Source organism: Anolis carolinensis, chromosome 5, assembly GCF_035594765.1.
Source record: "Anolis carolinensis isolate JA03-04 chromosome 5, rAnoCar3.1.pri, whole genome shotgun sequence".
NCBI classification, from domain to species: domain Eukaryota; kingdom Metazoa; phylum Chordata; class Lepidosauria; order Squamata; family Dactyloidae; genus Anolis; species Anolis carolinensis.
This window is the reverse complement of record NC_085845.1, coordinates 107,232,579-107,304,667: the sequence shown is the minus strand read 5'-3', so window position 1 is coordinate 107,304,667 and position 72,089 is coordinate 107,232,579. Positions and strand designations below refer to the sequence as shown.

The 72,089-nt window shown below is 44.6% G+C and overlaps 1 protein-coding gene across 2 annotated transcripts; it reads right to left on the bottom strand.

Annotated features, from left to right (window-relative positions):
* Nucleotides 1-15,585: 15,585 nt before the first annotated feature.
* Nucleotides 15,586-63,999, bottom strand: LOC134299371 (cytoplasmic polyadenylation element-binding protein 2-like). Of its 2 annotated transcripts, none has more exons than XM_062982102.1 (3): nt 62,571-63,999; nt 53,783-54,073; nt 15,586-32,975 (listed from the first exon to the last, which is right to left on the bottom strand). In XM_062982102.1, the coding sequence occupies exons 1-3, from the start codon at nt 63,093-63,095 to the stop codon at nt 32,811-32,813; spliced, it is 981 nt and encodes a 326-aa protein (XP_062838172.1). In that variant the 5' UTR covers nt 63,096-63,999; the 3' UTR covers nt 15,586-32,810. The 2 variants fall into 2 exon arrangements, with proteins under 2 accessions (XP_062838172.1, XP_062838173.1); XM_062982103.1 differs by having other exon boundaries at nt 53,792-54,073; nt 62,571-63,996.
* Nucleotides 64,000-72,089: the final 8,090 nt, after the last annotated feature.

The window sequence follows — 72,089 nt, the reverse complement described above, 5'->3', positions numbered from 1 at the left end:
TCATCCCAGCTATGAAAAAGGACCTAGGCAGACCTCAAGGCAGCCAATCTCAGCTCAGGGATGTTGTGAAGGGGCTGTAAAGGAATCAAATGTATCAAAAGGCAGAGACTTGCCTCTGGGGAGATTCCGACAGGGTTTGAAGCAGAACATAGACAGGATTTTGAGCTCATAGAGATAACATTTTGGATTGAGGAAGAAGAAGAAACTATGGTTTCGGGGAGCCTAAATAATGCATTTACTATCTTTTTCTTTTGTGTTTAATACATTTATTCATGTTGCTGCTTTAAACCTTTCTTTGGCTGGCTGTCAAGTCTGATTTGAAGTTGGGCCATGCAAACCAAAGGACCCCCGGTGGTGCAGTGGGTTAACCCCTTGTGCTGGCAGGACTGATGACTTGAAGGTTTGGTTGCTGACCTGAAGGTTGCCGGTTCTAATCCAACCCAGGGAGAGCGTGGATGAGCTCCATCTATCAGCTCCATTTCCATGCGGGGACATGAGAGAAGCCTCCCATAAGGATAGTACAAACATCAAAACATCTGGGCATCTCCTGGGCAAACATCCGGGCATCCCCTGGGCAACGTCCTTGCAGACGGCCAATTCTCACACCAGAAGCGACTTGCAGTTTCTCAAGCTGCTCTTGACACACCATAAAAAAAACCAAAACAAAGAACCCACACAACGACACAGCCATAAGTCCACATTTAAGGGGTCACCCTGAGATCCAGTAATGCAATCCAGCTAGGGAATAATTGGGGGAACGAAGGCAGAGTGAATTTCAGGAATCCTAGGGACTAAAGTTGTGGGTCTAGCTTGGGCAAAGGGATCTGTCACCCTAATCTGTTACAAATGGTGATGTTCTTCTAACTTGGAAGGCAACTGAAGCAGTGTGTAAATGAAGGTTAAATGAGACAGATTAAAAATGAGCTCTTGTAAACCTCTTAGAGCTATTCAAAAAGCTAATCATGAATGACATTACAGGGCTTCCCAGAATGGACTTAATGAAGCAGAGAAACCTGCAAGGAAAGTTTATATAATGCAAGAAACATATTGTATCTGCCAACTAATGTAATTTTTTTACAATTCAACAAAATACATGTATTTTTTCTTTCATTTCCCAATAAAGCATGATAGAGCTTTTGACTACAATCAGAACCGTAAAAATGTGTTTTAAGATAAAATCTGAACATTAATTTGTTCTGGTGACTGGAGTATCAAAAGATCAGTAGAATCATGTGTTTGGTTGAAATGGCAGACAAAGGTTTTGAGGCAATGAGACAAAGAGAGTTCCTAGTGGCTGTAGAAAAATGACGTCTTTATTCTCAGTGGCCAGTGAGAATACAGCAATAAAGAAAAGGAGGACCTTCTCCTGTCATCAGGAAAGTGAAGGTACCCTAACTGAGGATCACAAGTTCTTATATACCCTTTTTCCTCCAAGTACTGCGTCACAGGTATTATCAATCACCAATTAGTGTCAATCAAAGTCTTACTGGGCACTTAACTAAAAGCTATCTTGGCATTTTCCTAAAATATAAACTACTTTCAGGACCTCTACCCCTCCATTAGGGCGTTATCTTTGGAATCTTCGCCTTACCCATTAAGGATTCTCATTAATTAAGGAGAATCCCCTTAGCTGTCAAAGACCTATTCGCATTGGAATTCTCGTCTCACCCATTAGGAGTGTTCATTAATTAAGGAGAATCCCAGTTGTCTCAGCTGTTAGTGACCTATTAGACTGGAATTCTCGCCTCATGCATTAGGGTTCTCATTAATTAAGGAGAATCCCAGTTGTCAGAGACTTAATGGCACTCCCCTCATGGCGCCAGGTCTTATCTTGACATCCCAAAAAACCTTAATTTGTCTTTTGTCCATTAGCATGGAGCTTTATCTTTTCTTGTTGACATTTTAACAGATGTCTCAGTGAACTTTGGTCTTGCTATGGGCAGGCAGTTATTGCGCTAAACAGAGTATTTCTAAAACTAGCACACATCTGCTGGTGATTACATTTCTCTATATCTATTTCTTTAACATGATTACATTCAATATATATTTTCCAATACAAGTATTATATTTTCCCAATACAAGTATTATATTTTCCCAATACACCTTCATCATGGTCATGTTAGATAACAACAACAAGAACAACAAGAACAAGAACAAGAACAACAACAACAACAACGTGTTGTCGAAGGCTTTCATGACCAAAATCACAGGGTTGTTGTGGCTGTATGGCCATGTTCCAGAAGCATTCTCTCTTGACGTTTTACCCACATCTATGGCAGGCATCCCCAATACTTGTGAGGTATATATACCTCACAACCTCTAAGGATGCCTGCCATAAAGGTAAAGGTTTCCCCTGACGTTAAGTCCAGTCATGTCTGACTCTGGGGGTTGGTGCTCATCTCCATTTCTAAGCCGAAGAGCTGGCGTTGTCCGTAGACACTCCAAGGTCATGTGGCCGGCATGACTGCATGGAGCACCGTTACCTTCCCGCCGGAGCGGTACCTATTGATCTACTCACATTGGCATGTTTTCGAACTGCTAGGTTGGCAGAAGCTGGCAGAAGCTGGAGCTAACAGTGGGTGCTCAATCTGCTCCCGGGATTTGAACCTGTGACCTTTCAGTCTGCAAGTTCAGCAGCTCAGTGCTTTAACACACTTCGCCACCAGGGCTCCATAGATGCGGGCAAAATGTCAGGAGAGAATGCTTCGGAAACTTGGCCATACAACCTGGAAAACACACAACAACCCGACAATATTAATAATAATATTATTTATTACCTGCCTCTCCTTGTGGATCGAGGCAGATTACAACACTGCTAAAACAAACAATCATTTAAAACACATATTCTATGGAGTAGAACAAGACTAGGTTTGTCTGAATGAAATCCTCTGTTGCACTAATATTGTCATATCCACTATTCAGCAAGTAGCATCCAGCTTTCTCTGAGGCCCCATCTGCACTGCCATTATAATGGAGATTGAACTGGATTATATGGCAGTGTAGTCTCCTATACTCCTGTTCAAGATGCATCATATGAGTCTACACTGACTATATAATCCAGTTAAAACTGCATTATGGGGCAGTGTAGATGGGGCCTGAGTCCGTTAAAGGAAACTCCAAGGAGAAAGCTTCCAATTAAAGTTGAAGGAAGCCACTTCTGAAATGATCTGTCTCTAAATGGGAGCAATTCTAAGCAAATATTATATAAGAACTGGCAATGCTTGATATTACAGTGGTATATTACATTCCATTTAGAACTGTATCTATCTTTCTTCTATCTATCTATATAAAAGGGTAATGAAATTTAGGCCTAGGACAAAACAACAAAACTACACATCCCAGAAACACTAAACTTAGCAGCACAACCCCTCATCCATGCCTTTACATTCATACAACAAAAAGAAAAGAAAAATAAAGTCCTAATTAGAGGGAGAGGAATAATTGTTTTTATCCAATTGCTGCCTGTTAGAAGGCTAAGCTCCACCCACTTGGTCTCCTAGCAACCCACTCAGCCCAGGGGACAGGCAGAGTTAGGCCTCACTTAGGCCTCTTCCACATTGCCTATAAAATACAGATTATCTGATTTGAACTGGATTATATGGCAGTGTAGACTCAAGGCCCTTCCACACAGCTATATAACCCATTTAGAATCTTATATTATCTGCTTTGAACTGGATTATCTTGACTCAACACTGCCATATAATCCACTTCAGTGTGCATTTTATCCAGCTGTGTAGAAGGGGCCTCATACTTCGCCACAGCAACACGTGGCCAGGCACAGCTAGTATCTATATAAAAGAGTGATGGAATCATGGCAGCGGATAAAACAACAAAACTAAACACCCCACAACCTCAAAAAATGACAGCACAACCCCTCATCGACGCCTCTAGGTTGATACAACAAAAAGAAAAGAAAAATAAAGTCCTAATTAGAGTGAGAGGAATAATTGTTCTTATCCAATTGCTGCCAGTTAGAAGGCTAAGCTCCGCCCACTTGGTCTCCTAGCAACCCACTCAGCCCAGGGGACAGGCAGAGTTAGGCCTCTTCCACACTGCCTATAAAATACAGATTATCAGATTTTAACTGGATTATATGGCAGTGTAGACTCACAGCCCTTCCACACAGCTGTATAACCCATTTGTAATCTTATATTATCTGCTTTGAACTGGATTATCTTGACTCCACACTGCTATATAATCCACTTCAGTGTGCATTTTATACAGTTGTGTAGAAAGGGCCTCATATAATCCAGTTCTAAGCAGATAATATAAGATTATAAATATACAGTAGAGTCTCACTTATCCAACATAAACAGGCCGGCATAACGTTAGATAAGCACCAAAACATCATGTTATACAAGCAGTTTGACAGAAAATTTAGTTCCATACGCAATAATGCTATGTAGTAATTACTGTATTTACAAATTTACCACCAAAAAATCACAATGAACTTAAAACACTGACTACAAAAACATTGACTACTAAAAGTAGTTGGATAATCCAGAACACTGGATAAGCGAATGTTGGATAAGTGAGATTCTACAGCAATATGAAATAATTACTGTGGTAGAATAATACAAAACAATATAATCTCTAAAACCAGGACAGTAAATAAAGAGCAACACTCTAAAAGCAGGGAAATTGAGAATTCCACAAAGGAAACAATCAGGGCCAGCTAACACCTCCCAAGAAAGGATTCTTCCAGAAAGAAAGCTGAGAAGGGAGTGAAGCAGTGTGTATTACCAAAATCATTATTATTACTATTACTATTATTATTATTATTGTGTTGCTGTAAACCGTGAAAATGAATACAATCTGACTCCAAGTATTCAAAAACACTAAAATCAGAATATATAAAAATTACCCTGGTATAATAAAACACAACAATAAAATCTCTAAAACCACAACACTAAATAAAGAACAACACTCTGAAAACAGGGGAATTCCACACAGGCCAGCTAACACCACCCAACAAAGTATTCCTATCACCAAAGTCTGGCAAATACTCTATTTTCTGAGGGCCACAGATAGTAGAAGCACATAAAATCTCGCAAACAACACCACTCTGAAAACAAGGGAATTCCAGACAGAAAATAATCAGCTAACACCTCCCAACAAAAAATTCACTCAGGCAAGAAACAGCCAGGCTTTAAAGCTGCAATGCCATTACATGCTAATCATTTTCCCTAATTGCAGCATTCATACTTGCCTCCAACAGACAAAAAAAAATCAGAAATATTGTATATTCACAACCTTTAGGAAATAATATCCCCTGATGGTGCAGCATGTTAAAGCGCTGAGCTGCTGAACTTCTGGACCGAAAGGTTGCAGGTTTGAATTTGGGGAGCTGACAGAGCCCCCACTATTAGCCCTACCTTCTGCCAACCCTAAAGTTCAAAAACATGCAAATGAGAGTAGATACTCTCCTGTGCTCGCTTCGGCAGCACATATACTAAAATTGGATACTTTCCTTCCTGCTCCGGCAGGAAGGTAATGGTGCTTCATGCAATCATGCCACATGACCTTGGAGGAGTCTACGAACAACACCAGCTCTTCAGCTTAGAAATGGACATGACCACCAATCCCCAGAGTCAGACACGACTGAACTTAATATCAGGGAAAAACCTTTACCCTTTACCTTAACTACCACCAATTCCTCAATACTTTATTTCCCATACTTCGCCACAGCAACGCGTGGCCGGGCACAGCTAGTGTTTTCTATAAAGATAGTAATGCTTCAGCAGGAGCCCCTGGTGGCACAATTGACTGCTGACTTAAAGGTTGGTTTGCTGACCTGAAGGTTGGCGGTTCGAATCCAACCTGGGAAGAGTGCTGATGAGCTCTCTCTGTCAGCTCCAGCTCCTCATGCGTGGACATGAGAGAAGCCTCCCACAGGATGGAAAAACATCAAACATGGTGTCCCCTGTCCCCCTCTCACACCAAAAGCAACTTGAAGTTTCTCAAGTCGTTCCTGACACAAAAAAAGTGCCTCGGCATTGGGGAAAGGCCATATAGGAAAGCAAATTACAAAACTGTACTTCTCTTGAAATCAACAGTAAAATTTCAGAAATAATTTTGCCAGGATTGAATAATAAATCAGGTCCAGTAACTGCTGCGGGGCCAGGGACCATTTTTTTTCCAATGGGCCAACTGGCCATGAGCTGCTGTCATGTAGTGGCTAATTCCAGTTCAGAAAAACTAGTTTTCAGCAGACTCTGAAAGCTTTATTCAGAAAACAAGAGTGGATTGCATTGTTGTCAGGACTGAAACCTTTCAATGACACAATTTACTGTACTTAAAAGTGCAAGGCAGTTCAAACATTTTCATGGGCTTTCATCCCATCCGCCAAAAACTGAAACATTCTTTCTTCGCCGAGCTTCCCCCCTCCTTCCTCTTCATACCAGGTTTCTCAAAGAAATGACTTTGGCTGTGATGAACCATGGGCCTTGTAGTCCTGCTCAGGACATTGTAATTCCTGATGAAGATGAAAACTTGGGTTTTTTACCTTCCCAGTCTGAACTGGATTCCTCTCAGCCAGATCTTTCCCAGGCAGATCTGGGAACCTTGCACCTGCAAGAAAGTTGTGCCCCAGAAGTATGTCAAACAACCCCAGAGCCTACTTCTCCCGTGTTCTTGCGCCGGGAGTTTTGTAAACAACAGAGAAGTTTGGATTCAGCTTCGCGCAGGAGTGCGAGGATAGCAGCTAAGAATGTTGCCAATTAACACTGGTTCTCGTGAGAATCTTTAAGGAGTTTAACATCTGGTCTCAGAGTTTAGCTTTCGTTTCTGATTCCCAGAGAACCGCTTTGGTGAGAAAGTTGGACTCTATATAGGTGTTTTGCCCGCGTAGCAACTTCGCGGAGTCAATTCGTCAGCCTACGGAGCGAGTCGTGTCTGGACAGCGCGTTCCGATTCAAGCCTCGCTCATGCTCAAGCCTTGCCTTGCTATCCAGCCTTCGCCTTGCTTCCCAGCCTTGTTTACCTGCGGACCTTGCCTTGTTTCCCAGGACTAATCCTTGCCTTGTTTCACGGATTTTACCAAGTTATTCCACGGACCTTGTTCTTGTTCTTAGTTACCTTGTTCCACGTTCAAGCCTTGTTTCTAGTATCAAGTTATTTCCTAGCCACGCTCAAGTTTTATGGACTAAAGGACCTTGTCATCTCCCCTCACTTTGCTTGGCAAAGTGAGTGTTTCGGTTATTGGATTACAACTTTGGACCTTAATATTTCATATTGGACATTATTTCCTTGGACTAATTTTGACCTTTCCTGAAAGGTCTGCTTCTGGACTATCTTTTACATTTGCTTTTACTAACTTTATATATTTCCTTAATAAAGATATTAGATAGATTCTGGCTTCTGCGTATGGTTATTGGTGCTCTGTAGCCTGGGTCGTGACAGTTTGACTCCGCCGCCCTAAGCACCAATTAACCTTGGCCAGAATGTCTACCGGAACCGTACCCGGTGGGCAGCCACTGAGCTACACCATCAGCAAGGACGAAGTGGATCGCATCCGCGACAGACTCAACGCCCAGGATGGAGAAATAAAGGGCTTGCGGGAGCGCGGAATCCGCCTCCCGGCCATGGCGTTGCCTACCAAGTTTACTGGAGAAGCTTCCAAGGTTCATGTTTTCCGTCGCCAATGTCAAGCTTATCTAGAGGCCCGTGATGCCGAGTTTCCCCAAGAAGACATCAAAGTGGCATGGGTTTACAGTCTTCTAGACGGGCCAGCGGCCAACTGGGCGACGGCACTGTTCGACCAAGCCTCTCCACACCTAAGATCAGCGCAACATTTCTTGGACCACCTCAAGGAGACTTGGGGAATCGAGGACAATTTGGAGGCAGCCGGCCACAAACTCCGTCGCCTTTTCCAAGGAGACAGACCTATGTCTCAGTATATAGCCGAGTTCCGAGTGCTGGCCCACAACACCGGCTGGAACGATGTAGCCCTCAGAGGACAATTCCGGGAGGGTCTCAACATTGAAATGCTGGAAGAAATCTCCAAGGTGGATCCTCCCCAGACCCTCGAGGCACTCATTGATCAATGTTTACGGGCTGAAGTCATGATTGCCAACAGGAAACAGTGGGTTCGAGGCCAGGGCAGTAGAGCCGGGGCAAAACCCCCCGCTCCCGCCAGCGTTCAGCCACGTCCAGTGTGGAGACCCCCACCGCCAACCCCATACCCCAGAGGAGGCGAGGAGGTGCCGATGCAGTTGGGCAATGTGCGTCCCAGACTAGATGCCGCCGAGAAGGCCCGTCGTCAACGCTTAAACCTCTGTTGGTACTGCGGGAACGGGGGCCACTTCGCCAGAGAGTGCCCAGCCAAGGGGAAGCCTGCCGCCCGGCTTGCGGCGGCGTCCTCCACGGAGACGAAGACGTCTGAGCCGACTGGCACACAGCCGGCGGGGGAAGCCAACGACCGGGTGTAGAGAGGCTCGCCAACCCGGTCAAAAAATCCATTCAAGAGCCGCCAACCGGGGTCCTGTTCCTTCTCGTGGTCACATTATGGTCAGCAAAAAGGGGACCCGTCATGATCCACGCCATGATAGACTCTGGAGCTACCAACAACTTCATTGATAGAGAGTATGCCGACTCTCTGGGATTACAATATCATGATTTCAAGAATGCCCGTGTGGTGCAAGCCATAGACGGCCGCCCCCTCAAGACGGGCCCCGTAAGTCAATGGTCGGAACCCACCAGGATGTGGATAAGAGAACATATGGAAGAGATTTCCTTCTTTGTTACCGAGGTTCCCCATTTCCCTGTGATTCTGGGAATTCCATGGCTGACTCTCCACGACCCTAACATCTCCTGGTCCAACAGAGAACTGCAGTTTGCTTCACCGTACTGCCAAAACCATTGCCTCGTAGCCAAGGTATGCCATGCCACAGACACCGAGCCCATCATCACCTTGCCAAAGAAGTACTCCGAGTATTGGGATGTATTCAATGAGAAAGAAGCCGAGAAATTACCCCCACATAGACCTTATGACTGTGCCATTGACTTGGTGGAGGGGGCCCCGATCCCGCGAGGGCATCTCTACTCCCTGACTGAACCAGAGCAAGAAGCTCTCAGGGAATTCCTAGAGACAAACCTTCGCAAGGGATTCATCAGACCCTCTCAATCCCCAGCCGCCTCTCCAGTGATGTTTGTGAAGAAGAAGTCAGGGGAACTACGATTGGTGGTGGACTACAGAGCATTGAACAATATCACCAAGCGGAACAGCTATCCCCTGCCCTTAATCTCGGATCTACTGGATCGGCTTCGAGGAGCCAAGGTTTACACCAAGCTGGATCTTCGGGGGGCTTACAACTTAGTTCGCATCAGGGAAGGGGACGAGTGGAAGACCGCCTTCCAGACCAAATTCGGATTATTCGAGTCCCGAGTTATGAATTTCGGGTTATGCGGAGCCCCCGCAACGTTCCAGCATTTTGTCAATGACATTTTTCAGGACTATCTGGACAGGTTCTTGATAATCTACCTGGACGATTTTTTGGTGTTTTCTAGATCACAATCAGAACATGAGAACCACGTCAAAATGGTGTTACAACGATTGCGGGATCATGGACTTTATGCCAAACTGGAAAAATGCGCCTTTGATCTACAAGAGGTAGATTTCCTTGGTTACCGCATCTCGCCTTTAGGGCTCTCCATGGATCCAGCCAAGGTTTCAGCAGTATTGGAATGGCGGGCGCCAACTAACAAGAAAGAGGTGCAGCGTTTCTTGGGGTTCGCGAATTATTACCGCAAGTTCATTCCAGATTTTGCCCACTGGTCTGACCCAATCACTAGCTGCATCCGTGGAAAACAGCCCTTCCGCTGGACTGATCAAGCAGAGAAAGGGTTCCAGCAACTAAAGAAATTATTCACGTCCCAGCCAATTCTACAGCACCCAGATCCTGGAACCCCTTTTGTTGTGCAAGCGGACGCCTCGGATGTGGCAATTGGGGCTGTACTCTTACAACCGGTGGGAGACCACCTTCATCCCTGTGCCTTTTACTCCCGTCAACTAACCACACCAGAGAAGAATTATACCATTTGGGAAAAAGAACTACTGGCCATAAAGGCAGCTTTTGAAACTTGGAGACATTGGCTAGAAGGGGCCAAATTTCCCATTGAAGTCCACACTGATCATCGTAATCTAGAACACCTAAGAACTGCCCGCAAACTAAACCAGAGGCAGCAACGTTGGGCTTTATTCTTTGAACGTTTCAACTTCCAGATCCATTATGTGACCCCAGCCCAAACCAAGCAAGCAGACGCCCTGTCACGTAAACCGGAATACGCTGCAGGACGCAAGGAGACCTTTGAATCCCAACTGCTACAACCCGAGAACTTTGCCACGCTCACGGTGGGGAACACCAAATCCATTCCCATTGGTTCAACTTCCCCTACTCCAGGACCCATCTGTGCTCAAGAAATCAGGGCTAGTCAGCAAGCAGATGCCTGGGCGCAGGACCAACTTCGCCAAGGTCTGCATTTTCCCTTTTCGCTTAAAGATGGGCTGCTCTGCTATAGAAATCATGTTTATATCCCACCCGGACCGGGCAGGGAAAAAGCGCTTCGCCTGTGTCATGACTGCAAACCAGCAGGACACTTCGGACTATTTAAAACTATGCATTTGATCCTAAGGGATTTTTGGTGGCCCAAGATCCGCAAGGATGTAGAAAAATATGTCAACACCTGCCCAGTATGCCAGCGCTCCAAGATACGAAGGGAAAAGCCCTCAGGGCTTTTACACCCCCTTCCTACCCCATCTCGCCCATGGGAAATAATTTCCGCGGATTTCATCACTGACCTACCACCTTCCTGTGGATTCACCACGATCTTAGTGGTGGTGGACCTTTTCACCAAGTTAGCCCATTTCATTCCCTGCGAAGGCCTCCCCACGGCCAAAGAAACTGCGGATCTATTTCTTCAGCATGTTTTCAGACTACATGGATTGCCCAAGAGTTTAGTCACAGACCGTGGATCTCAATTCACCTCTCGTTTTTGGAAGGCACTACAAAAACTACTGGGCATAGACTCTCGCTTATCTTCAGCTCATCATCCCCAAACAGATGGGCAAACGGAGCGCACCAATGCCACTTTGGAGCAGTATCTTCGCTGTTATGTAAACTACCAACAGGACAATTGGGCTTCTCTGTTACCACTGTCTGAGTTTGCCTACAATAATGGAGTTCAAGCTTCTACAAAAGAAACGCCGTTCTTTGCAAACTACGGCTTCCATCCACGTTTCTTTCCCCCTGTCATTGAAACTTCAGAAGTTCCCGCAGCAGAGGATTGGTTGCAGGAACTCACAGCGGTGCAACAACTTTTGCTCCAGCAACTGGACCAAGCCAAAGAGGACTATAAACGCCACGCTGACAAACACCGCCAGCCGGGCCCTGAAATCAAGGTAGGAGATCGGGTTTTTCTGTCCACTCGCTTTCTGCCCTCCCACCGCCCTTGCCGGAAGTTAGATGCCCGTTTCATCGGCCCCTATCCAGTGGTGGCGCAATTAAACCCCGTGACTTTCAAACTCCAACTTCCGCGTTCAATGCGCATCCACCCAGTGTTTCACCGTTCCCTGCTCCTTCCGGCGGATGGTGTGCGTCCTGATACAGACCAACCGGCCCCCCCTCCTGTTTTGATGAATGGGGAGGAGGAGTTCGAGGTTGAGGACATTTTGGATTCTCGCTTTCATCGCCGCCGCCTACAATATCTCATTGACTGGGTGGGTTTTGGGCCTGAGGAACGCTCTTGGGAAGATGCCTCCACAGTCCATGCTCCTGATCTAACCCGTCGCTTTCATCTGACCTATCCCACCAAACCGCGACCTCGCGCCTCGGGGAGAGGATCCCAGTTTGGGAGGGGCCCTGAGGAGGGGGATAGTGTGATGAACCATGGGCCTTGTAGTCCTGCTCAGGACATTGTAATTCCTGATGAAGATGAAAACTTGGGTTTTTTACCTTCCCAGTCTGAACTGGATTCCTCTCAGCCAGATCTTTCCCAGGCAGATCTGGGAACCTTGCACCTGCAAGAAAGTTGTGCCCCAGAAGTATGTCAAACAACCCCAGAGCCTACTTCTCCCGTGTTCTTGCGCCGGGAGTTTTGTAAACAACAGAGAAGTTTGGATTCAGCTTCGCGCAGGAGTGCGAGGATAGCAGCTAAGAATGTTGCCAATTAACACTGGTTCTCGTGAGAATCTTTAAGGAGTTTAACATCTGGTCTCAGAGTTTAGCTTTCGTTTCTGATTCCCAGAGAACCGCTTTGGTGAGAAAGTTGGACTCTATATAGGTGTTTTGCCCGCGTAGCAACTTCGCGGAGTCAATTCGTCAGCCTACGGAGCGAGTCGTGTCTGGACAGCGCGTTCCGATTCAAGCCTCGCTCATGCTCAAGCCTTGCCTTGCTATCCAGCCTTCGCCTTGCTTCCCAGCCTTGTTTACCTGCGGACCTTGCCTTGTTTCCCAGGACTAATCCTTGCCTTGTTTCACGGATTTTACCAAGTTATTCCACGGACCTTGTTCTTGTTCTTAGTTACCTTGTTCCACGTTCAAGCCTTGTTTCTAGTATCAAGTTATTTCCTAGCCACGCTCAAGTTTTATGGACTAAAGGACCTTGTCATCTCCCCTCACTTTGCTTGGCAAAGTGAGTGTTTCGGTTATTGGATTACAACTTTGGACCTTAATATTTCATATTGGACATTATTTCCTTGGACTAATTTTGACCTTTCCTGAAAGGTCTGCTTCTGGACTATCTTTTACATTTGCTTTTACTAACTTTATATATTTCCTTAATAAAGATATTAGATAGATTCTGGCTTCTGCGTATGGTTATTGGTGCTCTGTAGCCTGGGTCGTGACAATCCTTTACCCAATTTAAAGTTAAAAGAAAGAGCTTCTTAACAGCAATTCTCTGGTCATAAGATCCACAATGTGATTTGGGATCAGCTCTAAGGGGAAAAGGGTCTTCTTTGTTTCATGTAATCCAGAAACAGAGCTGACTAATCCAACCCTTCCTTTTTCATTCTTACTTTGAAGACTTCTACCTAAGTGATTAACTCCTTCACTGCAGAAATATCAAGAAACTTAATTTCAAAAACAAATGTTGAAGCTAAGTTCAAAAATTCAGCAGCATTTGGTTTGAAATAAACAATTTTCTTTTAATAAAATTTTAAAAATAATTTTAATGCAGACAAAAACTCTATACAGGCATGCTTCAGTTAATAAAGCCTCTGAGAAAGATGTTTTTGCAAAGTTTTTCTATGCTTGCCAAGTTCCCCTTTCTGCCTTGTCCAGCTAGGTAATTGTTCGTTTGCTTGTTTGTTTTGCCACACTGGCATAGGAAAAATAATGAAGAAGGGCTGAAAAAACAAACTTCCAATCCAGAGGTGCAGAAGCATGCTTGTTGCAAACAATATAATAGAATTTGGCCTGGAAAGAGTAGAATTCTACTGTAGTTCATCTACTTGTAGTGGTGTTTGCTTCCCTACAGTAGGAAGGAAAACAGAAGCTTCTTTTGGAATCCCTTATTGAGAATGCATGTCCAAAAAAAAAACCCCCAAAAAAACCAGAAAGACAATGGGAGAGCAAATAAGTCTCACCAATTACTGCTAGCATGTTAAAACAGCAAAGTCTGACCACCAAAAAAAAGAAAGAAAAAAGAAATGATTAGAGTAGTGGAGACTGGTGAAGGAAAGAAAAATCTCAAGATACATTTTGGAAGTAGTATTGCAGTGGTCTTCAGAAAATTCTAAATGTTTTTGTTTACTCATGCAAGACTTACTTGACCTCATTTCACATGTGCATATGTTCAGTTCTAAATAAAACGTCTGCTGAAACTTGCTCAAGTGTCCAGGTTAAATAAGTAGTGACACAGAACACATCTATTTTATTAAATGGGGTATAGCTGTTTCCTACTTGTACCTTTTAGTACAGGTATCCCTCAATTAATCATGTAGATGTATTTCTGGGCTTTCCTTCATTAACAGAAACTTCGAGAAATAATATGGAAAGAATACAGGTAGGTTCCAACACCACAAAAAAGAAGAGGAGTGCAACGTGTTTCAACAAACTTTTTCCACAAACTATCATGCAAATCTGAAATGAAACAACTAGGTCAGGTAAGCTTTGCATTACTAATCAAAAGCATTCTGAAATCTTCCAGAGACTGCTTGAACGCTTCTTTCATTATGCATCCCAGGATTATTTTTTCTTTCTTTCAATAGTCACCACTTTACTTAAGATTTCCACTGTAGCGGAAAAACTTGCAGCTTTATGGTTTTCAACATGCCAGGGTAACTGTGAAGCAGGCTAATCTGTATCTGCATTTTTTTCTGTTTACATTTCACATATGTTCAGACAGTGATTCTGGAGGCTGTTTGTTCATCTTGCCTGTTGTACATAAGAACACACAGTTACAACATGGTCACTTAAAGTAGAATCCCATTCTTTACACTGTCATGTTTTATTGCATTGTTTACTATATACACACTGTTGTAACTCAACACAGAAGGTTTGTCTTTCTCCAGCCTTTCTTCATGATCTCCCCAATACCAATGCTTCTAAAAAAAAATCCACACACAACTTTCCAACTAGTCAAAGAGAAGAAAAGGGTGCGAGAAGGAAAAGCTTGGTTTCTATAAAAAGACTTTGTAAAAATTGTCTTTTTTGACAGAGGCATTGTTAACTGAGGTATGCCTGTATTCTAGTTATCAAAAAGAAGAAAATAGTAGAATAAAAAGGGAACAGGGAATTCCATGATAATTTAATTATAGGTATATGGAATTGCATAGCAAATTGTTTTCTACTTTATTAAAGTACATTATTTTCCTGGTAACATACAATTGCTGCTTTGTTTCAGTACAATGCGAAGACTGCCTTTTTAGCTCAAATGTTACATAAATCTGCTGTAATCCTTGCTGGTTTAGTTACTAGGAACACACTCGAACTTTAGAATCATTATTCTGGCTTCAGGATTAAAGGGCATACAGAATTGAGGTTATTTCTGCTAAACAAAATATGCGTCTTAAAGCATGGAATAATAACTATTCACACCCACACTACTGAAAAAGAAAGGAAAAAGAATGAAAGAAACAGGAAACAATACTGTGTTTACGTGAATATCACTTCACACTAGTGGTGTGCATTTGGGACTTACCTTGTCCCATTTCGTGTTCTGGCTTTCAGCGGGGCCCTGTTCTGTATTTGTCTGACTTTCCCAAAATCGGGAGGTCAGACATTTGTTATGTTTTGTCTTCTGAGCCGAAAGATCTGTTTTCTTTCGATCCAAAGCACCCAGGCCTACGGGTGCAGGCTTTGGGCCTAGGCACCCAGGCCTCAGGCACTTGGCGAGGCCCAGTTGATTGCCGAGTAAGGAGCGCTCCTTACTTGGCAATTGGCTGCAGGCCCTGTGAGGCCCAGGTGCATAGCCCCAAAGCCTACACCCGTAGGCCAGGAGCTTTGGGCCTACAACTACAGGCTTTGAGCCTACACACCCGGGCCTTGCAGGGCCTACACCTGATCGATCCGAAAGGCAGGCTTGGAGCTGATACCAGCTCCCGCCTGCTTTTCGTTTCAAGTCAGTTTTTGTTTTGTTGGGGGGGGGGGGGGGGGCTTTCCGTTTCTTGCCATCTGAAGGGATGATACAAAACAGAAACCCAGATGAAACAAATAGGACAAATACCGCACACATCTCTACTTCATGCCCTTTACTGGCTATAGTGCATGGCTTCAGGGTGTCAAGGGCAAAAGGCCTATCTAGCATTTTGCCCATGCCTTCTCTGGACCCGTGGAGTTGCGTACTAGTTATATGGACACACAGAGCACTTGGGTGAGGCTGTCTGTCTATCTGTCCCAAAGCCAGACACATACTCAGCACTTTATGTTGGCACATTTGTATATACATATATTTAATTTACATCCCATCTTTTCTCCCAATGTAGGACCCAGGAAAGCCTACCACGTATGTTAAAAATAAAGGTTGACTATCCTGTATTTGAAATGCTTGGGATCAGAAATGTTTTGAATTTCCATCTCACAATCAGGACTAGAAAATCCAGAATATGAACCCTTGGATGTTCAAGTTTTCAATGGGTGAAAAACTCGGGGCTATGTCTGTTTTTATTGTTGCTTTTATTGTTGTTTTTATTGTTCTTATTGTTATTTTAAAGCTAAGTGTGTTGTTTTAATCTATTTCTGTAAACCGCTCCGAGCCAAACTGGGAGTAGCGGTATACAAGTCTAATAAATAAATAAATAAATAAATAAATAAATAAATAAATAAATAAATGTGAGAAAACATCACCACCACTTCAGAAACCTCTTTTTAAAAGGGATATTGGAGACTGACCAGTAATTATTTATTGTAGGATGGAACCCTGTGCTGAAATAAGGCATTTACCACATCTCTTACCCTCTCAGTCATTCCCATTCCCCCACTGTTTGTTATTATGAGCTATGCAGGTAGTATCCATGTGGTGGCTTTTTCACTGCAAGGATCTTGTCTACAATCCCCAGGATGCACAAACTGAAATATATCCTTAACCTGCAGAAACTGAGGTTACGTCTACAGGATCTGCAGTCATCACAACCTCCAAATTAGCATCCATCTGAATGATTTTATCTGTAATGTGTTGTGCAAATTCTTCATAGTAGGCTGCAATTGTGTTCACTGCTCTGGCCATTTTTTCCTTCTACAGAAGAGCCAAGGTTTCAAGAGCCCTCAGAAATCCATACAGATCTATCAGTCTCATAGTGTAGTACCCCACTCCTGAAGTCTGAATGTAAATACTGCTCAGCTTTAGAAAGTTCCAATGAGGTCTCACCACAAACACAAGTCCTATTGTGTGAGGCACAGGGAGCACAAAGAAGACTGAGTACAGACTAGGTAACTAGGGTTGCATGCGATATTATTTGGGACATTGTCATGGAGGACATGAAGTCCTAAGCTGCTTCCAGAACATAACATATTTAAAAAGAGGCTGGATGGCCATATTTTAGGAGTGCTCAGATTGTATATTCTTGCATGGCAGATTATTGAACTGGGTAGCCCTTGTGGTCTCTTCCTACTACAACCCGACATATGGCCATCCAGCCTCTCCTTAAAAGCCTCCAAAGAAGGAGCCTCCACCACAGCCCGGGGGAGAGAGTTCCACTGTCGAACAGCCCTCACAGTCAGGAAGTTCTTCCTGATGTTCAGGTGGAATCTCCTTTCCTGTAATTTGAAGCCATTGTTCCGTGTCCTAGTCTGCAGGGCAGCAGAAAACAAGCTTGCTCCCTCCTCCCTATGACTTCCCCTCACATATTTGTACATGGCTATCATGTCTCCTCTCAGCCTTCTCTTTTGCAGGCTAAACATGCCCAGCTCTTTAAGCCGCTCCTCATAGGGCTTGTACTCCAGACCCTTAATCATTTTAATCGCCCTCCTCTGGATGCTTTCCAGCTTGTCAACATCTCCCTTCAACTGCGATGCCCAAAATTGGACACAGTATTCCAGGTGTGGTCTGACCAAGGCAGAATAGAGGGGCATGGCTTCCCTGGATCTAGACGCTATACCCCTATTTATGCAGGCCAGAATCCCGTTGGCTTTTTTAGCTGCCGCATCACATTGTTGGCTCATGTTTAACTTGCTGTCCTGGAGTGTTAGCTATCCCTCCCAGTTTGGTGTCGTCTGCAAACTTGGTGATCATGCCTTCTAACCCTTCGTCTAAGTCGTTAATAAAGATGTTGAACAGAACCGGGCCCAGGACAGAGCCCTGCGGCACTCCACTTGTCACTTCTTTCCATGATGAAGACGACGCATTGGTGAGCACCCTTTGGGTTCGTTCGCTTAGCCAATTACAGATCTACCTAACCATAGTTTTGTCTAGCCCACATTTTACTAGTTTGTTTGCCAGAAGGTTGTGGGGGACTTTGTCGAAGGCCTTACTGAAGTCCAGGTACGCTACATCCAGGGCGTTCCCTGTATCGACCCAACTCGTAACTATCGAAAAAAGAGATCAGATTAGTCTGGCATGACTTGTTTTTGGTAAATCCGTGTTGACTATTAGCAATGACCGCATTTGTTTCTAAGTGTTTGCAGACCACTTCCTTAATGATCTTTTCCAGAATCTTGCCTGGTATCGACATGAGGCTGACCGGACGGTAATTGTTTGGGTCTTTTTTCCCTTCTTGAAGATAGGGACCACATTCGCCCTCCTCCAATCTTCTGGGACTTCTACCGTTCTCCAAGAACTCTCAAAGATAATTGCCATTGGTTCTGAAATAACTTCTGCTAGTTCCTTCAATACTCTTGGATGTAGCTGATCTGGCCCTGGGGACTTGAATTGGTTTAGAGCGGCCAGGTGTTCCTGGACAACTTGTTTCCCTATTTGGGGTTGTATTTCCCCCAAACCTTCGTCCATTCCATGTTGCTGAGGTTGAAGATGGCTTTCTTTTTGTGAGAAGACCGAGGCAAAGAAGGCATTAAGTAGTTCTGCCTTTTCCCTGTCCCTTGTCACCATCACTCCATCTTCTCCTTGCAGTGGCCCTATCGCCTCTTTGTTCTTCCTTTTTCTACCAATGTAAGCAAAAAAGCCTTTTTTGTTGTTTTTTATGTCTGTGGCAAGCCTGAGCTCATTTTGCGCTTTAGCCTTGCGAACCTTTCCCTACAGGAGTTGGCTATACTTTTGAATTCTTCTTTGGTGATTTCTCCCCTTTTCCACTTCTTGAGCATGTCACTTTTGAGTCTTAGCTCATTTAGAAGTTCTTTGGACATCCATTCTGGCCTCTTTGCACTTGTCTTTTTTCTTCTTCTTTGTTAGCACTGTTTGCATTTGCGCCTTGAGTATTTCACTTTTAAAAAACTCCCATCCATCCTTAACTCCCTTGTCTTTTAATATTGGCGTCCATGGAATGCCGCTCAGTAATTCCTTCATTTTTTGGAAGTCATCTCTCTTAAAGTCCAGAACGCATGTTTGACTTGTCTTAGTTTCAGCCTTCCTTTGTATTGCAAACTGCAGGAGCACATGGTCACTTGCCCCTAAGGATCCAGCCACTTCGACTGTATTGATCAGGTCTTCCACACTTGTTAAGATTAGATCAAGAGTAGCCAATCACCTTGTTGCCTCTTCTACCTTCTGGACCATAAAATTGTCTGCAAGGCAGGTGAGGAATTTGTTGGCCGAGTACTCTTTGTACTCTTGGCCGAGTTTGTTTTCCAGCAAATATCGGAATAATTGAAATCGCCCATGACTACTATATCTCTTCTTTGTGCCTGTTTGGTCAGCTGTTGACAGAAGGCTTCATTAAGTCCTTCATCCTGACTCAGAGGTCTGTAGTAGACACCCACAACAAGATCTTTTTGAGTTCACTTGATTCTTATCCAGATGCTTTCAAGCTGGTTTCCCGGATTACAGTCTTGCATTTCTTCTGCAACGTAACTGTTTTTGACATATAAAGCTACTCCCCCTCCTCTCCCCTTTGTTCTATTTCTGTGAAAGAGGTTATATTTATTTTTATTTATTTACAGCATTTATATTCCGCCCTTCTCACCCCGAAGGGGACTCAGTGCGGATCACATTACACATATAGGCAAACATTCAATGCCTTTTAACATAGAACAAAGACAAACAAACATAGGCCCCGAGCGGGCCTTCAACTCATGACCTCCTGGTCAGAGTGATTCATTGCAGCTGCTCTCCAGCCTGCGCCACAGCCCGAGCCCTCAATGGCTAAATTCCAGTGATGGGAGTCATCCCACCAGGTTTCAGTGATGCCTATGACATGTGTGGTGCTGTGCTAAGAGTTGGAGTTCGTCTTGCTTATTTCCCATGCTCTGTGCATTAGTGTAAAGACATGTAAGCCCCTGTGACCTCCCCTCGAGCTGTTTATTTTGGATTATTGTGCTCTCTGTACTTGGTCCTTGCTCTGTTTGTGCAGCCCTCCGTTTAGCCTTTTGGTGGTTCCCAGTGGTCGTGGGCAATATAGTGTTCGCCAGGCTGTTGTTCCTCTCCCCCAGTGGATCTAGTTTAAAGTGCGCCTGATGAGGTTTGTGAGTCTGTGTGCAAAAAGATGTTTTCCTACTTGTGTGATGCACCCCATCACTTGCCAGTAGGCCATCCTCCTGGAAGAGTAGGCCATGGTCGAGGAAGCCAAAACGCTCCTCCTGACACCATTTTCTGAGCCAGTTATTTACCTGTACTATTTTTCTGGCCCTTGTAGAGCCGTGTCCTACAACGGGGAGTAGGGATGAAAAGATCACATGTACATTACACAGTTTTAGCTTTGTTCCTAGAGCTCGAAAATCGTTTGTGATCTTTTGAAAAGTATGCCTAGCGGTGTCATTAGTTCCTACATGAATCAACATAATGTGGGGAGGGTGATGGGGCTTTAGGAGCCTGGTGAGCCTCTGAGTGATATGGTGTATTTTTGCACCCGGGAGGCAACATATTTCTCGAGCCATCCCATCTGGTCTGGAAATGATGGCTTCCATTCCTCTAAGGAGGGAGTCACCTACTACCAAGACCTGTTTCCTTTGAGGATTGACAGGGTCCCTTTTGTGCAAGACAGTGTGTAAGTCCCCTGAAGAGTGTTCCAGTTGAAGTGAATCGTGTAGGTGTAAAGTGTTGTTGTCCTCCTCGACATCCCCAGTGTATTCATCAATGATAATCCATTGAGCCCATCACTCTCCCAAGGGTGTTCCTGTTGTGCCTGGTCTACGATTGGGGATGGAGCATCTGCATGATTGTGTAAGTGTGCATGTGGTGATGCATCGCCCGTCAGGGCTATACGTTAACAAAAAACACGAAAATCTTTGTGCCATTGGCCCTAATGGGAGAGCTTCAGGGGCCCGCCCCCACTCAGATTTAGGGCTAGAAGGGTGAAAATAGGCACACACTGAGGGCATATCGACCCCTTTTAGCCCAGCAACTTTTTAAACGTTGGCATCATCCCCCGATTTCTAACATTTTTTTCCTTTTTAGAAATAAAATTCCCTAAAGCATTCCCTTTTCCTCCCAGCTGGCCTGGCCCTCTTAACTTCTGCAGCGGCAGAAGGAAGGCCAGGGGAGCTGCAACCAGCCAAATGGGGAAGACACACAAACACCACCCCACACAGCCCAGTTCTTAGCCCCATAGAAGGAAAGGGGTTGGGGGCAGAAGGAGGGGACCCCTGGCAATACCGGCTAAGGGCCCGGGAAGGGGTGTCTCCTCGGCCAGCTGCTGTTGGCCAGCCTCCACCACCCCGCCCCTCCAGGAGGACATGCACTACATCACACGTAACACGTATGCAGTGTGCACTAAGCAGTGTGCACTGTGCACTCTACACGTGAGGGGAAAAAACACCAACCCATAACTCAGAGGACGGGGGCCTGTAAGCTATGGCGAGTGCAGCGTGTGCACTGAGCAGCGATAAAGGAAGGAAAGATTGAGGTAGCTCTGTAGGGCTGAGTGGTGATGAGGAAACTGCCAACTCTAAAGCTTGGAAAGGAAGGGAAAGGCAGTTTTCCCAAGGGCCAAGCAAGCACGCCCTCCCCAGCCAAAACCACTCTGCTTTCAAAAAAATACTGAAGTAATATAATAACAGTATCCTTCCTATCCTTATTGTTGCCAAGGAGAGGGAGAGAGGGAGGACCAAGGCAAAGAGAGCCAAATCAGAAGTTATTTCCTTTTGAATTTATTTATTTTTAAACAAATAAGGGAGGAGGGTGGGGGAGAGAGGAAGAAGGGGTTTTTAAACTACACACACACACACACATTCACCAGGCAAACCCACTTGAAAAATCACAGCCCCTTTCCTGATATTGTTTATTTTTTAATTATTATTATTAAAGTATACAGTTTTTAAAATAAGGTAAACTCAGCCAGAAGCCAGACTCAAGGCAAAGCACTGCAGTGCACTCAACAGTTGCGGAAGGGCATTACGAAGTAAACTGAACACCAGAAGAAATGTATATTTGCTTTCAAAAATATAAAAAAGTAATAATGTAACAAGTCACAGTATCCTTCCTATCCTTATTGTTGCCAAGGAGAGGGACGGAGGACTAAGGCAGAATAAAAGACTAGAGCCAAATGGATAGAAGGAGGTATCCCAAGCAGGTTATTTCATTTTGAATGTATTTATTTATTTTTAAACAAATAATAATAAATAACCAATCGGGGGAGAGAGGAAGAAAGGGGTTTTGAACTACACACACACACGTTCCCCAGCCAAACCCACTTGATATTGTTATTAAAGTATTTTTAAAATAAGGTAGCTCTCTCTGCAGCCAGAACTGTTTGTTCCCCAATCCCCAGCAAGGCGAAATAGAGAGGAGTGCACTTGGGGGTGGGGGTGGGGTGAGGGGAATTACAATGAAACCTCAAAAAAAGTATGTGCTTTCAAAAATGTTAAATAAAAATAAAACACCCAAGGGAATGGAGGGAGAACTGAGGCAGCCAGGCAGGCAAACAAATGGAGAAGAGAAAGGATGAAAAAAAAGAACCCTATGAAAAAGGAAAACTTTTTTAAATTGAGGCAAGCAGCAGCTGCCCACCAGCCAATCTAACCCCCCCCCCCCTCAAAAAAACCCCAACTCCCCCAGTAGTCCCAACTTAGTGTCCTCACAAGAGGCAAGAAGGCAAGCTGCCCGCCAGCCAAGTAATCCAAGCACCCAGCCCAAGCGGAGACAGCACAGCGCAAAACCCAACCAGCCCACAGCCCAGCAGCGGCAGCAAATGATGCTTTTTGGGTGTTGTCTTTCCCTTATATAAACTCCCTGCCCTCCCTGCCCAGCCCACTTCAGTGATTCCTTGGCCTCTGATTGGCCAAGGATCACCTCCTAGCCTCCTTCTGACATATGAGGAATTGAATTGCAGCCATGGAGGCCATGTGGCAGGAAACGAAAGCCAGCATGATGACTGTGCGGCTTTCCTTATCGTGTCGCCTATTGTTTTGTACAAAACTGTTGTCTGTTGTTTCGTATAAACAATCAGTAAACACGAAACGACAGCATGAAGGAAACGAAGGAAAATTTATGCACATATTTCTAGTAATTGAAAAGCTCAATGCGTCATTAAAGATTTAATGGATAAAGATTGGTTGCTTAACTATAACCATGTTTCTTCGAATGGTGATCTGTGAAATTAGCATATATGGTGATAATTGCGCCTGAGCATTACTCTCGGAACCTTTAACAGCTGTTAGAGGTACTTTGGCTGCAGCTCCGCCTTCCTCCCAGGAAGCATATATTGCAGAGGTGGGGCTGTGGCCTTAGTTCCCCGCCGCCGACAGTGGCTTGAGAAAGAAGGCATGACGATTAGAGGGGAGGAAGGACAGGGATGTGCTAATTTCACAGATCACCATTCGAAGAAACATGGTTACAGGTAAGCAACCAATCTTTCTTCCTCATGATGTCTGTGAAATGAGCACATGAGCAAGCTACTCACCATGGTTGGTGGGCGTCATGACAGTGCTGATCCCAAAACTGCTCTGCCAAACGCTGCTTGATTCTTTGAGAGCAGATCCACCTTATAATGGGTCACAAATGTCAGAGTGGTGGCCCATGTGGCTGCTCTACAAACTTCATGTAGTGGTATTCCTCAGCTGTATGCCGTGGAAGTTGCTACTGCCCTGGTAGAATGTCCCTTTAGGCCGAATGGAGGCTGTTGATGTGCCAGTTGATATGCCAGTTGCTGTGATCCATCGTGACAATCTTTGTGAAGATACCGGGAGAACTTTAGTGTCTGTCCGATACTTGACAAAAAGTTTAGGCGATGCTCTAAAATCTTTTGTTCTTTCAACATAAAATGCTAATGCTCTTCTAACATCCAGAAGATGCAGAGCCCGTTCCACCGGAGTAAGTGGATCTTGAAAAAAAGAAAGTATAACAATATCTTCAACCAAATGAAAAGTTGAGGCTACTTTTGGGAGAAAGGAATATCTGTACGCATTACCACCTTGTCAGAGTGGAAGCGCATATAAGGAGCATCTGCCCGTAGTGCACAGAGCTCAATTGCCCTTCTGGCCATCGTAATGGCCAACAAAAATGCTGTTTTCCAAGACACATATGAAATAGCCACCTTTGCCATAGGCTCAAAAGGTGGCTTCTGAAGGGCTGATAACATCAACCGGAGGTCCCATGCTGGGACAGGCGGAGTAACAGGAAGTCGAGTATTCCTGCATCCTCGCAGAAAGTGTTGGATTAGGGGATCTTGGAAACAGGAGAAGTATCCCTCATCTTTACGACAAGCAGATATCGCTGCAAGATAACGATGGAGGATAACTGAAGTCAAGGAAACAAGAAATTCCAAAATAACTGATGTGGGAACAGTGACTGGATCCACATTCTGCTGCCATGCAAATTTGGCAAACTTGTTCCATTTGTAGGAATATGATCGTTTTGTTGATGCGCACAGTATGTCTTTCACTGCTTGTGAAAGTGGTTGGGCCAGATCCGCCAAGCTGTGAGATTGAGCTGCTTGATGTCCGGATGGCGCAGGCAGCCTTGGTGAGCAGTAAGAAGGTCCGGGCGGTGTGGGAGGGGATAGTGTTGACCCCATGCCATTGTGTGAAGGAGTGAGAATCAAGGCTGCCTTTGCCACCATGGAGTCAAAATTATGCAATCTGCCTGGTCACGGTAGAGCTTTGACACTACCTTGGTTATGAGAGGAATCGGTGGGAATGTATATAGCAGGGGGCCTGTTCATCTGAAAAGGAATGCATCCCCGAGACACCCCATCTGCTGGTTGGGTTCCTGTCTCGCACAGAAAAATTTGCATTTTGTGTTCTCTGCTGTTGCAAATAGATCTATTTGGGGATTGCCCCACCTCTGGAAAAGAGATGTTGCTTCTGTTGGTGGCAGATACCATTCGTGGGTGGTACTGCCTCCGCTGCTGAGATGATCTGCTATCTTGTTCTCTTGACCAGGAACATGAATGGCTACCAGATGGATATGGTTCAGCAAACACTATTCCCAGATATCTGCAGGGTGAGGTTCAGGAGGGAGTGGGAGTGTGTGCCTCCTTGTTTGTTGACGTACCATGTCACTGTGGTATTGTCTGTCCTCAACTGGACCACCCTGTGACAACATATGTCCTGGAAGGCTTAGAGGGCTCTTTGCACTGCCATAATTTCCAACAAGTTGATGTGGCTTTGAGCCTCTTGAGACATCCACTTGCCACTGACCACTAGGGAGCAAGAATAGGCGCCCTATCCTTCCAAAGAGGCATCCTTCGTAACCGTCACTGTTGGTTCGCAATGCCTGAATGGAATGCCCTTACATACATTTGTCCAAGACAACCACCACTGGAGTGATTGGCGGATATGTGACAGAAGAGACAGACGAACATGTGCCCGGGCTGTGGCGCAGGCTGTTCACTCTTGGTCAAATCACTCTGACCAAGAGGTCATGAGTTCGAGGCCAGCTCGGAGCCTGCGTTTGTCTTCTGTCTCTGTTCTATGTTATATGGCATTGAATGTTTGCCTTATATGTGTAATGTGATCCGCCCTGAGTCCCCTTCGGAGTGAGAAGGGCGGAATATAAATACTGTAAATAAATATATGAACTGTGGAGCATAGGATCGAACACTTTGAGAAACCAGGCTTGTAGAGGCCTCATTCTCAGATGTGCATATGTCACAGATGTTGTCGAAGCCATGTGTCCCAGGGCTGACTGTACATTTTTGGCCTTTGGCGCCACATTGTGCACGAGACAGAGCAACGCTGTCCATAGGGATCGGAAGCGATCTTCCAGCAGATATGCCATACTGGTGATGGAATCCAGCTCCGCTCCGATGAATCGTGTTCTCTGCACAGGAACAAGATGTGATTTCTTTTGATTGACTACCAACCCGAGATCATTGAGAAGGGATAGTGTCAAGACACAGAGGCCTTAAAGAACCACACACACCATTTAGTCCAACAAAAGATTTATTGCAAAACAAAATATGCTCAGAGACACTTAACTACAGTGTCTCTGGCCAAAACTCAAAGAATTTGCCCAAACTGGGCTCCAAAGGGCAAACGGAAAATAACCCAGATTAAACAGAAAGAAAACCCGGATTAAAACACAGTCAAAGTAACAGCAAGCAACAGCGCTGTAACGAAAGAGTTCCAACAGAAAGCACTGCACCAAAAGAGTTAAATGCAAGAGGAGTTGTCAAAGCCAGCCAAAGTCCCAGAGTCGCCATAGAAGAAGTCCAAACAAACGTCGTTTCCAACGTGGTCAAACAGAGCCGTAGTCAAATCAGTCCAAGAGCCCAGGAAGGGAGAAAGCCACACTCACAATGAGCCAATCCAAACGTCGTTTCCAAGGTGGACAAACAGAGCCGTAGTCATATCAGTCCAAGAGTCCAGGAAGGGAGAGAGCCACACTCACAATAAGCCAGTCCAAATTGAAGATTCACAGGAACCATGAACACCAGGCTGTAGAACCCGAACCCAAAACCCAACAGGAAAACAGGCAGTGACAAATCCACACGATACTGACACTTTGCCTTCTGCAAAGATTCCCCCATTTCAGAGCCTACTTTTAACTTACACATCATTATCCGATGTCATCATCTCTTACAGCTGTCCTTGCCTTCACACATGAACCTGTTCCCATCTCTCCAGTTCCTCCATCTCCTGTCAAGACCTAGGTTTACCCATGACTGTTCCCATCCACCACATCTCCTTCCTCGCTCATCGACTCCCCGCCGCTTGAAAACCCTTCAAATGTGTCTTCATCAGTAGGTGTCATAAGTATATCCCGGATCCTTTTCCTTTGCTGTTCTTCATCTGACACCTGCTCGCGATTAACCCTTTCCTCCCTACTGGTACTCATAATACTGCTTGCAACATTACTTGCTGGCTCAACTACAACAGATAGTGTGTAGTCTAGATCCCGTAACAAAGACTCTTTGGAGCAAGCAACCAGTAGCCAATAGTCTATGTAGGGATAGACGGTGATGCCCTGAAGGCGGAGGTGCGCCGCCACCACGGTCATACATTTAGTAAAAACCCTTGGTGCGATAGAAATCCCAAATGGAAGCACCCTAAAACAAAAAGCCTGTTGTGCCATCTTGAATGCCAAGTGTTTGTGATGGTGAGGGCCTATTGCAATGTGGAAGTATGCGTTCTTCAGGTCTATTGACGCAAGCCATGCCCCATCTGGCAGAAGTGGAAGAATGGCTGCAAGTGTCACCATTCTAAATTTACGAGAATGGATAAAGTAATTAAGGCCTCTGAGGTATAATACAGGCTTCTGACCACCATCTTTTTTTTGGAACTAAAAAGTATTTCGAAAAGAAAGCATGAGAGTAGAAGGATGGGTGGAGATGAACAATTGCCAATCTCCAACAAAGTAGTTATCTCGCCCTGCAAGACCTTTTTGGACGGGGTGGTCTTCACAGAGCCTGTCCCCGGCTCATGAAAAAATTCAAATGAGTAACCAGAACTTATAATTTCTAGGACCCACTTGTCTGTAGTTATTGATTTCCAAACTGAAGCGAATTCTGCCAGTCGGATTCCAAATTTAACAGGAAGTGTTCTGTGATCTCCACGTTGTATCCCAGGAAGGGAACACAATGGAGCAAAAGAAGGGACGTAATCACCTGTGTGCCGTGCTATAGGAATCATGCAATGGGGGCAAGCTGTGCTAAAAGCGCTGCTTCCCCTTTGGTTGATATTTCCCCTTACCCTGCGAGCGGGGCCTAGATGGTGCCGCTGGCCGAGTGTAAGTTGTCTGAGTGGTTTGTGGGAGGGGCTTGCTAGTGGTGTCATACTGTTTCCTAGTATAAGAAGCAGTTGAATATGATTTGCCCCGATAGCGAGATGGAGAAAAGCCATATTTGTCCGCCGCTTGACGAACCTCCTGGGCCTCCTTAAGTTTTGCATCTGTCTCTGGATCAGAGACGCTTGTCATTGACCGGCAGGTCCTCTGCTAGAAGCTTGCCTTCTTCAGATAGTGTGGAGGCCCACAGCCAAGCATGTCTGCGTATAACAGTCGCAGCTGCAAACATTCTGCTTGCTCCCTCTGCTGTGTCTTTTGCCATTTCCTTCTGTGGCTTGGCTAATGCCAGACCCTCTTGATGGATAACTTTAGGAAGAGCACGTTTGTCTTGTGGCAAAGTCTCCAAGTAGGGGACTATCTTCTGCCATAGATAGTCCTGGTAGGCGCCATAATGTGCAAAACGTGTTGACAATCCTGCCCCTAAGTGTACTTTCTTGCCTACTGCCTCCAACTTCCTGCCCTCTTTATTCCAGGGCGTTAAATGGGTCTTCACTGAAAGTTTGTTCTGCATTACCTTGGTGACTACGGAATTAGATCTAGGTGGCTTTGCGACCCATTAAGCAGAAGTTAGGTCTATTTTATACAAGGCATCGCTCCTTCGTGGAACTGCCCCTATCAGTGATGGGGCAATGTCTTGTGTAGTCGCAAGCTGCAATAAATACAGTACTGCAGGCAAAGCTGTAGGTGATTGAGCTGCTGGACACTGCTCTTCTGCTGGGAAAAGATGGAATGCCAGGGGCTGATTTGCCTGTCACAGGCAATTCCAGTGCCCTAGGCAGGCATGACATCAGGGTTATAAAACTTGATGTCTCTGGCTCCACTGAGAGTTCCACTGCTAGCACATCCTCCTTTCCTTCATCAGAATCAAATTCTGATGCAGAATGAGATGGGATATCCGCTCCTAAAGCCGGAACAATAGCAGTACTGAGGCCTTGATGCGCAGATTGTGCAGCAGGATTTGCTTGTATTGGGACTGAGATTGGTTGAGACATCTGTTGGTCTTGGACCAATATGGACCTGAAAAAATAAGCGCTTCCTTCTGGAGAGCAATGAACATAATCTGCCCGGGGAGTAAATGATCTACTCCACTCCGTAGGGACAGTGCTCAGTGTTTGCCTCTGTGGAGGCGATGAGAAAAAGTCTTGGCTATGGCTATGGCTTAATGGAGTATGTGAAAGAAAAGAGGCAGCACTTGGCTGCGGAGAAAACAATACCCTTTCCTCATGAGGAGGATCCATAGGTTGGGAGGCAGTGAGAAACGGAGACATAGTACTCCTTACACTGGCCCCTCCAGAAGCAGGCTGCCCAGCAGTGGGCTCAGCCGCTTTTTTCCTCACCCCGCAGCTTTCTCCCATCCCTGCAGGGAGAGTGGGCGGCAGAAGCTCTTCTCCCAGCGGGTGGGCTGTCTCCACCTCGGGGAGCAGGGCCACACCCATGACCGGAGCTGGCGAGGCCTGCGTCGGCGGCATAATGCGTGCCTTGCCTCCATGCTCCTGCCCCGACATCGTGGGCAGAGCCAGCGGCCATATCCCTTCTGGTGACGTCAGTACTGTGGGTATGGCCATGCTGTGTGCCTCAGATGCTGCATGCTTCTTCTTCCCCTTGCAGCTCTTAGTTGCAGCACCAGAGCTCTTCTAGGGAGTAGGGAGAGCAGGAGGAGTGGAACGTGCCCTTTTTGGAGCCAGCGAGGCTGCCAGCGAGGAAGTAAGTTGCTGGCATTCAGCTGGCTTGCCCTGCCGCAGCGTTCGGGAGCCGCTTGTAGATGGGGCCGGGAAGAGAGCTCTCTCCAAGAGAAGAGCTTTTAGTGCTTTCTCCCTGCTTTTACAAGCTTGCGGTATAAGGACCAAACAATTATTTGCTCCATGAGCCCCCCTCCCCCCAAACATACAAGACATTTATCATGGCCGTCTGCCTCAGGCAGCTTACAGCCACAGGCCACACAGTTCTTTAAAATAGAAGTAGCCATATAAATTCCGAAGTCAGGAAGCCAGAAGGTAGAATATTGTAGAGAAGTCTGAGTCAAGCCAAAGTACATTATAGAATTAGTAGAATAGTCAAATAAACTGTCCAATGTCAAGAATTAATAATCTAACCGAGAGGTTCCTAGAGAGCTGCTGTGAGGCAGTGGAAAAAAAGGAACTAAGGCCACCGCCCCACCTCTGCAATTTATGCTTCCTGGGAGGAAGGCGGGGCTGCAGCCAAAGTACCTCTAACAGCTGTTAAAGGTTCCGAGAGTAATGCTCAGGCACAATTACTACCACTTGTGCTCATTTCACAGACACCATGAAGAGGAAGACCAATGTTTCAAACAATGTTTACTCCCAGACACTTTTTAACTTTCTAAGACATCTATTGTGATATTACTCAAACTACTGTATAATGTTCAGTCATGGTGTTGGTATTACCTCACATATGCTATCTTTCTCAAAGTGATTCAATAACAAAGGTTTAAAGCTATAATATTTTTATCACGATTGTTAACAGATATAAACTGGTAAGACAGCAATCTTTTATTTCATAGCACTGTCATTCTACTGAGCAATTTTTTTAAATCTGGCAAAATAATAGCAAGACTATGAAGCACTTTTTATATAAAATAGATGCTATCCTTGCCAGGTTTTAACAGCACATTTTAAATGGCTAGTTTTTAAGATGCAAACTCATTAGCACCACTAATTACCTTGCCTAAGAAAGCTCTGTGAAATTCATAAGGGTCCCAATAAGCCATAAGGCACAGATACATGGACTATTATTGCTTAACTCATTGATTAATAAATATCCTTCTAAGTTAATGTAATTAATCATATGTGTAATCCAAATTATTCTTTAGAAGCCTGATTTTCAAACTATACTTCAAAACAGAGTAGCAGAACAATCCTATGTATGTTTACTCAAAAATATATTTTCCTGAGCTGAATGAGACACACAGGACCCATCTACAATGACAATTTCATGCAGTTTCAGAAAAAACTGGTTTTGCTGTGCAGATGATTACACAGAAAATCCTGGAACTAGTTTGAGGCTCAAGGGTGATTATACAAACCACAAAACACTGCTGACATTAAGGACAATCTTTTGTGTGTTTTAATGGGAGCTCGTTGTCTGGCTGTCACAGGTTGAGGCTCACTTCAAACTCCGCTAAATGGTCAGTGTAGATGTGGCCTAACATCTAAATGTGGAAACAGGTACCATCAAACCCAGTATTACATATTGCCATCTGAAGAACTTTAGAGCTTCTTGTAAACACCACATTAACAGTAAATAAATTGTGTCTCCAATATCCATAAAACAGAGAAATCTTCAGCCTCTATGCAGTAGAAAATTTCTGGGAAATTTGAAGATGTTCGCAACTTGTTCCAGTTATGTTTAATGCACAGCTCCATTAATGAATGCATTCATATTTGTCATATAGAATACCAGTGTCTCTCCAATATAAGTACAGTGTTCCTTCACTGTACTTCAAATTTGCTCAGGTTCATTATGAAGAAACTAACACTGTTTGACCAGATTAGTTTGTTGTAAAGATTACTGTAATCATGCAACCAAAATGCTCTAAATGTTACAAAGTACTGTATACATACTAGTACTTCAAGGAAAAGAAATAAGCAGCATGAAAGTCCACTATACAGTGTTCCTTCACTTATCGTTACATTCCAGGTTACGTTCCAGGACCACCCGCAATAAGTGAAAACCTGCAAAGTAGGAACACTATATTTATTTTAATATTTATACATTATTTTAGTAATTATACAATATTTTAAGTCTTTATCAACCAATTGTGGGTTGATAAATCGTTTCCTTCTCCTCCTGTTGCCGCTTGGGCTCCTTTTCTCTCCCTTCGGCTTCTCCTTCTTCCCTTCCTAAGGCTGTAAATTGTAATTTTTTATGATTTATAACATTCTTTTAGTTTATTGAAAAATCACAAAACAGCCAATCCGCAAAAAGTGAACCACAAAGTAGTGGGGGAACAGTGTAATTGTAAAATGCACACCTACTTATATTTGAGATACACTGGTATCCTATATGACAAATATTCATTAATGGAGCCCATTAAAAAGAGGACAAAAGACCACTCTTTGGAAAAGAAATTACTGCTGCACCCATAAGTTGTGATGAATTGAATTGTGATGAATTGCCCACAAGTTTTATTGAAGAATTACTAGTTTGCTATTTCTGAACAAGCTAACTGATCACTTAGTCTCAATTATTGTTGAAAGAAAGCACATCTGAATTTATTTATTTATTTATGAGCTATACTTATACCCCACTCTTCTCACCCCTAAGGGGACTCAAGTGGCTTACAGATTATGACAAAGTGTAATGCTATGTTGTACATACAGATACACAAATATAGCATTTTGAATTATAAAACAGATTGAAACATATATAGTTACAATAAAACAAATCATCCTGTCTCCCTGATAACCTGACCGGGAAAATGCTTCACCCTGGGCTGTGTGTATTTTAAAGATAGTAGTGCTGGTGAGAATAGGGGAGGGTAGAATTGAGCCAGTCAGAGCCAATCCGTGTTTGACTTCATATTAATCCACAGAATCCATCAGGTCATATCAACCCATATCCTAAGATGGGCCAAAAGCTTGGTCCATCCAGGTCTTCAGCTACTTCCTAAAAGACATGAGTGAGGGGGTTTCCCTAATCTTCCTTGGCAAGGAGTTCCACAGCTGCGGAGCCACCACCGAAAAAAACCTGTCTCTCGTCCCCGCCAACTGCACCTGTGACAGCAGCGGGACAGAGAGCAGGGTCTCACTCGATGATCTTAATTTGCGGTATGGTCCGTAGGGGGGGAGACACATTCTGAGAGGTAAGTTGGACCAGAGCCATTTAAGGTTTTGTAGGCCAAAGCCAGCCAGTTAAATGAATTAACCATTTAACAACTTAATTTTTTAGGATGAAATTTTTTGGTGATGAGAACAGGGAGGGAAACAGACACTCAAGTCCAAAATTCACTTTGTATCTTTCCTTACAGAAAAAATGGTGGAAGAGTTCATTAAGATCATTATGTCTGCCAATGATATATGAATGGGTCCTATCTAACTTTATGCATGTGAAACATACACCATTTCATATACGGTGTATGTTCATGTTAGTAAGACAACAACAATGCAGAGTGGGCTTTGCCACAGACTGATAATTAACCAGTGTAGTAACATACCTTTAAGAGGATCATGCTCAGCTCTCATTATGTCAATGAGGGAATTTTCCAATGAATGCATATTAAGACTATCATACATTCTGTTTCGATCCTAAAGAAAAAGAGATTCTTAGTATTAGAGATACAATTATTATATAAAAGGAGAAAGAGGCAGTTTTTCAGGAAACGTAACAGATAACATACAGTCTGTAGTGTTTAACTCTGCAATCAGCCAATTAAAAAACTTCTAAATGATTCAGTCTTCAATTATAGATAAAATATAGTCATCTTTCAAAAACAAAGTGACATTTATATTTCTCAGAAGCACTATCATAAAGTATTTTTAAACCTATCATGTTATGTTAGGATTAACAGAAGCAAAATGTGTCACAATTCACACTTTTTTCACAGACTAGGCCCTCATCTACATTGACCATTTATTACAGTTCAAACTGCAGTGGCTAGATAACAAATTCCCACAAAAGCATACAAAAGGAAGGCCTTAATGTTTATCTGTGGCTTGTGCAATCACCATCTGGACCTCAAACAGATTTCAGGATTTCATATGCAGAAGTCTGCACATGGAGAGCATGTTCTTCAATACTGATTAGAAAACAACATTAAACATTCAGGGTAAATGAGGCCTAGGACATCAACCTGATATGATTACCATGAAACAAATGCCACTGATGGAAGCATGTTCCTCTGTCAAATAGTGCTTACTGCTTACCATCAGATACCATGTCCCCTCTATTCACATACGTACATGTCCCCTCGTACACACACACAATCTGTATTCTTTCATTTCCCCATCTAAAAAACTTCCCACAATTTGGTGAGATTAACCCTTCCCTTCTAGCAGAGGTTGCACACATCTTCCTCTTGAACTTTTAATGGCAGGTGACTGGTGTTTCCCATTTAAATTATATAGTTTATGAACTCTATTTTAGAAGCAAAATTTGAAGCACATGATTGTTTTATGAGACCCTGTAAATAAGGCAGCAACGGAATCATTGCTGGAACAGGAGTTTGAGTTTGTTATTTGAAAATTTGGTGGTAGAATAGAGCCGGGAGAGGCATAATATCTAATCCCAGGAATTTGGTTATGCGGAGCCATCTCCAATACCAATAGCTGAAGGCACCATAGAAGGCGATATTAAAGATACTTTTATTCTAGGAGATGGGGATGGACAGTGCATTAGTGATAGTGACAAGCTTTTGAGTAGGGTAGAGTGGGAATGTGACCAAAGCCTTGAGGAATCAGATAACAGATGAGTATGTGTGGACCTTGAGTAGCTCTGGTATTGATGACATGGCGAATATTAGTAGTGGGCGAATTAAAATTAGTTGTATCAGTCTTGATAAGATGGAGAATAGGAGTGGCAAATTGTAGGAGGTTATCTCCATCAGTGCTCCTAATACATGTAGGAGCCTGAGGCATAAGATGAGCCTTCTCTATGCAGATTATTATCTTTGTATTAAGATGTGAGGATGTGTAGGATTGCGTTCTAAAGAAAGGAGGTATGTCATGTCTGGGTGATAGTGGATTTGGCCTATATCAACACGAAGGAGAAAAGTCAGGAGGTGGAGGCTGTAAATAAATTCCTTTCCAGAATGGCTTCCATCTCTAATGCCAAGAGTAGCTCAGAAGCATTTGCGCTCAGTACCAAATGTATACTTCATACCAAAGGTGCTTTGGGTTGAGCCAATACCGAAACCATTAGAATTGGGTCAGGTGATTCACAGGAGTCAGTAACAAACATTGCTTCAAGTGTTTATATCTTTACTTCTCCTTAGATATCAAGTCCCTTTTCTCTCCTGATGCAAAGGTTCTCTAGTGACACCTGTCTCCTATGACCAGATGTTGAGTACCGTATATACTCGAGTATAAGCCGATCCAAATATAAGCCGAGGCACCTAATTTTACCACAAAAAACTGGGAAAACTTATTGACTTGAGTATAAGCCGAGGGTGGGAAATGCAGCAGCTATTGGTAAATTTCCAAAATAAAATTAGATACCAATAAAATTACATTAATTGAGGCATCAGTGAGTTAAATGTTTTGAATATTTACTGTATTTCAAAGAAAAACAGTAAACTAACTCTATAAGTGGAAAAGCAACAATAACTTTATAATAATTATCATCATCAACAACAGCAGCTTCATTTGTACCCTGCCCTATCTATCTCCCCCTGGGGACTCAGGCCAGCTTCCAACATAGTAACAGGCAAACATATAATGCCTACATAAACAATGCAGAGCTAGATATAGATCTATCATTATATATACTAATTTCACATGTGTATTTCCCCCTGAAACCTTAGCAAATCCTCTCTCTATGTGCATTTTCCTCCTGCAATATTTCCAAGCCTGATTTATCAATGTTTATATCTAGACATCTGTGTGTGTGCGCGCGCGCGTGCGCGCACACGCATTTTCCCTCTGCACTTGCAAACATATAAAATTCATATATAAAATTAATGTATACATATACGAACAGATATACAGGTACACGGAAATCTCTAGTTATCTATATTTACATAGGATTTGCAAAGACCTGTAAACATATGAGGGGAAAATTCATATATTAATGTATTTGTAGGGGGAACATCTATATAAATATTTAGAAGCTTTGGGGTATGCATTTACCCAAGGAAGAAATGCAAGCAAAGCCCCCCTAAAAACAATGTTGTCCTCTTTTCTCCTGCTTTTTCCCACCTCTTTTCTTTCTCCCTTTTTCAAACTCTAAAAGTAACCAGAAAAAGCTTTTTAAAACTTCTCTCCCCCTCCCAAAAAAAACCCACCTCATTTTTGTTTCCTTAGGAATAAAAAGAAATACACACCTTCTGTTGCTCTCTCTTCCCTCCTTCCCTCCCTTTGGACAAATGTTCTTGCAGTAGTAGTAGTAGTAGTAGTAATAGTAATAGTAATGAATCGTGCAAATTTGCAAGAATATCTTTTTTTCTTCCCCTTTTGCCCATGCAATCTGGCTTGCAAGGGTTTCTCTCACACTCTCCTTTCGCTTTTGAAAACATTTGCTTCTTCTCTGTCTCTCTCTCAAAAAAGTATAAGATAACCAGCCTGGGAGGAGAAGCAGAGGAGTGAGGTTTTGGAAAAGAAAACATACTGTGGCCTCCAGGCTCCGCTGCTGGCTTGACCTTGACCCAAATATAAGCCGGGGGAGGCTTTTTCAGGTCATAAAAACTGAAAAACTCGGCTTATCTTCGAGTATATATGGTATCTTGGGGACTTCTGAAACCTAATCTCCTGCTAAGAGTGGTAGATCACAGAGTCAAATATACTGATATCTAAGTGGCAGCAGATGAAGTTGCTATCAGTATGAAGATAATAGCTAAAGGAGTCAAAACCATTGGTATTGAGATCAATGTTGGTCTTTGACTTCTGATATGGATGTGGAAGCTGAAGAGAGATTTACTAGAAGCTGTCTAGTACACAACCTGCAGCGACTTCTCCCAGCAATGAAGCTGAAGCTGTGAATCTCGGTCCTTCAAGGCTGTAAAACTACTGCAGATCAAACACTCTTCCATTAAATGCCCTCACCAGGTCAAGACAAGAACCTCTGAATACTCATCAGAAAGAGGAACCATTTGACTACTGGAAGTAGAGAGTTTGATTGAGGCTGTCAGAAGTTAAAGAAGGAGAAAGAGTTCACAAAGTAAAGAGACAATTTTTGTGTGTGGTTGAAGTATAGAAAGAAAGAACAAAAGAGTAAAACAGGGAGAAGAAGAAAAGGAAGAAACTATTCAGCCACAAGAACACTCCAATAGAACTCACTCTGCTGGCAGATTTAGAGAAACTGCCCAGGCTCTGAGATTTTCAGGAGAGGCCCTGTTCTCTCTTCCATCTCAAGCTCAATTGGTGGGAACGGGAGAGCAGGCCTTCTCAGTGGCTGCCCCTCGACTCTGGAACACCCTGTCCAAGGAAGCCGGAATGGCCCCCTCCCTGCTGTCCTTCTGGTGGCAGGCTAAAACCTTTTTATTCAGACAGGCTTTAAAAGATCAGGGTTTTAAAGATCAAATCAGGAGATACTTTGGTTTTAACTTTGAATTTGTTTTAATGGTTTTTAACTGGAATTTTTAAATACTGTTTATATTTAATCCTGTTTTAATGTTTGCATATATTTGTATATTTTACATTGCTATGTTAATGTTTTTATGTTAAGCCTCTTTGTGTCCTTTTCAGGGGAGATAAAGTGGGGGTATAAATATAATAACAACAATAACAATAACTGAGAGGACAGCAGCTTGATGGGTTAGGACATAGTAGGAGAGGATCGGATTTCTGCAAAGCTATTCACTTCTAGAACATTCCAACTGGGTCTCTGTTCAGGCGCAAAAGTTCCATTTGAGTAACTCTGGAGGCACGAAAAATAATTTTACTTCTTCAGACTATTTTTGTTTAAATATCTATGCCTTCATTGTTTTAATTAAAATCAAAATAAACTAAGCACATTGTTGGATTATCATGGATTAAAATAATTACAAGTATTTCAATACAAGCAATTTTCTAATCTCTTTAACTTTTGAATGAAACATTAAACCAAATTAGGTTTGTCACTGCTATTTTGAAACTCCCAAACAAATATTATAAATTAAATCTTGAGTTATTTCATAACCTTTTGTAATAATTATTCTTTGCAAACACAAAAATAATGTTCCATGCTGTAATGAAGTATGAGTTTTGTATTCATGTTTGTTGTGTTTAACTATGTGCTTGTGGTTTGGTTGGGTAGGTGTGAGACGGCGGCAGCCATTTAGTGGCTCTCCTCTGAGGCAGTTGCCATGGAGATATGGGCAGAGCCATCTGCCAAGGGGAGGAAAAGTGAAGAGGTTTTTAAAAATGAAGCCTCAGTCTGTGCTCTGATGAGGCACAGGGAAGATTGATTCCAGGTTGATGGGATCAAGGAGACTCAATTGTTCATTTTGAATCGGTTTCTAATAAATTTGGTGATTTATTTAATGTTGTCTGTGTCCTGGAAAGGCACAGAGAATCTGTGATAGTATATCACAGGGGTGACTGTGGTTTGAAGTCACTGGATAGTCCAAGTTTCAGACTTTGGGAACCAATCCCAGCTGGACTCACAGAGATCCACTGAAGTAACAGTTTAAAAGGAGCAGAGGAAGAAGTTTTAACTACTTTAAGTAAAAGAAGTGATACTTTAGAAAGTTTGATTCATCTCATTCTAGTATTGTAACTGTTAATAAGAATACAGTAGAGTCTCACTTATCCAACATAAACGGGCCAGCAAAATGTTGGATAAGCGAATATGTTGGATAATAAGAAGGCATTAAGATAAAGCCTATTAAACATCAAATTAGGTTATGATTTTACAAATTCAGCACCAAAACATCATGTTATACAACAAATTTCACAGAAAAAGTAGTTCAATACGCAGTAATGTTATGTAGCAATTACTGTATTTACGAATTTAGAATATATCACGATATATTGAAAACATTGACTACAAAAATGCGTTGGATAATCCAGAACGTTGGATAAGCAAGTGTTGGATAAGTGAGACTCTACTGTACCTCTAAGTGAAACATCTTTTGTAACCACCAAGCTTGTGCCTGAATAAACTTGATATTGTTCTTTTTACATCAAAGCCTCTGTCATCTATAGACTCCCTCAGCACAATTGCGCTACCATTTTAACACCGAATAAAGTAAAAGGCTTCCTCTGAGCTATTGGGTGGCTGAGCACTTTTATAATCTAAAGGTGTCTCTACACACAGTGGTGGCTGCATTTCCACTAATCGGTGGCAGTTATCATTTATTATTTGGGACATCTATTCTTTATTAATTGGGTCTTCTACGCTACTCTCTTTTACACATGTCTTTTAATTTTATGCACTAAATATAAACAAAATAAATTGCTGCAACTCATCCTTCCCAGAAAACCTGAATCAAAATGGGTTTCAATATTTCAAAAATGAAAAAAATATTTCTATTATGTAAGGAAGATCTTAACCAAAATCTATTCCCGGTCTCATACAAACTTCTAAGAACTAGTGAAATAACAAAGAGCTTCAAAGAAAACGAGCTATTAACAATACTCCAAATTGGTGACATAGTCCTCAAGTGACAAACATCTGGCTTACAAACAACTCATAGTTACAAACTGGGGTGAGACAACAAGAAGTGAGAGAAATCTACCCCAAGGAATAATAATAATAATAATAATAATAATAATAATAATAATAAAACTTTATTTATACCCCGCCACCATCTCCCCAACGGGGACTCGGGGCGGCTAACATGGGGCCATGCCCAGAGCAATACAATATAACAAAATAAAACAACATAACATAGCACCATTAAAAATACAATAAATGCATCAACATCAAGAAATCAAAAAACAGTAAAACAAGGGCAGGCCACGTGAACACAAAGATAAAACCTGGGGTGAGAGGGACATAGGGGTACTCCACTGCGGGCAGGGACATATGGAAGTGGGGTAATCTAGAGGATGGATGTTCGGGGTGGGAGTAACACAGAAATAACAGAAGTTACTCACCAAAGGCACAGCGGAAGAGCCATGTTTTCAAGTCTTTCCTAAAAGCTAACAGCGTGGGAGCTTGCCTAATTTCAGTAGGTAGTGAGTTCCACAATCGGGGGGCCACAGCAGAGAAGGCCCTCTCCCTTGTACTCACAAGGCGGGCCTGGGATAAAGACAGTGGTGCTAAAAGGGCCTCCCCGGATGATCGTAAAGATCGGGCAGGTTTATGAAAGGAAATACGGTCACGGAGGTAAGTGGGTCCCAAACCATTTAGGGCTTTATAGATGATAGTCTGCACCTTGAATTGGGACCGGAAAATGAACGGCAGCCAGTGGAGCTCCTTAAACAGGGGAGTGGATCTCTCCCTGTTACTCGCCCCCGTTATTAATCTGGCTGCCGAGCGTTGGACCAATTGTAATTTCCGGGCCGTCTTCAAGGGAAGCCCCACGTAGAGCGCATTAAAGTAGTCCAGTCTAGAGGTAACTAAGGCATGGACCACCGTGGTCAAATCAGACTTCACGAGGTATGGTCGCAGTTGGCGCACAAGTTTGAGTTGTGCGAAAGCCCTCCCGGCCATCGCCGACACCTGTGCTTCAAGCGTCAACGCTGAATCCAGGAGGACCCCCAAACTGCGGACCTGTGACTTCAGGGGGAGTGCAACCCCGTCCAGCACAGGTTGCCACCCAATACCCCGATCCGACGCACGATTGACCAGGAGGGCCTCTGTCTTATCAGGATTGATCCTCAGCTTGTTCCTCCTCATCCAGTCCGCCACAGCGGCCAGGCACTGGTTCAGCACCCGAGGAGCTTCCTTGGAGTCAGGTGGAAAGGAATAGTGGATTTGCGTGTCATCTGCGTAGAGATGGCAACGCCCTCCAAAACTCCGGATGACCTCTCCCAGCGGTTTCATGTAGATGTTAAATAGCATGGGGGATAAAATAGACCCCTGCGGAACCCCACAGGTCAATGGCCAGGGGTCCGAGCAGGTGTCCCCCAGCTTCACCATCTGGGAACGACCCTCCAGGAAGGACTGGAGCCACAGCAGAACCGTGCCCCCGAGCCCCATCCCAGAGAGCCTCCCCAGAAGGATACCGTGGTCGATGGTATCGAAAGCCGCTGAGATATCCAGGAGAACCAGCAGGGTCACACTCCCCCTGTCCAGCTCCCTGCGGAGTTCATCCACCAAGGCGACCAAAGCTGTCTCAGTACTGTGCCCAGGCCTGAAACCAGACTGCGAGCAGTCCAGAAAATCAGTGTCATCGAGGAACTCCTGCAGCTGCGTGGCAACCACCCGCTCCAGAACCTTGCCCAAAAATGGGAGGTTGGAGATTGGTCTGTAATTGTCACAAACCGATGGGTCTAGCGAAGTCTTTTTTAGTAACGGTTTTACCACCGCTTGCTTAAAACAGGATGGAAATGACCCTTGACCCAAGGAGGCATTTATTATAGCCACAAACCACTCCAACAACCCATCTTTGGCCAGTTTAACCAGCCAAGAGGGACAAGGATCCAGAGCACAGGTGGTCGCCCTCACAGACCCAAGAATCCCCTCCACGTCATCAGGAAGAACAAGCCGGAAAGAATCCCATAAGATCGAACCGACAGGTGCCTCGGTTACCTCCGCTGAAACCACAGTCAAGCTGGAGTCCAACTCACGACGTATCTGAGCAACTTTGCCTGCAAAGTGGTGTGCGAAATCGCTACACCGAGTCGCCAAGTCATCGGGAAGCTCCTGGGCCTCTGGAGGCCGCAGGAGCTCCCCAACAACTCGGAACAACTCCGATGGCCTATTGGCTGCAGACGCTATGCGGGCAGTCGTGAAAGCTTTCCTGGCTGCTCGCAGAGCCACGGAGTAAGCCTTAATAGCAGCTTTAGCCCGTGCTTGGTCGGACACATCCTGAGATTTTCTCCAGATGCACTCTAGTCCCCTCCTCGTACGCTTCATCACGGCCAGCTCCTCAGTGAACCAAGGGGTTGACATGACTCTACGCAGCGAGAGGGGACGTTCGGGAGCGATCGTGTCAAGTGCCCTAGCCAGCTCACTATTATAGCGATCAGCCAGGGCATCGACAGGATCGCCAGTCTCCAGAACAGGAAGATCCCCAAGAGACCTCAGGAGTCCATCTGGATCCATCAGCCTCCTGGGGCGGACCATCTTAATGGGTCCACCACCCCTGCGGAGGTTAGAAGACACGGCGAAACTTAAACAGATCAGATGATGGTCAGACCATGACAATGGAAGGATGTTTTGTTCTTCCACTCTGACTGTCCCACCGTCCACAATGAAGACAAGGTCCAACGTGTGTCCCGCCTGATGTGTGGGCCTAGATATAACTTGAGTCAGCCCCATGGTCGTCATGGCAACCATGAAATCCTGAGCTGCACCTGTTAATGTGGTCTCGGCATGGATGTTAAAGTCTCCCAAAACTATGAGTTGTTGGGAGACCAAGGCCGCATTAGAGACCACTTCTGCTAGCTCAGACAGGGAGACTGCTGGGTCGCGGGGTGGACGGTACACCAACAGAATCCCCAAGCTGTCTCGGGCTCCCACCTTCAGCAGGACACATTCAAACCTCATAGATTGTGGAACGGTGCATCTGATCAGGGCGATGGACTGCCGTAAGATCACCGCAACTCCTCCTCCCCGTCCCTCAACCCTGGCCTGCTGATGGACCCCGAAACCCGGTGGACACAGCTGGGTGAGATTCACCCCACCCGGTTCATCCAACCATGTCTCGGTAATACATGCCAGATCCGCCCCCTCATCCAGGATCAAATCCTGGATGATAGCTGTCTTACCATTGACGGATCTGGCATTCAGAAGCAGGACCTTAAGGTTGAGGGGTCTGTCCTGAAGACTACCACACCTATTCCTCTCCAGGGTCGCAATAACTCTGTTGCGCTTCTCCCTGGGTCGTTGGTGACCGTTCTTCCTTCTCCCCCACACCACCTCAATGGGGCCCCACTCGTGAGAACCCTCTTCCTCCTGAGGGATTGGCTTGTTGAGATTGCCATTTGAAGGGGATAGTCAGCTATCCTGGGATGAAAGGCCTCCAAGTGTATTTGATTGTTTAAAAGAGAGGCTTATCTCCGCTGGTATGAGAGAGGAGGAGTCATCTAATATGATAACATCATCTAATGTGGGAGGGGGACTAGGCACAGCTAATGACTGATGACAGGGCTGGGGGTTAGAACAGACATGGCTTGAAATTAGAGACTCTTGTATTTCGCGAGACAGCCCAATGTCTAGGGGGCGGATCACTGGGTCTACTAATACCCTCTTAAGAATGATACCCCATTGTTGGAGTTTAGGCCCGTACAAAAACAGTTCTTCCAGTAACATTCTATCCTCCAGCCCAATGAGAAGACATAAGGAGCGGTTCCAAGATTGATAGTCTCTGCGAAGCCAGTCAATGGTCTTGATCTTCACTTCCGACCGGCTCAAAGAAAGAATTTGAGAGAGAGATATCTGGACAGCTCGCTTTGATGTCCATCTGCCTCTATTTAGCATAGTCTGAGACTTCCACTGCCACCTTGTTGGTTCACAACAGATTGCAGGAAGTATCTCGAGATTGTCCAAACAGTTCTGGGGACAGTGTGTTGTTTGTCCTTTGGTAGACTCTATTAATTTCCTTCCAGGCCACCCTCCCCTGACCCTCTTTCCCAGATAATAGCCCATCCCCATCCTTGGCCACTTCCAAATCTGACCTATTAACTACTTTCTGCTCCTCTAGCTTTATTTTTCCATGGTCTTCCAGAGCGTTTAGTTCCTCATTAATGTTAGTAGAACTGGTTGGTACAGTTGTTATAGTGTCTATAGGAGAAGGGTTTTTCGCAATCAGGGAAATTCCCTTGAAAAGATGATCAATTTTCTTGTTCAGTGTCTCCAGTTGATACAAAACAGTACTGAACGATTTCCCCAACAAATCACATAGGTGAAGAAGTTCATTTTTCTTCGGAAGTTCCTGCCAACTCATTCCTAATACTTTCTCAAAAACCTTCCTATAGTAACCACTCTAATCTTTCAAAATTAACACACCGTTCCTACTGACTCTTTCCACTCAGATGTATATCAACCAACATGTGCACACCATCATTCACATTCTAATACCAACAATATACCAGACAATTAACTTCATGGAACTCACGAATCCTATGTGATCACTTCCTATGTTTAAGTACCAAATACACAAATCCACTTCCTATCAACAATCAAATCTGTCTTCCTGCATCAAGATAAAATTTTCTCACTCCTATCTAAATACACACACATACACACTCAAAAGGGGAGGGGAGGAAAAAAATAAAAATAAAATAAAATAAAATAAAATAAAATGGAATAGAATAGATGGCGGCTTCAGCACTGAGGATCCTGACAACGCCGCTTCATACAATCCACCCTGTTCAGTAGAGCCGATGAAGAGGGCCCAGCTGTCTCTCTTTGAGAACTGAAGGAGAGGGTTGGGAGAACCGCCCGGTCCGGCGCGGCCCCCAAAGCTCAACTCTCACCACGAGGAAAGCTGGGAAGGAGGCCGGGAGGCAGCACAGCAAAGGCAGCGGCAGAAGCAGGAGGAACCCAGGCCGGCGGGAACAACTCAGAGGGCCATCCAAGACGACGCAAACCACCGCAGGCCCAAATGTCCTCTCTCCATCCAAGCCGCTGGTAAGGCTCAAGGAAGCTGCCCGGATCGGCGCCGCTTCCAGGGGCTTGCGATAACTTTAAAGGCCCAGGGAGGAGGTTGGAGACAGGGGGGGAGGAGGCCGCCCGGTCCGGCGTGGCCTAGATCTTGTTGTGGGGGCCTACCAGGAGTTGCAGGAGGGCCGGTAGGGGGTCGAGAGAGGCCGCCCGGTTCGGCGCGGCCTCCACCGTCGAGGGAAAGCTGAGGACGGAGCTAAGGGTGGTCGCCCGGTTCGGCGCGGCCACCCAAGGACAGAGGTGGGGGTCGAGGGCCGCCCGGTTCGGCGCGGCCTCCGCCGTCGAGGAGAAGCTGAGAAAGGAGCCAAGGGTGGTCGCCCGGTTCGGCGCGGCCACCCAAGAACAGAGGTGGGAGTAGGAGAAGGTCTCGTGGATCGTCAGAGATGTCCGCTGGCGGCCGCCCGGATTCGGCATGGCCTCAGTTTCCCCAACAAGAGCTGAAAGCAGTCACCAGGAGCCTTCGGAGGCTCTCAGCTCTTGGAGGCTCCCTCGGGCCGAGCGGATAAAATGGCGACCAGGCTTCTTCTCCACTTCTCCCTCCCGATCCTCTGAAGCTCCCGTCGGCAGCACCTACGGCCCTCACGTACCATCCAGGACCCCAAGAGTAAGTCAGCAATCTCACCCCTCAGGCGATGGGAGCGACGGGGGGCCCGCAATAGTATATATAATAGTTTTAAATTCCTCGCCAGTGGAGCTGATCATGGGGGCTGTTACTATGCCACCATCTTAAAGGAAGGGCAATTCACTCCTGGAAAAGCTGACATAGGATAAAGGTGTCTTAGTGTTGTAGTTGAGTCAGTAAGTAATGTTGCAAGCAGTAGTAGCAGTATCAGTAGGGGAAGGAGGGGTAATCGTGAGCAGGTGTCAGATGAAGAACAGCAAAGGGAACGGATCCGGGATATATTTATGGCACCTACTGAGGAAGACACATTCGAAGGGTTTTCAAGTAGCGAGGAGTCGATGAGCGAGGAAGGAAATGTAGTGCATGGGAATAGAGGTACAAAGAGGGTTACTCGGGAGCAGGAATCAGATGAAGAACGGGAGAGGAAGAAGATCCGGGATATATTTACTGCTCCCATAGATGATGAATCGTTTATGGGTTTCTCTGGGAGCGATGGGTCTGGGAGTGATGAGGATGGGGAGAACACAATGGATTGGACTAGGGTACAAGAGATTGGAACACATGTGCAGAACTAACTTCTAGCAACATGTTGGTGGGGTTTTCAGGACAGGAGGATTGGCAAACGGGAGGTACATTAGAATCATGGGGAAATCTAAGTCTTGACAGGAGATGGAGGAACTGGAGGGATGGAAACAGGGGATTGTGTACAGCTGTTAGAGATGATGGTGGGGTGGAGGCCAGCTCATCATCGGATAATGATGTGTAAGTTAAAAGTAGGCTCTGAAATGGGGAATCTTTGCAGAAGGCAAAGTGTTGGTTTCATATTGTGTCTATCTTGTCGCTGCCTGTTCTCGTGTTGGGTTTTGGGTACTTGTGTTGGGTTTTGGCAGCTTGGAGTTCTGGTTCCTGGGATTTCTCGACGTTTGGACTGGCTTATCGTGAGTGTGGCTCTCTCCCTTCTTGGACTCTTGGATTGATTCGACAACGGCTCTGTTTGACCACCTTAGTGATGACATTTGGACTGGCTTATCTTTACAGAAGGCAAAGTGTCGGTTTCGTATTGTGTCTATCTTGTCGCTGCCTGTTCTCGTGTTGGGTTTTGGGTTCAGGTTCTGCAGCTTGGTGTTCTGGTTCCTGGGATTTCTCGACGTTTGGACTGGCTTATCGTGTCGCTCTCTCCCTTCCTGGACCCTTGGATTACCTCAACTACAGCTCTGTTTGACCACCAGGGAAACGTTTGTTCGGACTCCTTTTACGGCGACTCTGTGACTTTGGCTGGATTTGGTAACTCCTATTTGCAACGGACTCTTTGGGTGCAGCGCTGTCTAGTGGAACCCTTTTGTTACAGCACTGTTTGCTTATTTTGACTGAGTTTAAATCCAGGTTTTCTTTCCATTTAATCTGGATATTCTTTCTGTTTAATCCGGGTTATTTTTTGGTTGCTTTTTGAAGCCCAGTTGGGCAAACCCTTTGAGTTTTGGCTAGGACACTGAAGTTAAGTGTCTCTGAGCGTATTATTGTTGCTTTATAATAAACCTTTTGTTGGACTAAAAGCGTGTGTGGCTCTTTAAGGCCTCTGTGTCTCAACACTTAGCTGCACTTTATCACTTATCTTTGTTTCCACAACAAGCCAAATTTTTCAAAATACGATTATCACAGATATGAGGCGAAATCTTCTGAACAGGAGTACAAACGGCAAAATAAACACCACAGGGAAGTTAACTCTTCCCTATGTTATCCAAAGTATGTGTGTTGGAGTTACACTTTTAAATATACCTGTTTCGACTTACAAACAAATTCTACTTAAGAACAAACCAACAGATTCTATCTTGTTTATAACTTGGGGACTTCCTATTATCATTATATTTTATTGCATGGTAGAGGGTTGAACTGAATGGTCCTTGTGGTCTCTTTCACCTCATTTTTATCACCTTTGGTTAATACAGCTCAGTCCCTTCCTAGAACAAGAAGATCCAAAGGTGGAAGTGCACATACTGGTCAAGATTGAGATTCTACAATGCACTGCAAACTGGGCTACTTCTGTAGCAAGTTTGAAATTTCAATTACAGTAGAGCCCCGGTTATCCGATTTAAATGGGCGGACCAAAACTCAGTTACCCCCGCCCAGTCACCTAGCAGAGAGAGGAAACTTCTCCATCCGGCAGGTGCTTGGACCCAGGGAAGCGCGAGGTGTGCCACTGCCTAGCGACATGCCTCGTGCTTTTCTAAAGGCCCAAGCGCCGTCCAAAGGGAGAAGTTTCCTCCCTTTGCCCGGCGCTTGGACCCAGGGAAGTGCAAGGCATGCCGCTGCTTAGCGACATGCCTCGCGCTTCCCTAAAGGCCCAAGCACTGGCCGAAGGGAGGAAACTTCTCCCTTCGGCAGGAGCCCTGGCCCAGGGAAGCAGGCCACGATCACAGGCCGCTTCCTGCCTCTCCCTCCTCTCGCGCGAAGGAGCTCCTTCTCACAAGAGGAGAGGGAGGAGGAAGCGCCCCGCCTCTTTCTCCACTCATGCGAAGGAGCTCCTTCTCGTGAGAGGAGAGAGAGAAGGAAGCGCCCCACCTCTTCCTCTTCTCGCGCGAAGGAACTCCTTCTCGTGAGAGAGGGAGAGCCGGAGGAAGCGGCCCACGATCGCTGCTGCAGCAGCACTCGTGGCCTACTTCCCTGGGCCGGGCCCTCACCCCTTGGAAAGCAGCCCATGAGCGCTACTAGGCAGCGGCACCCGTGGGCTCCTTCCAAAGGGAAAGGGTTCCCTTTGGAGGGAGCCCACGGGAGAGGAGGGGGAGGGGCGCCCCCAGCAACCCCTCAGATAGTGCAGCGGATCGGTTAACCAGGGCTCGGTTAACCAGGGTTTTACTGTACTGAAAAAAAACGGCAGTAAGATTGGTTACGGGTATATTCAGGATTGAGTATATTACGCCTATGCTAAAATCACCTCATTGGTTGCCAATTAGTTTATTATTAATGACTACCTGGAAAGCCTTACATTCTTTGGATACAGGTTACCTACAGGATTGCCTTGTCCCGTATAATCTGCCCTATACACCTAAGTCCTCTGAAGGGTGTTTACTTCAACAGGCTTGAAACCAGTAGGCCAGAGCCCCTTTTCATCAGCCGCCCCTAGACTGTTGAATGATTTTCTGGAAGAGATTCGATAGGTGAATACAACTGTCAGAATTTACAACAGCAAAAAAAAACCCTGTCTCTGCCAGTAGGTCTACCCAGTCAATTTTAAACTATGAATTTTAAATTTAATTTTTCTTAATATTGGTGGTTTAATCCCTAAATTTTGAAAACATGCATTTTTAAAACCTGGCAAAAACGAAAAAATGTGATAAGTTTATCAAGTTAGGCAGGATGTGGAAAATGAGGACAGATCGGATTTTTTTTCCATCTTTCCCGCTCTAGGTAAATCAGCTGAAACTGACAGATGAAAGAAATGTTCTTCTCAGTATGCATAATGTATATAATAATTCCACATAATAATATGTTGAGATGACAAGAGGCTTTTAAGGTTGTAAGATACAATTCATGTAGTATATGTTTTATCAATGTCTATCATTAAATCATCATTGTTATTTCAGCGGATTTTAACTTGGATTTTAGCTCTGTATCTTGCTGTATGCCTTTTAACAGTGTTTTATATCTTGTTTTAATGATATTGTATCCCGCCTCGAGCCACAGGAAGGAAACAGAGCTGGATCTGGAGATATATGCACAGGATAATTAACTACAGAGATGTATATGTATAGGTTTTCTTCTCCAAAAGCAATAGCACCTCCTGGAGTATGTTTTTGTGGGAATTCTACATATTGAGCATTAGGGTACTAGTACAAGGCAAAAGGGGGCAATTCTGTGGTCTTCTAGATAGTCTTACACTACAACTCCTGTCAGCTCTCATTACTGGTGATGCTAGCTGTGTCCAACAGGACGCTGTACCCCATATCAAGGTTTCCCTTTGACATTTAGCTGTGTCCAACTTTGAGGGGTGGTGCTCATCTCCATTTCTAAGCCTATGAGCTAGTGTTGTCCTGTTTGGCACAAGTCTGCCCATGCAAAGCAGGTGGACATAGTACTGAACGAAACATGCAGAATCATCACGGGATGCCTTAAACCTACACCTGTTGATAAACTCTATAAGCTAGCTGGCATTGCCCCTCCTGACGTGCGACGGGAAGTTGCTGCTAACTGCAAGAGAAAAAAGGTCGAACATTGTGAAAGCCACCGACTGCATGGCTATCAGCCTCCTCCCACCAGACTCAAATCAAGGAAGGGCTTCATGAGAACCACCACTCCTCTTGATGTTCCTCCAGCAGCAGCAAGGGTGTCTCTCTGGGCAGCTAAACCTGGCAATTCTAACTGGATGGCCCCCCATGAGGGTCTTCCTCTAGGGGCAAACCAAGAATGGGCAACTTGGAAGTCCCTGAACAGACTCAGAAGTGGAGTGGGCAGATCAAAAGACAACTTGGCAAGGTGGCACTACCTGGAGGAATCCTCCACCTTGTGTGACTGTGGAGCTGAACAAACAACTCAGCATATGTATGCTTGCCCACAATGCCCTGCCTCATGTACGGAGGAGGAGTTGTTTAAAGCTACAGACAATGCGGTTGCTGTTGCCCGCTTTTGGTCCAAAACTATTTAGTTGCTTGTAATTTCTTTTTTTCCCATCATTTTGAAATGTATTTGTTGTACAATGCTTTTGACACTAAATAAATAAGCTAGTGTTGTCCATAGATGCCTCCAAGATCACATGACCAGCATGACTGCATGGAGCACTGTTACCTTCCCGTCAGACCTATTGATCTACACACATTTGCATGTTTTCGAACTACTAGGTTGGCAGAAGCTGGGGCTAACAGTGGGAGCTTAACTCACTCCCTGGATTCAAACCGCTGACTTTTTGGTCAGAAAGTTCAGCAGCTCAATGGTTTAATCTGCTGTGTCACCAGGGGCTCTATAACATCTAGAGAGCTATAAATTGCCTTTTTCTGGTGTAGGCATCAAAGCCAGTTAATAGATTCAAATCAAACATCTTCTGCCACTTTTAGAAAAAGGACATCATGAAGCCTGACCACAAATTCCTTATTTAACTATAAGGAACATCTAGTTTTCTTACCCAAAGGCAATAGCAACTCCCAGACTGTGTTTGTATGAATATTCTTCATGCTTAACATAAGGGAGGAGAGAAACATGGGTCTAATAAGGCGAGCGATCCTCTGTTAAGTCTTTTGTGCATTATGATTTAATTAAGCATGCATCAAGTAAAGGGTGACTTTTTTTGTATTCTTGCAAAGCAAATGTAGATACATAGTTGAATAGCTTTCTTTGTGAGTGGGCTATAAAAGTCACTTTACTGTACATTTGGAAAACCTTATGGAAGATGGTCCCAGAAGAATATATATTTGGAGATCAGAATACATAGGGGGCAGCTGAGCAAATCAGGTGTTAGTATTGTATGGTGGGATAAGTTATAACTTGCAATGCTTGATTCTCCAATTTGAGTAGAGTCTGCTGAAGAGTTGGTTGGCCTCTAATAACTTGTGCAAGATAAACTGAGAAACATCATATTCTAATCTGACATATGGCAATAGCATCCATAAAATATATGAATTCTTTTCATTGATCCATTTCACAGCATTATTGTTCAGTTTAAGCTCTACATCAATGAGGACATCGACACATAAACGTTTAAGGAATTCTAATATCTAAGATCTGGTTGACACTTTTAGTCATTAAAAACAATAAGACTTATCAAATCTATTGAGGAAATGTAGGCCACTGACATCAATGACACAGTGGTAACTTAGCCACATCGCACAAATGCTAGTCTTACTGCAAATATATACAATCGACCCATGAATAATGCTAGGTCATATAACATGGGTTCAGTCATATGCAATGACAAATGGGAGGACAGTTAATTATCTTGAACACTCTTCTCCAGCAAAAACAGACCTCCTTCAAAACTACATATAGAATCACAGAATCATAGAATAGTAGAGTTGGAAGAGACCTCATGGGCAATCCAGTCCAACCCCCTGCAAGAAGCAGGAAAATCTCATTCAAAGCACCCCTGACAGATGGCCATCCAGCCTCTGCATAAAAGCCTCCAAAGAAGGAGCCTCCACCACAGTCCGGGGCAGAGAGATCTACTGCCGAACAGCTCTCACAGTCAGGAAGTTCTTCCTGATGTTCAGGTGGAATCTCCTTTCCTGTAGTTTGAAGCCATTGTTCCGTGTCCTAGTCTCCAGGGCAGCAGAAAACAAGCTTGCTCCCTCCTCCCTATGACTTCCCCTCACATATTTGTACATGGCTATCATGTCTCCTCTCACCCTTCTCTTCTGCAGGCTAAACATACCCAGCTCTTTAAGCTCATCATAGAGTTTGTTCTCCAGACCCTTGATCATTTTAGTCACCCTCCTCTGGACACTTTCCAACTTGTCAACATCTCCCTTCAACTGTGGTGCCCAGAATTGGACACAGTATTCCAGGTGTGGTCTGACCAAGGCAGAATAGAGGGGTAGCATGACTTCCCTGGATCTAGACACTATACCCCTATTGATGCAGGCCAAAATCCCATTGGCTTTCTTAGCAGCCGCATCACATTGCTGGCTCATGTTTAACTTGTTGTCCACAAGGACTCCAAGATCTTCTTCACATGTACCGCTGTCGAGCCAGGCATGGTCCCCCAATTCTGTATCTTTGCATTCCATTTTTTCTGCTGAAGTGAAGTATCTTGCATTTGTCACTGTTGAACTTCATTTTGTTAGTTTCGGCCCATCTCTCTAATCTGTTAAGATTGTTTTGGATTCTGCTCCTGTCTTCTGGAGTGTTAGCTATCCCTCCCAATTTGGTGTCATCTGCAAACTTGATGATCGTGCCTTCTAACCCTTTGTCTAAGTCGTTAATAAAGATGTTGAACAGATCGGGCCCAGGACGGAACCCTGCAGCACTCCACTCGTGACCTCTTTCCAAGATGAAGAAGATGCATTTGTGAGCACCTTTTGGGTTCGTTCGCTTAGCCAATTACAGATACACCTAACCGTAGTTTTGCCTAGCCCACATTTAACTAACTTGTTTGCCAGAAGGTCGTGGGGGACCTTGTCGAAGGCCTTACTGAAATCCAGGTATGCTACATCCACGACATTCCCTGCATCTACCCAGCTTATAACTTTATCCAAAAAAAAGAGATCAAATTAGTTTGGCATGATTTGTTTTTGGTAAATCCATGTTGACTATTAGCAATGACTGCATTTGTTTCTAAGTGTTTGCAGACCACTTCCTTAATTACCTTTTCCAGAATCTTGCCTGGTATCAACGTGAAGCTAACCGGACAGTAATTGTTTGGGTTGTCCTTTTTTCCCTTCTTGAAGATAGGGACCACATTCGCCCTCCTCCAATCTGCTGGGACTTCTCCCGTTCTCCAAGAACTCTCAAAAATGATTGCTAGAGGTTCCGAAATAACCTCCGCTAGTTCCTTCAATACTCTTGGGTGTAATTGATCCAGCCCTGGAGACTTGAATTCATTTAGAGCAGCGAGGTATTCCTGGACGACTTCTTTCCCTATTTGGGGTTGGATTTCCCCCAATCCTTCATCCACTCAATGTTACTGAGGTTGAGGCTGGCTTTCTTTTTGTGAGAAGACTGAGGCAAAGAAGGCATTAAATAGTTCTGCCTTTTCCCTATCCCCGGTCAGAATTTCCCTATCTTCTCCTCGCAGAGGCCCTATTGCCTCCCTGTTCTTCCTTTTTCTACCGACGTAAGCAAAGAAGCCCTTTTTATTGTTTTTAATGTCTCTGGCAAGACTGAGTTCATTTTGCACTTTAGCCTTGCGAACTATATAATCTAACCGTTATCAGCATCCTACAGTAGAGTCTCACTTATCCAACATAAATGGGCCACCAGAACACTGGATAAGCGAAAATGTTGGATAATAAGGAGGGATTAAGGAAAAACTTATAAAAACGTCAAATTACACTATGATTTTACAAAATTAAGCACTGAAACGTCATATTTTACAACAAATCTTCAGAAAAAGCAGTTCAATACACGGTAATGTTATGTAGTAATTTACTGTATTTAATAATTTAGCACCAAAGCATCATAATGTATTGAAAACATTGACTGCAAAAACATTGGCTGCTAACCAATTGACTACAAATAAAGATAGAACTGCATAAAATGAACTTACAGTAACAACATTGTCAGAAATTAAATCCGTAAAAAGTTCAATCCTTGCTGCCTAGAGAAACAGCTGTGGATCCGAGTGAGAGGCAGACTGTTTTGGATAATCCAGAACATTGGATGAGTGAATGTTGGTTAAATAAGACTCTACTGTAGTTACAGAAGCAAGAAAGCATCTGAATTTATACCTCAACCCTCTATTAATTAAGCAGGAGGTTCCTTCACCTCTTTGTCATTTTCAATTTTTACTATATTAATCAAACAAGAGAGCATTAGAGCTCCAAACTTCTCATTTACATTATACTCCGGTTAAGACTCTGCTTCCATTTAAAAAAAAAACCAGGGAAAGAAGCAAAGAGGTTCCTTAAATGGCAGGACATTACTGGATGGAAAGAAGTCAGATGGGTACGTATTTTCTATTTTTTCTTCTTAAAATACAAGTTTTCCCATGCAAAGTGCTCCGCATCTAAATATTGAAACATTTTTCAAAACTATATAAAATGGTGCAAGTATAAAGGTTTATTATAAATGATATCACAGACAGGTGACTACCATATCTGTGAACCTACCCTACATGTTTCAAGTACAGTAGTATCGTAGAAAGAGCAAAATCCACATTTTCCTAGTAGAAAAGTAGTGAGCTCAGAAATTAATAGGAAAATGCCCAAGAGTTTAAAACTGTTCATCTATAATAACCTATAATCATCTATAATAATGAATTTCTGGTTCATTCAATGACTAATTAGGAAAAAAAATCTAAAGGAGCTATAAAGTAAACATAATTGCAGTTAGTAAACATACCACAAGTAATTTTAATTATTTCAAATAGATAAAAAATTGACCTACATACTATTCATAATTTTAAGTTAAAAACTTCAAAAAGACTATGTAATTACATACCATTCTTACCTGTAAGGGTAAGAGTGTATTACTGTTGTTGTCTGTTCGGAAAACATTATCTTCAATCCAAGATTTTGGAGTCAGTGATGGAGTAGAACGAGTAAATTTAGGGGGAGCTATGACGTTACCGGAAAATGGCTTCTTTAAGGGAGAGATCTGGTTCACAGTTCCCGGAATTCCCACATTTCCAGTTCTACGATGGTCTCTACCATGCATGCTTCCCCAGGACATATTTCCTGTGCTCCATCCACTACTTTGATGGTTGCTCCAGGGTGATGGTTTCAGAAGAGGCTATGATGGGTATAAGAGAAAGATTGTGTTTAAAATATATCTGACATAATACAGTCTAATCTTTTATATAGGTGAATTTAGTAGAAGTTACTTCCAAGTCAGGGAGTATGTCTTGCAATCAAAGGTAAATGGTATTTTGCCAATGTACTCATTTGGGTTCAGGCCAAACAAAACAAAATAACAACAGCAACCATTAAAACTAATTAAGTCCCCAAATCCAGTGTAGCTGTAGTATAAAGTTGCACAGGCCTTAATGTATGCAGGGACTAAAAATTGCTACAAGCAGCAGAATTCCAATTACGTATGGATTTAGGAGTAGATCATCTAGGAGAGTTAGTATAGTGTTGTTTAAGTGTTGGCCAAAAAGTTCAAATACATGTCTAGTAATGAAATCCACTGGGCGACCTCAGGCAATCACACTTGCTCAGTCTGAGACAAAGTCAAGGGCAAACCTCTTCTGAAAAATTCTGCTAAGAAAATATCTTGATAGGTTTGCTGTGATAGGTTCGCCATAAATTGGAAATGACTTGAAGACACAATACACAGGCCATCTAGGCTGAAATACTATCATTTTTTAAAAGCTGTTCAGATGCCCCTGGTGGTACAGTGCGTTAAAGCGCTGAGCTGCTGAATTTGCGGACCAAAGGTGCCAGGTTCAAATCCCGGGAGCGGAATGAGCGCCCGCTGTTAGCCCCAGCTCCTGTCAGCTTAGCAGTTCAAAAACATGCAAATGTGAGTAGATCAATAGGTACCGCTCCGGCGGGAAGGTAACGGTGCTCCATGCAGTCATGCCGGCCACATGACCTTGGAGGTGTCTACGGACAATGCCGGCTCTTCGGCTTAGAAATGGAGATGAGCATCAACCCCCAGAGTTGGTCACGACTGGACTTATTGTCAGGGGAAAACCTTTACCTTTATCTTACTTCAGATGCACTATGCTAGTGGCTGCACTTTTTCTAGGGTTCCACAGTGATGAGAAGAGGAGGCAGACAGACTCTTAACCCCTCTAAATAGCCCAGTTCTATAGTGCTGCCTCCCTTTATTGCCCCTGTGCCTGTGGGCATTTCCCTTTTTCTGTCATCATTTATGCTTGCATAGCGCAACAAAAGGATTATGGACAGTGTTTTAGTGAGCTTATACTAATGTCGTCAAAGATGGCCTGACTCAAATAATCACAAACCAATTATTTCCTTGTATGATCTGACTGAAGAAAGGTAAGCCACTGACATCAATGGTACAGTGGTAACTTAGCCACGTTGCACAAATGCTAGTCTTGTTGCAAATATATACAGCCATATACAGCATAATGTGAGGCCATATAACATGAGTTCAGTCATATGCAACGACTTCCGGTGGAAGCAAACCAGAGGAAAGATGCCTCCATCATGATTCTATGCTATGCTTACACCAAAAGCACAAGTCTTAATTCATTTCAGGATTCCAGATTATACAGTGGAGCAGAGCCTCTTGTACATGACACAATCACACTGTATTGAAGAAAGAAGCCCAACAAAGTGTTAACAATTGGAAACATGGTAAGGGGATTCCCTCCCAACTGGATTTATACATGATCCCTAATGTACCAGCATTCCAATGAGCTTTAAAACTAATTATTGCTCTAAATAACTGAACCATTTCTTCTCCACTTTAAACACATTTTTAATTTGATTACCCTCATCAAGATTTTGACAACCACTTTTTAAAGCTTTCAGATAAGTCAATTTGGAACACAGAAATGAAAATAAAGAAGGTGGGTGGGTGATTACTTTAATCCTTTCCTTTGTTGTTTATTTACTGCAATTGGGTCAGTGCAGCCATTTTGTTTTCCACAGTTTTTGCATGAATAGATTTGTGTAAATCCAGAAAGAAGCAGTGCCATGAAAGAACTGCAGAAGACAAATGGGAGTACAGTTAATTATCTTAAACACTCTTCTCCAGCAAAAACAGACCACCTTCAAAACTACATTTGATCTAACTGTTACCAGCATGCTATTTAGAGAAGCAATCAAGCATCTGAACTTATACCTCAACCCTCTATTAATTAAACAAGATGTTCCTTCACCTCTTGCATAATTTTCAATTTTAAACTTCTTATTCTTATGTTTTACTATATCAATCAAACAAGAGAATATTAGAGCTCCAAGCTTCTGATTCCCAAACTAGAATGTTTGGTTACAACTGTAATGCAGATTATCACTATTCCTACACTTATAAATAAATCCATTGCATTTAAATCTGTAACCTAATACATAAAATCTAACATTCTGATACATAAAGTGTTCTGGGTGTTGGACTAGGCCACTGGGAGACTAGGGTTCAACTTCCTGCTTGGCCATGGAAACCCACTGGGCAGCTTTATTGTACTATTAAGCTTTTCTATAGAAAGAAAAAAATGAAATTAAGAAAAATGCAAAAACATGAAGCTGTCTCAGTTAATTATAACTAGTATCACTGCCAACATACACTTTAATTCTATGAATTCTTAGCCAGGTGTAAACCTACTGAATACAGTGAAGCTTTTGCTTTATTGTATTCAGGAAAGAACAAAAAGCATATGACTGCACTGTTAGACTGCAAATCCATACCCACTCACCAGACAGTAAATATTCTTTTATTCAATGCGACTTAATTTTATAAAATACATATATGTGACATTTCAAGGAAATATATATAAAAGCTAAGTTATTAAGAGTTGACTGGAGGTGTTTTCTCTTATCTGAAGAATGACATTTGACTTTTCCATGAGTCATATTAGAATCCGTAATTTTAGCCTCAAAACCTGCCCTCAACTTACTACATGAAATGAATTTATACATGAGTATATACAGTAAATCCACTGCAGTCAATTTGATAATATCATTGCAGTTAACCTCTTTTCAGTCTAATAGCTGTCATGTCATATTAAAATCAATTTAAATGCTTTTAGTCTTCTTTTATATATTAATGTAATAGTACTGAATCATATATGTAGTGAATTCTACCGGTTAGTAATAACTTGGAAATTTTAATGAATGTAATTAATATTTAACAAAGAAACAATTTTCAGCTAATTTATAATCTATTTAACATTGATGAAGGTAGTTTGGATAAATTATGAAACTAAAAACCTATAATAAAAAGAGAATAAAGTACAGTGCTTATGTACTTGCCAATTCAAAAAGTGTTTCCTAAACCCAAGGCAGCTACCTTATACACAAAGTTATAGCTTTGTGTATCCTATTTTGCCTTTTGAGATCTCTTTCTGTATTATCACACTACAATAAGGAAGATGTTTCCACTTGTCCAATTATAAAATCCAGCTCAGACATGACAAGTACTCATGTCAGATTTAGGATATTCTATACACGAAGGTAAGAAGCGATAACTGATTTCCAAATGAACAAACAACCAACTTAAAAATCTTTAAAACTTGAAACACGATAATTTAAAATGCTAGCATAAATATGTATTTCCCCCTAAAATGGAAAAAAAAGAAAGAAAATGTAAGCTCTAGGAGAGGCTGTTTAAGGAATGTATTCCACAAGCGGAGTACTGTTGCTATGAAAGCCCTTTCCTTTGTTGCGAAATAAAGGATTTGTCCTCTGATATAATGATTGCCTCCTTCTCCCTACACTGAGGCAACATTTGTGCTGACACGTCACTTACATTGTCACAAGGGTTACCTTGTGAGCACACGATACAGGGAGGTCTGATATGGAGGAAAGGGTGCCTCTTGTCCACATTCAACTCACAGAAACCTGGTCTTTCTTGAGCAAAGACACCCTATGACCAGTCAGTTGGCAAAAACATCATTGTGAGCCAGGATCACATAGCAGCTTCATACTGGGCTAGAAGAACAGGGTTCGAATCCTTATTCAGCTATGGAAACCTACTTGGTGACCTTGAGAAACCATAGCCGTTTACTCGAAAACGAAGGCAATGATAAAGTCCCTCTGAAAAAAATTCTTGCCAAGAAAACCCTGTGCAAGGTTGCAGTCGATCTCAAGCCAGTGACACTACTGAAGAATGAATATTACTACTGTGATATTTCGCAGCATAAGTGTGTATACTAAAGATCAATCAATCAACACATCTACCTTAGCAGACTGATAACCCAATTCATTTACTATGTTTAAACCCTTCTCACATATTAAACTTTGTTCACTGTAGTTAACACAGAAGAAACATTTCCCCTTTCTTCAGAAACAGCCCCTTGGAATTGGACATTGGCAACTCTTCTTCACAGAGCAGAGAAATTTATCAGACCGAAACAGAAAACCTCTGGGCCATTTTGATTCCGCTCACTCTCTCCAGGAGCTGGTCAAACTGCTAAACATGCCAGCAAAAGTAGAACAGACATGTCCAGAAATCCACTCCAGGTTTTGAACAAAATGTCAAGCAGTACAGGGAGGCCCTGTAATCTATTTAAAAGATGAATTGCTATTCTGGAGGCTTCCCAGGGATGTAAATCATCTTTATGTAATTAGGGAAACTGGTGTTTGGGGAGTCTAGGGCAGGGAAAAACACTTCAGGGTCAAATACTGCCCTGCTTTATCCACTGGGATTCAAATCCCAGCATAGTTAAGAAAACCCAGTAGGTGACCTTGGACAAGTCACACTCTCTCCTCAGTCACAAAGGAAGGCAACCACACTCTGAGCAAACCTTGCCAAGAAAACCCCAGGTTAAGTTCTCCTTTGGGTCAGAAATGACTTGAAAGCAAATAACAATTATAGAATCATGGAAGAGACCTCACAGACCATCTAGTCCAACCCCCTACCATGCAGGAAAAGCTCTAAACTCAGAGCATCTCTAACAATGGTTTCTGCACTCTGAGGCCCCTTTCACATAGCTGTATAAAATCTACATTCAAGTGGATAATATGGCAGTATGGACTCAGATAATCCAGTTCAAAGCAGATATTGTGGATTATCTGCCTTGATATTCTGGATGTATATGGCTGTGTGGAAGGGCCCTGAGGCAAAACAGGTCTTACAATCAGGAAGTACAGTAGAGTCTCACTTATCCAACGTAAACGGGCTGGCAGAACGTTGGATAAGCGAATATGTTGGATAATAAGGAGAGATTAAGGAAAAGCCTATTAAACATCAAATTAGGTTATGATTTTACAAATTAAGCACCAAAACATCATGTTATACAACAAATGTGATAGAAAAAGTAGTTCAATATGCAGTAAGGTTATGTTGTAATTACTGTATTTACTAATTTAGCACCAAAATATCATGATAAATTGAAAACATTGACTACAAAAATGCGTTGGATAATCCAGAACGTTGGATAAGCGAGTGTTGGATAAGTGAGACTCTACTGTACTTCCTAATGTTCAGGTTGAATCTCTCTGCTGGAATTTGAACCCATTGCTCTGAGTCTTAGGGCCCTTCCACACAGCCATATAACCATCAAGGCAGATAATCCACAATATCTACTTGGAACTGGGTTATCTGAGTTCACACTGTCATATAACTCAGTTCAAAGCAGATGTGGGATTTTAAATAGCTGTGTAGAAGGGGCCCTAGTCTCCAGAGCAGCAGAAAATAAGCCTTCTCCCTCCTTATGACAGCCTTTCAAATAATGAAACAGGCGTGTCACATCTCCTCTCGACCTTCTCTTCGGCAAGCTAAACATACCCAGCTTTTAAACTGCTCTTCATAGGGCAAGAAGACTGAATGGAAAAGGAAGGAGGTGAATAATGTGTTACCAGATTGGATTGCTGTGAGTTTTCTGGGCTGTATGGCCATGTTCCAGAAACATTCCCTCCTGACGTTTCGCCCACATCTATGGCAGGCATCCTCAGAGGAAATATCAGGATAATGCTTCTTGAACATGGCCATACAGCCTGGAAAACTCACTGCAACCCAGTGATTCTGGACATGAAAGCCTTCCACAACACATTGTTATTAGATTGACACTAGCAACCTTTGTATAGGGATGAGGGCACCCAAAGTGTGTGGTCCCCCGCCCCTGCCCACACACACACCTATCTCACACCCAGACTGGATCTACATTGCTATAAAAGTAAAGGTCAAAGAGCTGCACCATCCGTAGATGCCTCCAAGATCATGTGGCCAGCATGACTGCATGGAACACCGTTACCTGCCTGCTGGAACAGTACCTATTGATGTACTCACATTTGCATGTTTTCGAACTGTTTGGTTGGCAGACCCTGGGGATAACAGTGGGAGCTCACCCTACTCCTCAGATTCGAACTGCCGACCTTTTAGTCAGCCAGTTCAGCGGTTTACCCTGCTGCGCCAACGGAGGCTAATCCAGATAATCTGGAGCCCTTCCACACAGCCATATAACCCAAAATATCAAGGCAAATGATCCACAATATCTGCTTTGAATTGGGTTACCTGACTCCACACTGCCATATAATCCAGTTCAAAGCAGATAATATGGGATTTTTTAAAGCTGTGTGGAAGGGGCCCTGGATGCAGAAATTAAATTATATGGCACTGTAGATGGGACCTTTGGAAGGGTTGTCCTTTGGAAACAAATCACTTTCTGCTCTAAGGACATTGGAAAAACAGAGGGCGTCCTAAGCATTTCCTCTTCAAGGAACATGAAAGACACTGCAGACTAATCCAACCAGAGAACTCAGCCATAGCAGAGCACTTGATGAACCAACTTGGACACAGCATATTATTTGAGAACACAGAAATTCTGGACCACTCTAACAACCACCACATCAGACTACATAGAGAAACCACTGAAATCCACAAGCATGTAGACAATTTCAACAGAAAGAAAACCAAGAAAATAAATAAAATCTGGCTGCCAGTATTAAAAAAAACCTCTAAAATCAGGACAGTAAATAAAGAACAACACTCAGAAAATAGGGATATTCCAGGCATGATACAATCAGGGCCAAAGGATTCCTTCAGGCAGGAAGCAGTCAGACCTTGAAGCTGCATGGTTATTCAATGCTAATCAAGGTGGCCAACTGAAGCAGTCACACTTGCCTCCAACAGACAAGAGTTCTTTCTCCCACCCTAGACATTCCACAGATATATAAACCTAACTGGCCTAGTTTCCAATATACCTCACAACATCTGAGGATGCCTGCCATAGATGTGGGCAAAATGTCAGGAGATAATGCTTCTGGAACATGGCCATACAGCCTGCAAAACTCACAGCAACCCAATGTGTTACTAGTTTGAGACTGGCAATTTTTGTATACATTTTTGTATATTGGCAAAAATTTTGTATATTTTGTAGAGGGCACTCAAAGAGTCAGGATTGTGCGTAGTCCCCCACCACACACACATACACACACACACCCCACACCAAGGCTGGATCTACATTGCTATATAATCCAGATAATCTGGGGCCCTTGCACACAGCCATATAATGCAGATTATCAAGGCAGATAATCCACAATACCTGGTTTGAACTGGGTTATGAGTCCACACTGCCATATAATGAAATATATGTGCAATGACTATAGGACTGGCCTGGACTACAATTGAGGATAGCGTGGTTTTAATAATGAATGTAATGTTTTTCAATGTTTTAATGTGCTTCAACTCCAATGTTTATTTTACTTGTACATTGTTGGGGTTTTTTCCGTGTCAGGAGCAACCGGAGTTGCTTCTGGAGTGAGAGAATTGGCCGTCTGCGTTGCCCAGGATGTTTTGATGTTTTACCATCCTTGTGGGAGGCTTCTCTCATGTCCCCGCATGGAGCTGGAGCTGATAGAGGGAGCTCATCCGCGCTCTCCCCAGGTGGGATTTGAACCTGGCAGCCTTCAGGTCAGCAACCCAACCATCAAGTCATTGTTTAAGGCATCAAATAGCTGCCTATGTGTAAGCTGCCTCAAGTCCCCTTCGGGGTTGAAAAGAGTGGGATATAAATATGGTAAATAAATAAATAAACATACAAATAAAATCCAGTTCAGAGCAGATAATGTGGGATCTAATACATCTGTGTTGAATGGGCCCTGGATGCAGAAACTAGATTATATGACAGTGTGGATGGGACCCCAGGGGGTTGCCGTTTGGAAGCAAATTATTTTTCATTTAATATACTTCACAACTTCTGAGAATGCCTGCCTTATATGTGGATGATACGTCAGAAGAGAATATTTCTGGAACATGGCCATACAGCCCGGAAAACACACAACCACCCTGTGATTCCGGCCATGAAAGCCTTTTCCTTTCCTTTCCTAAGCACTTCCTCTTCGCTGTGTTGACTGTCATTGCTCCCAGACCAAAACATTTCGGTCGGGAAGTTGTTAAGGAACAATGGCCTCCCATATAAACCCCACTTGCCTAGTTTTCAACAGACCTCACAACCTCTGAGGATGCCTGCCATAGATGCAGCGAAACGTCAGGCGAGAATGCTTCTGGAACATGGCCATATAGCCATACAGCCCGGAAAACTCACAGCAACCCAGCGATTCCGGCCATGAAAGCCTTCAACAACACAATGGCCTCCCTGCACAGACCCCTTTCTCTCTCCCCCAATCCCCGCAGCCTCACACCCCCTCCGGGGACCGACCTGGTGGTGGTTGTAGGAGTTCCGCTGCTGGAGGAAAGCCGCCGCTGCCACCGCCGCCTGGTGCTGATGATGGTGCTGCTGCTGGAGCTGCGGGCTCACCGGGGAGCGCCGCGCTGGTTGCTGTTGCTGCTGTTGAGGTACATTAATCTGCGGCGGCGGAGCCGTAGAGAAGGGGCTGCCGAAGGGCCCCATGGAGCCAGCGTGAGTCGACACCGGCGAGAAGCTCTGGAAGAACGCCGGGTTGATGGACGACGGCATCCCTCCGGCAGCGTAGAAGCTACTGCTGCTATTGCCACCACTTCCGTTCTCCGGCGGCTCCGGGCTCGGCGGCGGGGCCATGGCGGCGTTGGGCGCTGGTTGCGGAGGAGGCGGCGGCGGCGAGGACGTCTGCACCGACCAAGGCGTGCCGAAGCCGGGCAGCGGCGGAGGGGGGGAGGAAGGCACCACAGAGGCCTCGGCGCCGCTGCTGTTGAAGCTGCCCAGCAAGTGCCCGCCGCCGCCGCTGTTGTGCGGGGGAGACTCCATAGGGAAGCGGCTTCAACAGCAGCGGAGAGGAGGAGGAGGGAGAGGCAGCGGGCAATACATGGAGCCTCGGCGCCCAGCGAGGGGAGGCAGGAAGCCGAGAGGGAGGAAGGAGGCACTGCAGGCAGCTGCTGGGCCGGTGGCAAGTCCTGGCAGAGGACGGGCTGAAAGTCAACTGACTGGGAGAGAAGGAGGAGGAGGCAGCGTTGCCAGGAGCCTCTCTTCCTCCTCCTCCTCCTCCTCCTCCTCCTCCAAGCCCTGGCGAGTGTCACTGGCGGGGCCTGATGACGCGCTAAAGGAGGCGGGGGGAAAGTCGCCAATGGTCCCTCACTTGTGAGAAACCGAGGTTCCTTCCTTCCTTCCTGACGGGACGCCCCAAGGAAAAAACAGGCTAACGGGATGCTGCCCCTGGCGTCACGAGGGCAAAAAGGGGCTCCCCTCAGAAACTATTCGGGACCCTCTGTGGGCTTGGTGCGCGCGCCTCCCAAGTAGATCTGAGGACATAAAAGGCTCCCCTCAGAAACTATTCGGCACTCTGTGGGCTTGGTGCGCGCGCCTCTCAAGCAGGCTCTTATGCGCGCACCTGCCAAGCAGCCTCTTCAGCGCTGCCGTTAAGGAGGCATTCCACCTACGGTTCCCCTCAAGAACGCCTCAGTGTCATGTAGTAATAATAGACACAGCCCTGTCAAGAAGCCCTCAAAACAAGCCCGGCCTTCCTTCGCCTCACACTTCTTCAGGCAAGCCGGCTATTTCCGCTTCGGGAGCCCTCTCTCCCCCTCTCTCTCTTTTCCTCGCGCCCCCCAGCGCCTACTGCGGAGGACCCCCCTCCTTGCCTCACAACCTGGAAGTGTCGTCACTGCCGCCGTCACACATCACAATCCCACCTCTCTCTCCCACCCCCCAGACTTGTCTACGTTTCTGACGCTTCGCGAGGCCCCGCCTCTTTATTAATAATTCAGCATTATTTGACTGTCTCCGCCCCCTAAGTCTCGGCCCTTCCTGATTGGTCCGCTCTCTCTGAAGGGATAATACCAAAGAGGGAAGGACGGTATCTCCATGATCTGACGAAGTTAGCGTCTGACGTGTGTGGATTCGGCGCATGCGCAGTTTGAGGGCCGAGCATAAAATCACTTTCAGGCTGTGTGCCCGGAGAGCAATATATTTTCCGGTCGGAAATAACAGAGCCAATGTCTCTAACCTTAAAACAGCCAAAACTATGAAACATACATGGATCCCGCCTCCAAGATACCCCATTATGTACATACAATAGAGTCCTTTTTATCCAACACTCACTTATCCAACGTTCTGGATTATCCAACACATTTTTGTAGTCAATGTTTTCAATATATCGTGATATTTTGGTGCTAAATTCGTAAATACAGTCATTACTACATAGCATTACTGCGTATTGAACTACTTTTTCTGTCAAATTTGTTGTATAAAATAATGTTTTGGTGCTTATTTTGTAAAATCATAACCTAATTTCATGTTTAATAGGTTTTTCCTTAATCCCTCCTTATTATCCATCATATTCGCTTATCCAACATTCTGCCGGCCCGTTTATGTTGGATAAGTGAGACTCTACTGTACATGCAAAGACAGTCAAAATTCAATCCAAAACGCTTCTGGTCCCAAGCATTTCAATGCATTTTTAAAAACCACTGGGGCACCCTGACCAACACACTTTTTGGTGTATGTTCGATTTGTTTCTGGGTATATTTGACCTGTGATTGGAAGAGACCTCGTGAGCCATCCAGTCCAACTGTCAGGATGCAAGAAAGAACAGCATCCTCAAAGCTGTTCTTTTCGCAACCTGACTACAAGAAGACAGAGGAAGGAGACCATTTGGCGGGGAAGGCTGATTTATGACAGGGTCTGGTCTTCAAACGTGGGAAAGGACAAAAGGAAAGGGAGGTGTGGATGGAGAAGAAGGGAGGGGGGAGGCAACAACCCAATATACTGAGGGGAAAAGCGGAAGAAGGGCAGTAGAAGCTTTTGCAGTCATCTTGGCAAGGCTGATTCAATAAAGTTTTCCATAGCGACCAGCTGTGTGAGCCTATCTTTGTGTCCTACACCTTCCAGGAACGGACATTAAGCTTCTACTCACCTTTTTTTTTTTTCTCGGCTCATCCCGTGAGGAAAGGCCTCTCCGGTGAGAGCATGAACCCTGATGGAGGAGAAACCCTGAAGGAATTCCTCTTCCTGGAAGAGGAACAGGCGAACCCACGAGGTGCAGATGAGTTGAGAGAGGAAAGGAACCCATCACCAGCGTTGAGCGAAGGGGGGGACAGACCCCTCGGACCCGTCGTGGAAACCGCTGACCTCCACCCAGTTACCCGCGGGCAGGGAAGTGACGGTGAGACGGAAGATCCAGATGGGGGGCGATTGGCAGCGATACGGAGAGGAAGCCCCGGAGACGAGAAGGATGGAGAGGAGATTAGATGCGATGGAGAAAATGTTTGATACTTTCTCTCGGCAGATGGATCTGATGCAGCGGCAGGTAACCTCGTCCTGGAGGGCGAAAGTCGAGCAACGAGAGCAGAGGAGAGGGCTGCCCGGGAGAGGCACTGAGCCCCGTCCCTTTGCCGGGGAGGGTCTACAGGACTATGAGGACGAGATGCCTCGGCAGGGGACATCAGTTTTCCCCACGGGCCTGTCGGGAAGGAGCCAAATGCCTGGGAAGGGAGAATTTCGGGTGAAGTTCAACGGGGACCCCAAACAGCTGTCTTATTTCATTACAAATGTAAGACACTTCATGGAGGATTTTGGAGACCAATTCCCTTCAGAAAGCGCAAAAATCCACACGGTCGGGGCAAACCTGAAAGAAGCAGCTGCAGACTGGCTAATGCAGATGTATGATACCGGTGCCCGGGAGCTGGCCTGCCTGGAGGATTTCCTAAGAGCCCTCCGTGAGAGATTCAAAGACCCTTTGGCAGAGGAGAGGGCGAAGGCCCAGCTCAAAAGGATATACCAGGGAGGAAGGACAGTGTCAGAATACGCCCTGGAATTTAAAGCCACAGCGGGGAAGATTAGAGACTGGCCAGACACCACCAAACTGGAATATTTCAGGGCTGGTCTACGCTCTGAGGTGCTCAAGTGGGCTCTACACAGAGGAAATCCAAGAGACTTGGAGGATTGGATTTTGCTGGCAGGGCGCGTGGAGGTGGACCAACAGCAAATCCCTCGTTGTCCAAGGGAGAGCAGAGATTCAAACCCCCGACAGCAGCGACACGGCGCTTCTCCCCTCGTCGCAGAAGGTCGACCAGCAGGGAGAGGAGAGCAGGGAGGGGGGCCTGCTTCTCTTGCGGCCGCGAGGGACGTCGAGCGGCAGAGTGTCCAAAAAGGATAGGCGTGGAGACAAAAGGAGAGAGGTTTCGCAGCCAGAAGCCACCCCACTAGAACTTCAACCTGGCAAAAGGGAAAGCTGCCATGGCAACGGAAACGGCTTTAGCCCCAGGGCAGCTTCAGGCAGAAGAGATGGAGGAAGCGGAGGACTTGGAGTTACCAGGAAACGACCGAGATCTGTTTTGAACGCCCGGAAACAGATCAAACCACCAGAGGGCGACGGGGGTGAGTTGAGAAGGGTAAATTGTGACATTGTGAGAGTTAGAGTGAGACTTTTGAACCCAGAGACAGGGATCCAGATAGAGGCAGATGCTATGTTGGACTGTGGGTGTACGAGATGCCTAATTACTCCCGAACTAGCAAACAAGTTGGGAGTGAAGCCAAACCCACTAAAGACACCAGTAGTCTTCACACAATTAGATGGAACCCCGGCATACAGAGTCCCAGTAACAGAAAAAACGGGGTTTTTAAGAATGACTATGGGTTCTCATGCTGAGACATTGCAATTTGTGATTTCAACAATGGCACACCAGCCAGTCATCTTGGGCGTTCCTTGGCTGAGATGGCAAAACCCTCAGATTGACTGGAAAAGGGAGACTTTTACCTTCTGGGATGGGAACTGCAATTTTGAAAGGATCCCAAAAGACATAGAGGTACTGGAGCTAGAGGGGGCGATAGCAGCCACATCACAGGGGGTACCATTGGAAAGCGTTCCCAGAGTCTACCATGAATTCGCAGAGGTGTTCAGTGAGAAGGAGTGTGACCAGTTGCCCCCTCATAGGAAGACAGATTGTGCAATTGAAATAAACCCCAATGCCAAACTACCTAAACCAAAACTCTATGCAATGTCGGAACCAGAGAAAAGGGCACTCAGAGAATTTATTGACAAAAATATAGAGAGAGGCTTCATCGAGCCATCTCAGTCCCCCATGGCAGCGCCAGTATTTTTCAGGCCAAAAGCGGACAGCCTGAGATTGGTCGTGGATTATAGAGGTCTTAACGCGATATCCACCACAAACCAATACCCGCTCCCCCTGTCGGAGATGTTGGCGCAATTGGGCGAGGCACGCATCTTTACCAAACTGGACTTGCGGGAGGCTTTTTATAGGATTCGAATCAAAGATGAAGACTGTTGGAAAACGGCTTTTAATTGTCACCTGGGGCAGTACCATTTTAAAGTTTTACCTTTTGGCTTGTGCGGAGGTCCAAAGGTATTCATGCAGTTCATAAATGAGACCTTTCGTGACATGCTATATAAAGGGGTTATTATATATCTCAATGACATTCTTTTGTACAGTAAATCGCTGTCCGAACACATTAAGCTGACTCGAGAAGTCCTGCGGAGATTAAAGGAGAATCAGCTTTATGCTAAACTCTCCAAGTGTGAATTCCACAAAACGGAGTTAGACTACTTGGGGTTCCGCATCTCCACAAAAGGCATAGCTATGGACCCCGCTAAGGTGCAGTATGTATTGGCGTGGGAGCCTCCAAGGACTTGAAGACAGCTACAGGGATTTCTGGGCTTTGCGAATTTCTATAGACAGTTCATCAAGGACTTTGCCAAGCTGTCTCTGCCTTTGACAGAATTACTAAAGACTAAGGGAGTGGGGGAGACTCGTAAGACGCCGGGTGCAAAACTGAACTGGACGCCTGAGTGCCAAGAGGCGTTTGAGGAATTAAAAAGGAGGTTCACAAGTCAACCCATATTAGTTCATGCCCAATTGGACAAACCTCTCGTGGTACACTGTGATGCATCAGAGGCAGCCTATGGAGCAATACTGTTGCAGGCCGATGATGAGGGTGTTCTAAGACCGTGTGCTTATTTATCAAGAAAGTTCACGGAAACGGAACGGAAATGGCGGGTGTGGGAGAAGGAGGCCTTCGCAGTGAAGTCTGCCCTATCCCATTGGAGACATTTCTTGGAAGGAACTGAGGTCCAATTTGAGGTATGGACTGATCACAAGAATCTGCAAGCTTTACGAACCCCCCAAAGGCTGAATGCAAAACAACTGTGATGGGCACAGTTCTTTAACCGTTTCAATTTTAAGCTGAAGTTCTTTCCGGGGACACAGAACAGACTGGCAGATGCCCTATCTCGAATGCCCGATGCAAACTATTCGGCCCTGGGTGAAGTCGGAACTGTGTTCACGAAAGAACAACTGGGTTTGATAGTGCAGAACAGGGCCACAGTGAAGGAAAGGCCCCCACCTAGTGGTCAACCACACGAGCTGTCCCAGGAATTGAGGTTAGCTGCAGATGCAGACCCCTGGCTCCAGTCTCATAGGGACGAACTGTCTCAAACAGGGGGATTGTGGACTCACGGTTCCAAATATTATGTATTGGAGGAACTTCGGGGGAGGGTGCTGGCCCAAGCACACGACTCCAAGCTCTCTGGTCATTTTGGATTTACAAAGACTCTGAAACTGTTGAACGGACAATTCTGGTGGCCAACCATACGCAAGGATGTAAAGGGTTATTTGCAGGAATGCCCAGTGTGCGCTATGGCAAAACAAAAGGTGGGCAGACCGGAAGGATTGTTACAATCAGTAGCAGACCCCTCGAGACCGTGGACGGATATAGCTATGGACTTTGTGGTAGACCTGCCCAACAGCAATGGTTTTAACACAATCTGGACTATAATTGACCTGTTCTCCAAACAAGCTCACTTCGTGGCCCTTAAGAGGCTTCCAACGGCACCCGAGTTGGCCAAATTGTTTCTGCAACACGTGTTCCGCCTGCACGGGTGTCCCGAGCGGATCATAAGTGACAGGGGCCCTCAGTTCACATCTAGATTTTGGAAGTCTTTCCTGGGTATTTTAGGAACTGAAAGGGCCCTAAGCACAGCCTTCCATGCAGAAACAGACGGAGCCACCGAACGGGTTCAGAAGACCCTTCAGCAGTTCCTCCGTTGCTACAGCACGTACCAGCAAGATCAATGGTCCTCGATGTCACCACTTGCCGAATATTGCATTAATAATTTGGATCATGCGTCCACTGGGGTCTCTCCGTTTAAAGTTGTGAACAGCAGAGATTTTCCACCATTCCCCACACTGCAAAAGGAATTGCCTTCCGACGAGAAGCCGGGGGATTGGGGCGAGAGGATCTCTGCCGCTTGGCCTTCGGTTCAGGAGGCCTTGCGCACAGCCAAACTGGATTACAAGAAATATGCAGATAGAAAGAGAACAAGCACCCCCGGACTACAAAGTGGGGGAGTTAGTGTACTTGTCAACAAAGCACCTGAAATCCACACAACCATCCCGGAAGCTGAGCCCTCGATATGTTGGTCCCTTTCCTATTTCGGCTGTTGTGAACCCAGTGACAGTACGGTTGCAATTGCCTCATAGATGGAGCAAGGTGCACCCAGTGTTTCACGTTAGCCTGCTGAAACCAGCGCCGAACACTCACAGATGGAGTAAACCGGGTGCAGATCCGGTCCCCATTATGGTGGGGGCACACACCCATTTTGAAATCAAGGATATCCTAGACTCCAAGAAGTCTCGGGGGAAACTGTACTACTTGGTCCAATGGTCTTCACAGACCTTACACTCGGAATGGGTAGCAGCAGAGCATGTTAAAGCCCCAAAGTTGATAAAACAGTTTCACACAAAGTTTCCCCATAAACCTGGACCATGATCTCGAAAGGGGGGGGGGGGGGGTTGGACTCTCTCCTTCTTCTTTCCTTCTCCTGGCTTATTCTGCGGTTGTTGTTATTAGCTTGTCAGAACTTTGTCTCTCCCAGCAGGGTCGTCGTCCGAAGGGGGGAGTCATGTCAGGATGCAAGAAAGAACAGCATCCTCAAAGCTGTTCTTTTCGCAACCTGACTACAAGAAGACAGAGGAAGGAGACCATTTGGCGGGGAAGGCTGATTTATGACAGTCTTCAAACGTGGTCTTCAAATGTGGGAAAGGACAAAAAAGAAAGGGAGGTGTGGATGGAGAAGAAGGGAGGGGGGAGGCAACAACCCAATATACTGAGGGGAAAAGCGGAAGAAGGGCAGTAGAAGCTTTTGCAGTCATCTTGGCAAGGCGGATTCAATAAAGTTTTCCATAGCGACCAGCTGTGTGAGCCTATCTTTGTGTCCTACACCTTCCAGGAATGGACACTAACCCCCTGCCAAGAAGCAGGAAAATCACATTCAAAGCAGATGGCCACCCAGCCTCTGCTTAAAAGCCTCCAAAGAAGGAGCCCCCACCACAATTTGGAGCAGAGAGTTCCACTGCTGAACAGCTTCCACAGTAAGGAAATTCTTCCTAATGTTCAGGGGGAATCTCCTTTCCTGTAGTTTGAAGCCATTCTGCATCCCAATCTCCAGGGCAGCAGAAAACAAACTTGCTCCCTCCTCCCTATGACTTTCCCTCACATAGTTATACATGCCCCTCATCATGTCTCCTCTCAGCCTTCTCTTCTGCAGGCTAAACATGCCCAGTTCTTTAAGCCGCTCCTCATAGGGCTTGTTCTCCAGACCCTTAATCATTTTAGTTGCCCTCTTCTGGACGCCTTCGAGCTTGTCAACATCTCCCTTTAATTGCGGCGCCCAGAATTGGACACAGTATTCCAGGTGTAGTCTGACCAAGGCAGAATAGAGGGGTAGCATGACTTCCCTGGATCTAGACACTATACTCTTATTTATGCAGGCCAGAATCCCATTGGCTTTTTTAGCTGCCACATCACATTGTTGGCTGATGTTTAACTTGTTGTCCATGATGACTTTTTCGCATGTACTGCTGTTGAGCCAGTATCTTTGCATTTCATTTTTTCTGCCTAAGTGGAGTATCTTGCATTTGCCCCTGTTGAACTTCATTTTGTTAGTTTTGTCCTATTTCTCTCATCTGTTAAGATCGTTTTGAATTCTGCTCCTGTCTTCTGGAGTATTGGCCATTCCTCCCAATTTGTTGTTGTCTGCAAACCTGATTATCATGCCTTCTAACCCTTCTTCTAAATCTTTAATAAAGATATTGAACAGAACTGGGCCCAGGACAGAACCCTGCTTATGGCACTCCACTCCACTCCTCACTTCTTTCTAGGTTGAAGATGAAGCATTGGTGAGCACCCTTTGGGTTCGTTCGCTTAACCAATTACAGATCCACCTAACCGTAGTTTTGCCTAGCCCACATTTGACTAGCTTGTTTGCCAGAAGGTCATGGGGGATACACTACGTACACAGCTTTTCCTGTATCAACCCAACTAGTAACTCTATTGGAAAAAGAGATCAGATCAGATTAGTCTGACACGATCTGTGTTGACTATTAGCGATTACCGTTTTCCTTTCTAAGTGTTTGCAGACCACTTCCTTAATGATCTTTTCTATTATCTTGCCTGGTAATGATGTGAGGCTGACTTGATAGTAATTGTTTAAGTCGTCCTTTTCCCCCTTCTTGAAAAGAGGGACCACATTTGCCCTCCTCCAGTCTGCTGGGACTTGTCCCGTTTTCCAGTAACTCTCAAAGATGATTGCCAGTGGTTCCAAAATGACTTCCGCTAGTTCCTTCTGCAGTTTATACACTGCATCTGAAATTGGCTCAGAAGCTAGTACGCCTGTTTTAAGATAAGATATTGGTTCTGTTATCTGAAACCCAAATATTAATATGCATACTTTTCTTCAGAGAAAGGAACTGGCAAAACCATCTCTTGAATATTCCTCGGCGCTCCATA

Excerpts from the sequence above, each read along its gene's own strand:
- LOC134299371 (XM_062982102.1), bottom strand. The coding sequence starts at position 63,095 with ATGGAGTCTCCCCCGCACAACAGCGGCGGCGGCGGGCACTTGCTGGGC. Across the intron at positions 54,074-62,570 it reads ACTCCTACAACCACCACCAG|CCTCTTCTGAAACCATCACC; the intron begins GTCGGTCCCCGG and ends TACCCATCATAG. Across the intron at positions 32,976-53,782 it reads TACCCTTACAGGTAAGAATG|GATCGAAACAGAATGTATGA; the intron begins GTATGTAATTAC and ends CTTTTTCTTTAG.